General features: G+C 41.1%; 4 protein-coding genes across 4 annotated transcripts in view; all 4 read left to right on the top strand.

Annotated features, from left to right (window-relative positions):
- Nucleotides 1-4,447, top strand: part of LOC134405547 (vomeronasal type-2 receptor 26-like) — an 11,000-nt gene extending 6,553 nt beyond the window's left edge. Inside the window, exons 4-5 of the mRNA XM_063136791.1 lie at nt 695-821; nt 3,546-4,447. Of these exons, the coding sequence (XP_062992861.1) occupies nt 695-821; nt 3,546-4,447 (1,029 nt within the window). The remainder of the gene's footprint in view (nt 1-694; nt 822-3,545) is intronic.
- Nucleotides 4,448-12,503: 8,056 nt separating this feature from the next.
- Nucleotides 12,504-22,159, top strand: LOC134405546 (vomeronasal type-2 receptor 26-like). The gene is made up of 5 exons (XM_063136790.1): nt 12,504-12,791; nt 13,978-14,838; nt 17,078-17,305; nt 19,595-19,721; nt 21,258-22,159. The coding sequence occupies exons 1-5, from the start codon at nt 12,504-12,506 to the stop codon at nt 22,157-22,159; spliced, it is 2,406 nt and encodes an 801-aa protein (XP_062992860.1).
- Nucleotides 22,160-32,118: 9,959 nt separating this feature from the next.
- On the top strand, nt 32,119-38,908 carry LOC134405545 (vomeronasal type-2 receptor 26-like). The gene is made up of 4 exons (XM_063136788.1): nt 32,119-32,955; nt 33,977-34,204; nt 37,118-37,244; nt 38,007-38,908. Exons 1-4 carry the CDS (start codon nt 32,119-32,121, stop codon nt 38,906-38,908), a joined length of 2,094 nt encoding a protein of 697 aa, XP_062992858.1.
- A 10,766-nt stretch (nt 38,909-49,674) lies between these two features.
- Nucleotides 49,675-59,351, top strand: LOC134405544 (vomeronasal type-2 receptor 26-like). The gene is made up of 5 exons (XM_063136787.1): nt 49,675-49,821; nt 51,061-51,921; nt 52,794-53,021; nt 55,976-56,102; nt 58,441-59,351. Exons 1-5 carry the CDS (start codon nt 49,675-49,677, stop codon nt 59,349-59,351), a joined length of 2,274 nt encoding a protein of 757 aa, XP_062992857.1.
- Nucleotides 59,352-72,089: the final 12,738 nt, after the last annotated feature.

The raw sequence follows: 72,089 nt of genomic DNA, 5'->3' as shown, positions 1-72,089 counted from the left end.
TACAGTACTGCTTTATAGTGGTACTGAAGTGACAACTGTTGGGGCCCATGACACATCTACACCAAGCAGGATATAACACTATGAAAGTGGTATTTATTTATTTATTACATTTCTATACCGCCCAATAGCCAGAGCTCTCTGGGTGGTTCACAAAAATTAAAACCATTCAAAGTATAAAACAACAGTATAAAACCTTAATATAAAATACAACATAAAAGCTCAACCAGATAAAAACAGCAGCAATGCAAAATTACAAATTTAAAACACCAAGTTAAAATTTATTTACAGACTGTTAAAATGCTGGGAGAATAAAAAGGTCTTCATCTGGCATCTAAAGGCATATAATGTAGGTGCCAAGCGAACATCCTTAGGAAGCTCATTCCACAGCTGGAGTGCCACAGCAGAGAAGGCCCTCCTTGGTTTGAAAGTGGTATATGGTATGTGTCATGGGCCCCAACAGTTGTCATTGCACTTGCATAGTGGAATATCTTGCTTGTTGTAGATGAACCCAAAGTATTGTCTGTTCGGGCATTACTTTAAACTCATATCATCAATTCCTGCAGAAACAGATTCCACAGATAAACAAGCAGATCCCACAGGAAGTTTTAGTCATATTTTGAAAAGCCCAGAACCTAATGAATTTCAAAGCAATTGTTCACAGAATTAACATTGTCCTCTTCCATTTATGGATTAGACGCAGCCATTTTCTGTTTGTAGTGAGAGTTGCCAGCCTGGTTCTAGTAAGAAAGTGAAGGAGGGGAAACCGTTTTGCTGCTATGATTGCACTCCATGTCCAGAAGGGAAGATTTCAAATCAGACAGGTAAGACATATAGTATGCATTAGGGGTGTGCATGGACCCCCCCCCCTCCACTTCTCTTCCAGATCCACAATTTGCGGAGCTCCGGATCCGGATCGGAGCTCCGTTTTCCCCCCCATAGGCTTGCATTGAAAGCTAAAAAAGTATACAACTTTTTTTCTGTTAAAGTTTGAAACCTCAAGTTTGGCACCATGACACCTCATGGAGGTATACACACGCACACCAAGCTTCAAGTCAATCCCATCTTCCCCTGATTTTGGGGGAATTTTTGGAAATCGGGCACCCCATTCACACCCCTTTCCATAGCTCCGTCAATTTGCACATTAGAAACCTCAAGCTCGGCACCATGATAGCTTATCCAGGGATACACATGCACGCCAAGATTCAAGGCAATCCCATCATCCTCTGATTTTTGGCGGGGCTCTAACCTCTAACGCACCACCCATAACCCCAATTCACACCCCTTTCGATAGCTCCATCAATTTTAATGTTAGAAACCTCAAAATCACTACCATGATAGCTTATCCATGTGTCCACATGGATGCCAAGTTTCAAGCCAATCCCATCATCCCCTGATTTTTGGGGAATTTATGAAAGTTGAACACCCCAGTATCTCAGGGATTTAAAGCTGCAGACAGCTCAATGGGCCCATTTCAAAGGAAATCCCAACATGCCATGAATTGGGGAGTAGAGATAAACCTAAATATGAATCTTTTTCCACACTTGAAAAATTGATTTGGAACTTGAGCACAGGAAGGACTTCTCCCCTGAGTCAAAGCAAGACATACAAAAACCATCCCTGTGAGGTAGGCAGAGGAGGAGGAAGGGAAGGCAGGCAGGCAGTCATTTCTGGGGGCACAAGGAAGTGAGCCAAGGATAGTTTCAAAGCCAGTAATGCATATAAATTGGAATAAATAAATGAACAAAGGAGGGATGGAATTAAAAGCAGCAGTGTTGCTGAATAAACAACAAGAAGATTTTTTTAAAAAAGGCTATATCTTTCTTTTACCAGTAAGAGGGGAGTGGACGTGCCCAAGGGGAGGGGGATCATCTGCCAATTTGACTGGTCCTGTCTAGGTACCAGTCTTTAAGAAGCAAACAGTCACTTCAACTCATTACCCTGCCTCATTCACAGAGGTTTAGGGGTGGTCCCCCCCCCCCCAGTAATTGCTGTTTTCTACTTGTGACCCTCACATATTTTCTTTCCAGTTCTGTTCAGGAGAAAAAGATGTCAGGGTTCCTCCTCTGACCTAGACCCCTGAGCAACTCCTTAAAGGTCTCTCTCTCTTTAAGAATTCCATCTTCCTTCTTTTACCAGTAGATGTGAGATGAGTGAGACTCCAGACACTTCAGTTTAAACACAATACTTACTAGTAAAGTAAAACAAGCAACATACAAGTAAAGTTAATTAGTCAATAGAGCTGAGTGATACAAAAGATATTTGAAGAAAATAAAAACTGTTACTACACAAACTTTCACTTTGAACTGCACCTGCAAGCAGCATTTTTCTGCCTCGTCCTTATGCCCTGGCCATCCCTGGCTCTGGTCTGCCTTGTTCTGTCACTTTTTTATACCCTCTTCCTCCAAAACAGAAAGTACCATTCCCACTTTGAAGAAATGAAACTTAACTGTAGAAATGAAACTTAACCATGGAAATGAATTTTAACAGGAGAAATGAAATTACTAAACTTAGGAATATCCACTCTAAAAAGAAAAACTCCAAGCCTCTAGGCCTGAGTTTATTACCTTGCCTCTGTAGGCTTCAAACCTTCACAGAGAGGCTATACAAGAACTTATTAATTGAGCCTTTTCATGCATTGTCTTTGCATCAAGGCAGTGTCATTGGCAAAGGTGCAGCTGGAAAGAAAGGAGAAACAAGCAGTATCAGAGAAAGTGAGAGGTCAGTTGTATAGCCTATAGGAATTGGTTTGAAAATCCAAGTGTTTAACATAGCTGTGTTTAGGTGACAGTGTGAGTCAACCTCTCAACCATGGAAGAAGCAAAGTGATGAGTCCCTCCTCTTTCTAACTTGGGTCTTACTTACATTTGGCATCATCTTTTCAGTGGCTCTTACTTGTTTACTAGCAAAAAACATCACAGTGCTGCTGACTTTCTCAGGCATGAAACCATGAATTGGGAAGTATCTGCCAAACATATTTTTAATTTTCCAAACAAGCATATATAAAATAAATGATAAAAACAGCAACTATTAGAAAAGCATCTAAAGTGTCACACTCATAAAACTGAAGAGTTGAAAGAAATCCTTCATTCACACATTAGACCCTTCACACCTGAGGCTTTTGAAATGTATAGGTTTAAATTAATTCCTCTCAGAACATACCAGTTAACATTAGTATGTAAGCTCTTTTTGCATAAATTTCTGATTTATGCAAAAATGTGTACAGTAATTTTCCCTAGACTGCACTGTCAGGCAGGTGGAATTAAAACTGTCGGGTTCTGGATGTTTTTATTCAGTTCTAAAATGGGTCACAATTGATAGGTTCAATGCAGATGGGAAAGGCACAAAGTCCATTATTGAACAATGGTGGGAACCTGGATGCACTGGAGAGTAATGGGAGATATCAGAACCACCCCCTCAGAACTGGCCACCTTGGTGGGATCTGGATAGACCAGTCACACTTGGGTCCTGATGCCCTTGTTGACCATACAGCTTGTAAGAGGTATAGTATATACGCAATGAAGGTGACCATGTATTTTCTTTTTCAGACATGAATGATTGTTATAAATGCACAGATGAAAGCTATTCAAACAAAAAACAGGATTTCTGTATGCCCAGGTATACAAGCTTCTTGTCTTATGAAGAACCGTTGGGGCTCAGTTTAGCCTGTTTCGCTCTTTTCTTTACTTTGATTACAGGTTTGGTGCTAGGGACATTTCTCAAGCACCATCATACTCCTATTGTCAAAGGCAACAACCGGAATCTCTCCTACACTCTTCTCTGTTCACTCCTGCTCTGTTTCCTTTGTGTATTGCTGTTCATCGGTCAACCTGGAAAGGTGTTGTGTCTCCTCCGTCAAAATGCCTTTGGCATCATTTTCTCAGTGGCTGTTTCTTGTGTATTGGCTAAAACCATCACTGTGGTTCTGGTTTTCATGGCTACAAAACCAGGATCCAGGACACGGAAGTGGGTTGGAAAGAAAACTGCAAACTTCATTATCCTTTCATGCTCCCTTATTCAGGCAGGCATTTGCACTGTGTGGCTGGCAAACTTCCCCCCTTTTCCAGATGTTGACCTGCATTCAGTGACAGAAGAAATTATACTGGAATGTAACGAGGGTTCCGCATTGATGTTTTACTGTGTCCTGGGCTACATGGGCTTTCTGGCAATGGTGAGCTTCACAGTGGCTTTCCTAGCCAGGAAGTTACCTGACAGTTTCAATGAAGCCAAGTTCATCACTTTCAGCATGCTGGTGTTTTGTAGTGTTTGGCTATCCTTTGTTCCATCCTATATGTGCACCAAGGGCAAATACATGGTGGCTGTGGAGATCTTCTCTATCTTAGCTTCCAGCGCTGGGCTACTGTGTTGTATCTTTTTCCCCAAATGCTACATTATTGTATGGAGACCTGAGTTGAATAAGAAAGAAAAGCTAATAAGAAGAAAACTGTGAAGCTTTTAACTACCTGTATCCTTTGCTATAGCAATCAGTGCAGACCAATGGGTATACATTTTATGAGAATTTTGTTCGAATTCCAGGTGTCATTCACAATGCCAAAAGTGAGTGTGAGCAGAAACACAATTCTCTGCAATTTCCCACCATTTCTCAAACTTGTTTTCATATCCCAATGTGTGCACTTACACAAGCTTTATTTTTTCCCCAAACTTGCATTTTTAAAATACATTTTTTGAATTGGGGAAATGCCACTTTTAAAAAAAAATGTATTCTTCTGAAAAGTACATTCCTCCCATAGAAAATCCACACTTTTTCTTACTAAAGAAAAAGGAAAGAAGCAGGCCTTGAACAAGAATTGGTTATGCAAATGTCCCATCCTTATACAGCTATGCCAGTGTGCAAGCACCCATATTTCTCTGAGCATCTTCCTCTGAGAATAACACTATATTGATATTCCCTAAAGTATTCACAGCACTCCCCCCCTTTTTAGAAAAAGAATAATGTTTAAGTTTGAATTAATATTTTATATTTCAGAGGAACCATTGCCTATGTACACTAAGTAGTTCACCCCACCACTGGTTCCTTGTAAACATACCATCTTTAATAAATACTGTGTTGCCCCAGCTGTGGGCTTTCAGGTTTTTTTTAATGATAACCAAGTAGTTGACATGGAAGACTCATCAATTGAGATATATCTCTGGGAATGAGTATTCCATGATAGGTAATAAAATCAGGGCACCATCAAAATTGACCATTATCCAACAGACTAGGAAATATGTTGCCTCCAGTTGGCATCAACTCAGACTTTGACCAATTGATTGAATAACGGGACAGATCATCAAATGTATTTATTTATTTATTACATTTTTATACTGCCCAATAGCCGACGCTCTCTGGTTGGTTCACAAAAATTAAAACCATAATAAAACAAGCAACAGGTTAAAAACGCAAATACAAAATACAATATAAAAAGCACATCCAGGATAAAACCATGCAGCAAAATTGATATAAGATTAAAATACAGAGTTAAAACAGTAAGATTTAAATTTAAGTTAAAATTAAGTGTTAAAATACTGAGAGAATAAAAAGGTCTTCAGCTGGCGACGAAAGGAGTACAGTGTAGGTGCCAGGCGGACCTCTCTGGGGAGCTCATACCACAACCGGGGTGCTGCAGCGGAGAAAGCCCTCCTCCTTGTAGCCACCTGCCTCACTTACTTTGGCAGGGGCTCACGGAGAAGGGCCTCTGTAGATGATCTTAAGGTCCGGGCAGGTACATATGGGAGGAGGCATTCCTTCAAATAACCTGGCCCCAAACTGTTTAGGGCTTTAAATGTCAATAGAAGCACTTTGAATCGGGCCCGGACCTGGACTGCCAGCCAATGAAATTGTAAAAGGACTGGCGTAATATGATCTCGCCGGCCAGTCCCTGTTAGTAAACGGGCTGCCATGTTTTGTACCAGCTGAAGCTTCCAGACCGTTTTCAAAGGCAGCCCCACATATAACACATTGCTGTAATCCAAACGAGAGGTTATCAGAGCATGGATAACTGTAGCTAGGCTATCTCTGTCCATATAAGGGCGTAGTTGGTATATCAACCTAAGCTGGTAAAAGTTGCTCTTTGCCACTGAGTTCACCTGTGCCTCAAGTGACAGTTCTGGATCCAAGAGCACCCCCAAACTACGGACCTGATCCTTTAGGGAGAGTGCAAACCCATCCAGGACAGGGCAAACATCACCTCGCCGGGCAGATGAACCACCCGCTAACAGTACCTCTGTCTTGTCTGGATTGAGTCTCAGTTTGTTAGCCCTCATCCAGTCCATTACCGTGCCCAGGCACTGATTCAGAACAGTCACTGCTTCACCTGGGTTTGATGAAAAGGAAAGGTAGAGCTGGGTATCATCCGCATATTGATGACACCTCAGTCCACATCTCCGGATAACCTCCCCCAGCAGCTTCATGTATATGTTCAACAGCATAGGGGATAAGATAGAGCCCTGTGGAACCCCATAGCTTAGGAGCCACGGCACAGAGCAATAATCCCCCAGCACCACCTTCTGGAATCGGCCATCCTAGTAGGAGCAGAACCACTGCAATGCAGTACCTTGAACTCCCAACTCAGACAACCTATCCAGAAGGATACCATGGTGGATGGTATCGAAGGCCGCTGAGAGGTCCAGGAGAACCAACAGGGTCACACTCCCCCTGTCTCTCTCCCGACAGAGGTCATCCCACAGGGCGACCAAGGCAGTTTCCATTCCAAAACCAGGCCTGAAACCCGATTGAAATGGATCTAGATAATCCGTTTCATTCAAGAGTGCCTGGAGTTGTCCTGCAACCACCCGCTCAAGCACCTTGCCCAGGAAAGGGATATTAGCCACCGGCCTGTAGTTGTTAACCTCCTCCGGGTCCAGATTAGGCTTCTTCAGGAGTGTTCTAATTACCGCCTCTTTAAAAGAGGCCGGCACCATTCCCTCTCTCAAGGAGGCATTTACAACCTCCTGGACCCAGCTGGCGATCCCCTCCTTATTTGATGTAATGAGCCACGAGGGGCAAGGGGCAAGCACACAGGTGGTCGACCAGACTTGGCCAAGCACCTTGTCCACATCCTCGGGCCTCAATAACTGAAACTCATCCAATAAAACTGAACCGGACGGCGCTCTGAACGCCTCTACTAGTGGAGCTGCCTTAAGTGTGGTGTCCAATTCATGACGAATCTGAGCGACTTTATTTTCAAAGTGCCATGCAAACTCGTCACAGCGTGCTACCGAGGGTTCAACTATCTCACGCCCTGGCCCAGAGTGTAACAGGCCACGAACCACTCGGAAAAGCTCCGCCGGACAACATTGAGAAGCTGCAATGCTGGTGGAAAAGAACTGTCTCTTTGCCACCCTCACCGCCCAGAGTAGGCTCGATAGTGAGCTCTAACCCATGTTCGATCAGACCCAGCACGAGTTTTCCTCCACCTGCATTCTAGCCGTCTCCCCTCTTGCTTCATTGCCCTCAGCTCAGGTGTATACCAATTAATCAATTTCATCAAAGCAGGAATAGATGCCTGGAGTTCAGAAATCAAAAATAAAAGATCATCAGCATAAAGAATTATTTTAAATTCTAAGTCAGTATGCACTAGGGGTCTATACTCCGCCCTGTAATTATGCGGCAACTGCAGAAATCCATGAAGCATTTCATCTTCAAGAGCAGAGATCGGCTGCTCCCAAACCCATTGAATACTCTTTGAGCGGAGACGTGCCCAACCGGAGCTTCTAAAGTCTCCAGAATTAATCTGCTCTGTCTCTCTCTGTGTGTATCTCCATATTTGGAAGACGCTGAGTGGTGTGAGGTGTAGCTTTCATATTGACTTCTGTGGCTAACCAGTAGGGATAGCCACAGTGGTGTTGTCCAATCACAGTGTTCAGGGCAGTGGGAAACACTAACTGGTGGCTGCTGAGAGTCAGCATGTTTCTTCACGGACTCATAGAAGTCATTCCTGCACATTTCCACAGTGTGAAAGTCTTCTGGCTTGGCTGGTGAATGGCTGGGAAGGCTCTTTGATTTAGTGGCTGGGTGCAGTTTGGGAAAGCAAAGATGGTGGCAGTAAACATGGCTGCATGCCCATTTCCCAGTTGATTGAGCGCTTGCCAGCCCACCCAACAGCTGATGGATAGACTGGGAGGAGCCCAGTTTGGCTGCTACTCATAAGGAAGATTCTCCTCATGTGCTCTGTGTAGCAAGGGCATCAACATATCCAGAAGGGAACATTTATATTGTGTAGCTACCAACCTCTCCTGCATTTTCACGCATACTCAAGGCTCTGAACCCGAACTGAGCACACACACGAGGAAAAGGAAAGTTCCAGCCCTGATGCTTTTGTTGTCACATGTGTTCTAATTGTGGTGGGCCACTGTCTGAAGAGGAAATCTTCCTCTATCCATGGAGGCTCTTCCCACCAGGTAAAAGGTGGATTTTCCAAAGTTCTGTCTCATGTGGGGAGTATCCACAAATACATTTTGCTTTCATTCCCAGTCACTGGACCTCTGGAGGGTAACCTGTTGATTTCATGGGTGACAGGGCTGGAGCACTCGATGTCCTCACATGTTTGCTTTGTTTAGGTTCACCCTGTTTAATCAAGGCTTCTGTTAATGCCCTTCCCCCTTGTCCTGCTCGCATGGTCACAAGGAGGCAATTGCAGAGAGGAGGGAGGAAACAAGAGACATGCCCTATCACCACTGGTTCACAATCCTGTGGCACCACTGGCTTAGGGAGGGGCGGCTGATCTTGTGTTAGGCAGCCACAAGCAGCCCTTGCTGCTCCCTCCCTCCCTTATGCAGTGTGGGTCCCACCTGGCTGCCCTACCAGGGGCTGAGTAGGATTTTTTAGCCCATATCTGATTGGCCGGGGCTATGTGCCTTTTCGCCTATGTCACACAGTATGTGAGTTGAGAGTGTCTTTGGAATTGATTAAGTTTTGGTAATAGATTTATTTAGTCACATTTGGTTCAGGCTAGTAGGGTCAGGGATGCTTTGAGGAAAAAGGAATGGTGATCATTCAGTGACACTGTTGTTAGTGAGATCTTCTCCTGACGATTTTGTGACCCCAGTGGGGGGATAAGTGTTACCTGTGTGGCCAACTCACTTCACTCTGCCTGGTGTTTTGTGGCCTGGGGAAAGTGACATGGGAAGGCCTCCACTTCCTAAAAGGGGTAAGCCTGGGAGTGGTAATCCCAGACACCACTCTTCAGGAATAGAATGTTTCACCCAATATTATGCCTAGCTAATTGCTGGCCTCCCCTTCCCAAAAGGCATGGGAATAGCATGGGAGTGACACCACACATCTGGAATAGAATGTTTTGCCCTAGCTAGTCACTGGCATAGATTAGAGCCCACCCAGCTTCCCTTTGCAGATCTTTTATAGATGTTCTATGCCCCCATCAAAGTCAGCGAAAATGTATAGCGGTTGTTTGGGGGACTGTTGGAAATGTGAAGAACAAGAAGGAACCTTTTATCATATGTGTGGTCTTGTAAAAGAGGAAAAGCATACTGGGTTAAAATACATGTATAAATGCAATTTTTAAAAAAGATAAACATAGAAATGAAACCAGAATGGTTTTTGCTTGGACTCGGGGATGACCAATTTAAAGAAAAAGGATTGTTATTTCAACATATGGTGACGGCGGCAAGACTACTATATGCGCAATATTGGGGGGGGGGGAACACAAGTACCAACAAACGAAGAATGGCTCCTCAAGGTGATGGAATTGGCGGAGATGGCAAAATTAATGGTGCTAATACATGAAAGAACAATAGCCTCATATGTGTTGGACTGGGAACCTTTTATTGAGAATAAAAGAATACAAGAATAGCAAAAGGATGATTTATTTGTTTGTGGGTTTTATATATAACCTGTACGTTTGCAATGCTCCTGAGGGGTAGTTCCTTGAGACCCCTGGTGAACCTAAGGTGCAGTTTTTGCAACCTTAGCTAAGGGATGCTGCTAAGTCCTCTGAGTAGAACAAGCTAGTGGAGGGGACACTCTGTGCATGAGTCCCACCCAATGAAGGCTCCTACAACTACTACTATTCCTTGTCAGAATGGTAGAAGGCAGAGCCTGCCATCTTTCACAGCCTGCTCGCTGTATGAGGAGAAGTCTGTTCATCTTCCCCACTTGAGGAGGATCTGTTCAATTTATTGGCAGAACTCATGGTAAATAAAGAGGTAAAGCTGGAAAAGAGCACAGCATTTAGATAAACGCAAGACGCCTTGGACAGATTTCCTCCCCAAGATTAGATCACTCATGACATTCTCAAGCAGGCCATCCCAATGATCACGGATATTGATTCATTTCTTCTCTGTTTCCAGAAACAGAGAAACAAACTTCTCTGTTTGTTTCTGGTGTCCTTTTGTGCTTTACGTCATTCCATAGACAAGTATTCCTAACTGTTTAACATCTCTTCAGAGCTGACAAACACCCTTTCCACAGGGAAACCCAACTTTGATTTGGCAATTACTCTTTGTAGTAATTACCAAAGGACTGTAATTAATTCTGCTACTTGTGGTGAACCCCTGTGGAGTTTCACTAGCCATTAGCAAAACATAATACTTACTCTTAGAGATATAAATACAGAAGGATTGGAAATATAGAAGTTTCTAGCGGTTTGATCTCTGCTACTTTGTATCCTACACTTCAGGTTTCAGGCTTATCAGCAGATGGAACAACCATAAAAGTCAGGCCAGATGTATCTAACACAGTCTTAAAATTTATGTATCCATAGTGAAGGCTTTTAGCTGTACTCAGGATGATCATATTTGTAGTGCTGCTACTGTTAATTTTTCCTTACAGTTTAGGAAATGGTCACACATTTAAATGTAGAGTCCACAATCCACATTCTCCACCTCACATATATCATCAATCAGGAGATTTCCTCATTGGCGCAATTGCTTCTCAAGCCTTCATTTTCGCCAGCCCAATACCCTTCAACGAAGACCCACCAGCAATGTTACTTGAAGAACTTGCGTAAGAATAAACAAGCATTCTTGTTCTCATTTTAAAAAAGGGGCAACGTGGCTTATGAAATTAAATTATATAAAAGTTCATGGGATTTCTCAGTTTTTAAAGATGCATTCTCTGCAGTGAAAAGAATGCACCCTTTGGGATTCATCAAATTTTACAAATATTTATTTTGCTTTTACAGTTCAAAATCTTTCCTCTGATAATTGATGTGTCACACTAAGGAGTAGGCTTGATACCATCTTTGCCCTGGGATGGCTCTGAATCCATGGTGCATCAGTTATATTATGCAGATGCAGATTCAAAGCCACCCCAGAGCAAAGAGGCAATTGTGCACAGCTGAAAAGTTGGGGACTAACCCTGTCTTTTCCAGCCATAACAAAGTCAGCGCTTCTGCCTGTCTGTCCTTGCTCAGAGCCACTCTGGAGGCATTCTCATGTGGAAGGCATCCTTCCAGAAGCCACAGGAGAGGAGAAAGACCACACTGCCTCCCCTCATAAAGACAATTTGTCATCACCACACACCAGTGATAGTGCATGGTTTGGTGGCGGAGTGGTGCCAAAATGGCACCATGTAGACAGCTCCAGGTGTCCCCATGGTTATGAATGCTTTATCAATCTCCCTCTCTCCTTTATGAGCCTTTTAAATATGAACCAGTTTTAATAGTGGCATAAATGATATAATTTTTTATTGTTAGTCTGTCCTCCCCCAGAGCCACTCCGGAGGCATTCCCAGGCGGATGGTGACCTCCTATTGGTCACCGGAATCCACAGGAGAGTGGAGTGTGATAGGAAGCCAACACTGCCTCCCCCCATAAAGACAATTTGTAATCACCATGCACAGTGATAGCACAATGTTTGGTAGCATAATGGTGCCAAAATGGCACCATGAAGACAGCTCCAGGTGCCCCCATGGTTATGATAGCTTTATCTCTCTCTTCCTCCCTCCTTTATGAGTCTTTTAAATATGGACCGATTTTAATAGTGGCATGAAATAAATGTTATAAGTTTTTATTTTTAGTATTAAATTTAGGAAGACATTTAGTCAGGTTGAGGTTTCAGTGGTTTTTAGATTCTTTTGTATGCAGCCTCTCTGTCTCTGTCTGTCTGTCACTCTCTCTCTCCCCTTTCTATAGCTTTCATTGTTTTCTTCTTTATATTTTTAGATTTTTTAAATTGAAATCTTTTAAATTTGCTGTGAACAATGGAATGGAAACTTTAGTTGTGTGGTGGTGTCATATATATACATGTCTGATTGTATGTTTTTGGTCTAAGTCTATACGTGCATATGAGTTGTTAAATAGCAGATTCAAAAGACTGGTGTGTTTTTTTAGGTTAACATTCTTTAAAAGGATATATTAGCAATTAAACACAGTGTTCTGAAGGTGAACACTGACATTATTTGTCTTTGATATCTTTGTGTAGACCACTCATAGGCTAAAGTGCCTCAAGAAAGGTAGCAAATAAATATTGTGGTAAAAACGACAACATTAACACAGGACTCAGTAGCAATAATTAATCCTTCTGATGCAGAATGCAACTTTTGTTCCAGCATGGTACCTAAGAATTACCAGCACATCCTGGCCTTGGCATTTGCCATAAAGGAGATCAATGAGAATCCTCACATCTTACCTAATATCACATTGGGCTTCCACATTTTTGACAATTTCTACACTGCAATGTGGACTTATCATGCTACAGTACAACTTATATCCACATTGAAGAGACTTGTTCCCAACTACAAATGTGACCAGAATTACACAATTGCAATCCTCGGGGGTCTGGACTCCCAAGTCTCATATTATGTGGCAACTGTTTTAGATATCTACAAGATTCCACAGGTGTGAGTGTGAGTGTGTGTGTTTAAAACTCATTTCATATTTATTTTGCTCTTTTGATCTTACCTTTAATGCAGATGAAGCCAGGTTAAAAATGCATTACATAATCGATAACACCAATAAAAAGTTGCAGAAGATCCTCACTTCCTAAAATGAACGCTTCTTTTTAGGCTTTTAAACGGCAAGGTCTTCCTTCAGGACACTCTATTCTGCCCTCATAGTCAGTTTGACACTGGAAGATTTGTGAGGACACAGGTGTGAACTGACACAGTGTCCTATAAGCTATTCATTGTACACATTTATAGTATTTTACTGGGGCCTTGCTAGAAGTAGATTTCTTCTTGCAAACAGCATAAATGATATTCTGGAATGAAATTTCACAGCAGCATGATCTCATTCTCTGAGATAAGGATATTGTTCACTCTTCTGTGAGAAATTAGAGCAGAGCCCTCACCTCCTTCTCCAGATGGGAAAGAAATGTTTCTCATGACTGGCTGTGGAACTGAGAAGAGACACCTATGAAATCCAGCCAGCTAGTATGTTATTTTTTCTTGTCTGGGAGGAGAAAGGTACCTGTCTGCTCAGAGATTGTAGGCCCCTGGAACAGCACCTGTTACACCAAGAGAACCAGAACAACACCCTTCAAGGAGACTGTGGTTTCCAATGGAGGGGCATACAGGAGCTTTCTACCACATTTATTGTTTATATCTGTGTATTTAATAAACTGTGTATCATTTTTAATACAAGAGGCTTTGTTCCATCTTCATAACTCCAGCATCTGTTTCGACTGGAGCCATAGCAGATCAGGCATCTAGACTGATACATTTTCATGCAGACGAAAGAAAATATATTAAAATAAAATCTCATGACTGGCTATGGAACTGTTTTCCAACATCAATAAATTGCACATAAATGTTAACTAAATCGTATCTCAAGATTGTACCACTATTAGTATTTGGTAAGCAAAATTACATAGCTATACGCATGTGCACGAACTGTGCTTTTAAAAGAATTATTTCTGTCACCTTGTGTAATTTAATCAAGCCCCAATAGCTTAGCTTCCTATTTGCCTTATAGACATGTTATGAGGGTAGCTGATATATACTGCATGGTGTGTGCTTTGACAAGTTGAATGTGATGCTTAATTGCTAGTATGTTCTTTCTGTCTCTCATCCACAAATATTTTTAGCTCATATATGGCTCTGCTCCAGTGATGAATGACAAAACCCCAGGGCTTCCCTTCTACCAGATGGTCCCTCAGGAAGCTCTTCAATATGAGGGGATTCTCTCTTTGCTTCTCTATTTCAAATGGATGTGGATTGGGGTCATAATTATGGATAATGAGAATGGAGAAAGATTTCTGCGAACTGTGTTTCCAATGTTTTCCAGACATGGAGTCTGTTTTGCCTATATAGAAAGAATCCCTAGGCTAACTTTTATCACTGAATTTTACAGTTTGTTCGGAAAACTAGCGGAAGTCTATGATAAAGTCAGGGATAGCGAAGCTAATGTATTAGTGGTCTATGGGGAATCTGACACCATTATGTGTTTGAGATGGTTTCAATATGTATCTGAAAAAGAACATGTAACACATAAACCAAATGGTAAAGTACTGATAATGACAGCTCAGATGGAGTTCACTTCAGTTATCCTTCAAAGGACTTGGAATGCACAACTTTTTCATGGTGCTATATCCTTCACTATTCACTCCAAAGATCTACCAAGGTTTCAACAGTTTGTGAAGCATAGAAGTCCTCTCTATAGAAAAGCAGATGGTTTCATTTTGAACTTCTGGCAACAGGCCTTTGGATGCGTATTCCCAGATGAAGTTGAGGGTGAGGTGGTTGGGGATGTTTGTACAGGAGAGGAAGATTTGGAGAGCCTTCCTGGATCATTTTTTGAGATGAGCATGACTGGCCATAGCTACAGCATCTACAACTCTGTCTATGCACTGGCTCATGCACTACATGCCATGTTATCATTCAGACTCCGGGACAGAGCTCAGTGGGATGGAAGAGGACTAAAATTCCATAATAAGCAGCAATGGAAGGTAATACACAATCGTTGTAACTTGTTTTTGTTTTTTAAAATATACTGTTTTCCAGTACTCATATTCCTTCATCTTCCAAACAGACAGAAAAGGCATGATATTTCTCACTTCCAATCAGCACTTTTGATTTCATTTTTTTTAAAAAAAAATAATTCCTTTTTTAGGGTTGTATTCAGTTGGTTGTATCCAATGTTATCTGGGTCATTTCTATGGGCCGATTCTATATACGACCAACATTGGACTAAACCCTTAGTTTTCCTCAGTATACATTTGCAAATATTGTTCTGCGAACCATACTTCTTTAAGAATTTCCCAGGTTCAGTTTTCATTGGAAGAAGGCCACTTGAAGATTTGGGTGTTTTTTCAATTTATTTCAATTTACCTACTAATGTACCAGGAGCTGTCCATAGGTCTTCGTTATACCGGCAGCAGCTCTTTAGGGTTTAAGGCAGGATTCTTTCCTTGCCCTATCTGGAGAAGGGGGGGATTGAACCTGGAACCTTCTGCATGCCAAATATGTGCTCTATGACACCAAGCTGTGGCTCTTTCTAACCCTGGCCCCACCCTTATTTATTTATTTATTTATTTATTACATTTTTATACTGCCCAATAGCCGAAGCTCTCTGGGCAGTTCACAAAAATTAAAACCATCATAAAACAACCAACAAGTTAAAAACACAAATACGAAATACAATATAAAAAGCACAACCAGGATAAAACCACACAGCAAAATTGATATAAGGTTAAAATACAGAGTTAAAACAGTACAATTTAAATTTAAGTTAAAATTAAGTGTTAAAATACTGAGTGAATAACCCTTTCCCCTCATTGCCATTTGCTTTGTGATTCTCTGGCTTTTACACAGTTACTTTCTACAGGTTTTCAAAGTGGGTCTTCTCTGCATCAAAATTTGATCTGGAGCTCTGTAGAGGTGATTCTCTGCCTTTATTTCTTTCTCTGCCTTATCAAATTATCTGCTGAAAAACTATTCACTATTTGGGTAACCAGTATTAATAGAAATGCTTAAAAAAGATAAAGAGATAAAACTTGAAATCCTAAGGGCACAAGGAGTGCTTTAGCTGTGCCGAGTTTGAATCAGATCCATTCATGCCTTGATTTTAAAGGATTTTTTCTTTTAAAAAAATCCCCACTCCAGCCTCCTCCAGTCTGGTGCCCTCCAGTTCTATTGGATGGAGACCCATCCACCCCTGCACTGGAAATTTAGCCAACCAACAGAAGTAATAGTTTAACTGAAATAAAGAACCTGCCTGTGCCTGACTCAGTTGTAGGAGCTGTCTCACTTATGATGCATTGCTGCCCAGCAGCACTTCAACACTGTGGAAATGTGGATGGTTGACTTCTATGAGTCCAAGCAGAAATGCGCTCCCTCTCCCCCCTCCCACCCCCTGGCCAAAATCAGCAGCCAGTTAGTGTTTACCACTCCCCCAAACACTGAATAGAGAACATGGTCAGGGACAGCACTATGGCTATTCCTACATGGTTAGCCAAAGATGTCAATATCAAAGCTACCCCTCACCCCACTCAGCATCCAAATTTGGAGGTATTCAATTTACACACACACACACAGAGAGAGAGAGAGAGAGAGAGAGAGAGGATAATTCTGGAGACTTTAGAAGCTCTGATTGGGCATGTCTCTGCTCTGATATTAATCGATGTGTTTGGAATCTGGAAATCTCTGCTCTGAAAGATCAAATGCTCCACTGATGTTCACAGTTACCAGATAGTTTTCCCCTTCTAAATGTTGACTTGCCCCTCTTAAGGTTTAAGACCAAACTACATGTTCTTCAAAGAATGGATAGCAGGGTCAGGACTGGCTAAGTTACCTCAGTGTAAGTGCATGTGGTCCCAATTCAAATTGGCCCTGTGTAAAAATAGAAGAGGGCATTTAAGATTACTTCCATTTTCGTTCTGAAATTCACACCTTCACATGAGTGGAAAATAGATGTGGGGGGAGGTGCATCCACTGGAACCAATATGAAAAAGAGAGGACTATTTCTAGATGCCCACAGCTGACATTCTTTCAGTAATTTCATCCCCCAACTCTGTAAGATTCAAGTGAGATATCCAGTGGAACTGAATGTGAACTGGAAATCAGGACTGGGTCCACAACACAATAGTATCACAGTGTGTGTGTGTGTTTCTCAACATGGAAGTTTCAACCCATTCTTAGCAAATGACAACCTTTTTGTAAGTTCTTCTCTTTTACTTTTCAACTAAGCTTCATCAGTTTCTGAGCAATGTCTCATTTCACAATGGTGCCGGGGACAAGTTTTCCTTTGACAAGAATGGGGAGTTAATAGCTGGATTTGATGTTGTCAACTGGATCATTTTCTCCAACCAATCATTTCATCATGTGAAGGTTGGGAGGGTGGATCCCCAGGCATCTCCAGATCAAGTGTTCACCATCAATGAAGATGCTATAACTTGGCATAGCTGGTTTAATCAGGTAGGAGCCAATTCTGGAACACCTTCTTAATAGTGAAACACTATGCATGGTTACATTCATTCATTGGGGCTTACTCACAGATAAATGAGTATACAATGATAGCTTAAGGGCAGCATGCTATCCTACTGTTTCCCTAATGATGAAATCTTATGAGTTGCACCCTTAGTTCCCAGAAGCACCCAAACTCAGAGACTTGCAATCATCCAATGTAGGATAGGAGGAGGAGCAGAGGCTATCTTTTGATGAAAAAATCAAGAGCGAATCATTGTGACAAGTCTATAAAAGTTTTGCCATTGATAAATTTAGGGGAGCACCTGTATGAATGATCCCAGTATTTTATAAAGCTGAGATTAGAAGCTAGAGGGAGGCACCTTTGCATAGTGAGGATTCCCCCTCTGAAATCAAAGACAGCACTCTGACTTCAGGAGAGGAAGTCAACGATCTTAACTCATTTCCCTACCCTCTTGCTGCCAGCACAAGGAAGGTTGGCTTCTAGGTTTGGAAAAGCAACTGCAGAGAGGGAGAGAGCAGGAGTTTTCATGGGCATGGAGGGGAGGAGACCAGAGAGGCCAGATATGAGCTATCCTGAGGCCCTTTCCAGCCTATTTGAAATCATCCAGTGCAGGGTGGGAGGAGCAGTGGAGGCTATCTTTGGATGCAGAAAGGGAGAGTGAATCCTTCTGGCAAGCGTTGAAGAGATTTCCCCTTGATAAAAGACTTCTTTGAAGTGTAATTGCTAGATGGGCAAAAAAAGCCCATATAGTGAAAAATGCTGGGCGGGAGGATGGGGAAGAAAAGACAGTAAGCCTTTATCAAAGGTAAAACTTATAAAAACTTATAAAATACTGGGATCATTTATATAGGTGCTTCCCTAAAATCTGTCTAAACTTGTCTATTTGATTTTTATTTAGGAAATAGAAAAGAAAGAGAATAGAAGCACACCATTTATTTATTTCTTGAAAAAATATGTTCTGTCAATTTTCCAAGCTGTATTATCTCATTTCTTCCTGACATCCTCATCCAAAAGCAGCAGAATGGACATATTTTATTAGGAAAATAATATTCAATAAAACAGACTTTAAGTAGTTTAAAACTTACATTAAAATCATATATTTAGATGGCAGTTCTGGGCATGTTTAGATTGAAAAAAGGGCTATAACTCCCAGTTTTCCCATGTAGAATAGGGAATGCTAGGAGTTGTGGGCCATTTTTTGTCTAAACATGTATAGGATTGCATCCTTCTTCATATATATATATATATATATATATATATATATATATATATATGGAAACATTGGACTTCATGACAATTCTATAAAGTACATTTCTATTAGGGAATAAACCAAAGGCACTGAAAAGCATTAACATACTAATTTTAGCATGTCAAAAGAGCTCCTAGGGGTAATCACCTGTTGGGAAGAATGATGAGAATAGCAACTTTGATTTTAGATCTGACCAGTTTGGTATCCATTCCAATCATACCATTTAAATACCATTTAAATGGCATTATAGCCATTCATAATGTAAGGGGTTAATTTTTTTTTTAATGCAGTCTTTTTAACATGGACATTTCTTATTGTAAACAGACAGCAAAGGAAAAATATACACAGAAAAGATTACAACCCAACATAATGGACAGGAGTGGGGGAGCAATCCTATGGACCCTAACAGCATCTTGGGAAAGAATAGAATATTTTGGCATCTGAGTACAATTTGGACCAGGACCATAGTGTAGGGTGTAGAAGGTGTTTAAACATCTGTATCAGGGCTCCTGCACCTACTGTACACTAAAAAGAAAGAAAAAAAAAAGAAAGAGGTAGCTACTACACATTAAGGGCTCACAAAACCAAGCAGGATATTTCACTATGAAAGCAGTATGAAAGTGGAATATAAAAGGCAGGAACCACACTAATGCTTTATATCAGTATTGAAGTGCACTGCAGGATCTACACTACTGCTTTATAGTGGTAGTGAAGTGCACTGTTAACTGTTGGGGCCCATGACACATCTACACCAAGCAGGATATAACACTATGAAAGTGGTATGAAAGAGGTATGTGTCATGGGCCCCAACAGTTGTCAGTGCACTTTCATAGTGGAATATCTTGCTTGGTGTAGATGAACCCAAAGTATTGTCTGATTGGGCATTACTTTAAACTCATAACATCAATTCCTGCAGAAACAGATTCCACAGATAAACAAGCAGATCCCATAGCAAAGCCCAGAACCTAATGAATTTTGAAGCAATTGTTCACAGAATTAACATTGTCCTCTTCTATTTATGGATTAGACCCGGCCATTTTCTGTTTGTAGTGAGAGTTGCAAGCCAGGTTCTAGTAGGAAAGTGAAGGAGGGGAAACCGTTTTGCTGCTATGATTGCACTCCATGTCCAGAAGGGAAGATTTCAAATCAGACAGGTAAGACATATAGTATGCATATGTATCAAATTGTGCATCCTCCAAAGGAAATTGGTTCGGAAGTCTAGAGCACAGTCCTGCAAGTACAATTGAAATCGTGCTTTTAGGAACCTTGCAGATCCTGCTTTTACAGCCTTATTACCCTGCCTTGTTCACAGAGGTTAATGGAGGAGGATGGGGGTCCAGATATTGCTGTTTTCTACTTGTGACCCACACATATTTTCTTTCCAGTTCTGTTCAGGAGAAAAAGATGTCACAGTTCCTTCTGTGGCCTGGACCCCTGAGCAACTCATTAAGGGTCTCTGTCTCCTTAAGAGTTCCAGCTTCCTTCTTTTACCTTCCTTTTACCAGTAACATGGGGTTTAGGTAATAGATGTGAGAAGAGTGACACTCCAGACACTTTAGGTTAAACACAACATTTTACTAGTTAAGTAAAACAAGCAGCATACAAGTAAAGTTAATTAGTCAGTAGAGCTGAGTGATACAAAAGATATTTGAAGAAAATAAAAACTGCAATAACGCAATCTTTCACCTTAAACTGCACCTGCAAGCAGCAGGTGGAATTAAAACTGCCTAGTTCTGGATGTTTTTATTATTTCTTATATGGGTCACAATTAGGCTTACCATATTTTGGAAACCTAAAAGGAGGATATTATCAATATCAGCAGCAGCAGCCATTGTCATCATCACCACCATCATTAGCAGCAGCAGCAGCCGCTGTCATCCCGGTACCTCTGTTGCCACCACCGCTGTCCTCTTTCACAGCCTGGCCTGGTCTGCGACCTGTGTCTGCTTCCTGGGTGGTCTGGGCCAACGCCGGTGGGGCGGGGAGCGAACTGACCCCTTCCACTTGGGTCTCGTCACATGCGATGAGACCCAAGGGGTAGAGCAAGGGCAGTGAGCGAACTGTTACACTGACACGATTGCGTCAGTGCAGCAGAATGGCTAGATTGACCATATGGGGAGGAGGGGGCTGGGAGACACTGTCCTGGGACACATCCTCCAGCTCCTCCCCACAGGGCCGATTTCAGCCTTCTGCTGCGCTGCTACGATCGCATCAGTGCAGCAGAAGGGCTGGATCAGCCCTGGTGGAGGCGAGGGCTCCAGTCCCCACCCCCAACGCTGATCTAGCCTTCTGCTGCACTAGATCAGCACTTGGGGAGGGCTGGAGCATCCGTTCCTGGAAGTCCAGGAATGCGTATTCCAGCCATTTCCACCAGTGAATTGGGGGCCAGTCCCAGTTGGCCCAGAGACCTCCATTTTTCTAGAGATCTCCAGGGTTTCCCACTGCATCTGGTCACCCTAGAATTGATAGGTTTGATGCAGATGGGAAAGGCACAATGTCCATTATTGAACAATGGTGGGAAACTGGATGCACTGGAGTGTAATGGGAGATATCACACCCTCAGAACTGGCCACCTTGGTGGGATCTGGGTAGACCAGTCACACTTGGGTCCTAATGTCCTTGTTGACCCCACAGTTGGTAAGTGGAACAGTATATATGCAAAGAAGGTGACCATGTCTTTTCCTTTTCAGACATGAATGACTGTTATAAATGCACAGATGAAAGCTATTCAAACAAAAAACAGGATTTCTGTATGCCCAGGTATACAAGCTTCTTGTCTTATGAAGAACCGTTGGGGCTCAGTTTAGCCTGTTTTGCTCTTTTCTTTACTTTGATTACAGGTTTGGTGCTAGGGACATTTCTCAAGCACCACCATACTCCTATAGTCAAAGGCAACAACCGGAATCTCTCCTACACTCTTCTCTGTTCACTCCTGCTCTGTTTCCTTTGTGTATTGCTGTTCATCGGTCAACCTGGAAAGGTGTTGTGTCTCCTCCGTCAAAATGCCTTTGGCATCATCTTCTCAGTGGCTGTTTCTTGTGTACTGGCTAAAACCATCACTGTGGTTCTGGCTTTCATGGCCACAAAACCAGGATCCAGGACACGGAAGTGGGTTGGAAAGAAAACTGCCAACTTTATTATTCTTTCATGCTCCCTTATTCAGGCATGCATTTGCGCTGTGTGGCTGGCAAACTTCCCCCCTTTTCCAGATGTTGACCTGCATTCAGTGACAGAAGAAATTATACTGGAATGTAACGAGGGTTCCACATTGATGTTTTACTGTGTCCTGGGCTACATGGGCTTTCTGGCAATTGTGAGCTTCACAGTGGCTTTCCTAGCCAGGAAGTTACCTGACAGTTTCAATGAAGCCAAGTTCATCACTTTCAGCATGCTGGTGTTTTGTAGTGTTTGGCTATCCTTTGTTCCATCCTATGTGAGCACCAAGGGCAAATACATGGTGGCTGTGGAGATCTTCTCTATCTTAGCTTCCAGTGCTGGGCTACTGTGTTGTATCTTTTTCCCCAAATGCTACATTATTGTATTGCGACCTGAGTTGAATATTAAGGAACAGCTAATAAGAAGAAAAGAGTGATGCTTTTAACTACCTGTATCCTTTGCTATAGCAATCAGTGCAGACCAATGGGTATACATTTTATGAGAATTTTTTTCCAGTTCCAAGTGTCATTCACAATGCCAAAAGTGAGTGTGAGCAGAAACACAATTCTCTGCAATTTCCCACCATTTCTCAAACTTGTTTTCATATCCCAAAGTGTGCACTTACACAAGTGCAACCTTTAATCTTTCCCAAACTTGCATTTTTAAAATACATTTTGTTAGTTGGAAAAATGCCAGTTTAAAAAGAAGTATTCTTCTAAAATGTATATTTTACCCATAGAAAATCCACACTTTCTCTCACTAAAGAAAAAAGTAAGAAGACCCAATGAAGTCTCCTACTATTACTACTCCTTGTCAGAATGGTAGAAGGTAGAGCCTGCAATCTTTCACTGCCTGCTCATTGTATGAGGAGGAGTCTGTTCATCTTCCCCACTTGAGGCAGATCCGTTCAATTTATTGGCAGAACTCATGGTAGCTGAAGAGGTAAAGCTGGAAAAGAGCACAGCATGTAGCTAAATGCAAGATGCCTTGGGCAGATTTCCTCCCCAAGATTAGATCAGTCATGACATTCTCAAAAAGGCCATCCCAATGATCACGGATATTGATTAATTTCTTCACTGTTTCCACATCATGGTCTTTTGTTTCTGGTGTCCTTTTATGCTATAGAGCCTCGTGTGCCGCAGAGCTGTAAAGCAGCAGTTTCTTCAGCTGAAACTCTCCCCACAGCCTGAGTTTGATCCCAGTGGAAGCTGGTTTCAGGCAGCCAGCTTGGGTCGACTCAGCCTTCCATCCTCCCAAGGTTGGTAAAATGAGTACCCAGTTAGCTAGGTGAAAGGTAATAATGGCCGGGGAAGGCAATGGCAAACCAACCCGCTATAAAGGCTGGCAGGAAAAGGTCATCGAAAGCTGGCGTCCCTCCAAGAGTCAGTAAAGGCTCAGTGCTTGCACGAGAGGTTCCTTTCCTTTGCGCTATAGGTCATTCCATAGACAAGTATTCCTAACTGTCTAACTGCTTGACAGACAAAACATCTCTTCAGAGCTGACAAACACCTATTCCACCAGAAACACCCAACTTTGATTTGGCAATTACTCTCTGTAGCAATTACCAAAAGGACCGTAATTCATTCTGCTATTTGTGGCGAACCCCTGTGGAGTTTCACTAGTCATTAGCAAAACATAATACTAAATGCTCTGAGAGATATGGAGGAAAATATAGAAGCTTCTAGCCATCTGATCTCTGCTACTTTGTATCCTACACTTCAGGTTTCAGGCTTTTCAGTAGATGGAACTGGCATAGAAGTCAGGCCAGTTTTATCCAACACAGTTTTAAAATTTATGTAGATGAAAATGGTCATATGTTTTCATAGTTAAGGCTTTTAGCTGTACTCAGGATGATCATATTTGTAGTGCTGCTACTGTTAATTTTTCCTTACAGTTTAGGAAATAGTCACACAGCTAAATGTAGATCCCACAATCCACATTCTCCACCTCACATATATCATCAATCAGGAGATTTCCTCATTGGCAGCATAGTTTCTCAAGCCTTCATTTTCGCCAGCCCAATACCCTTCAACGAAGATCCACCAGCAATATTACTTGAAGAACTTGCGTAAGAATGAACATATTATTATTATTATTATTATTATTATTATTATTATTATTATTATTATTGGCAACATAGCATATGAGATTAAATGATATAAAAGTTTATGGGATTTCTCAGTTTTTAAAGATGCTTTCTCTCCAGTGAAAAGAATGCACCCTTTAGGATGCATCAAACTTTACAAATATTTATTTTGCTTTTACAGTTCAAAATCTTTCCTCTGATAATTTTTGTGTCACACTAAGGATTTGGCTTGATGCCATCTTTGACCTGGGGTGGCTCTGAATCCATGGTGCATCAGTTATATTATGCAGATGCAGATTCAAAGCCATCCCAGAGCAAAGAGGCGATTGTGCTCAGCTGAAAAGTTGGGGACTAACCCTGTCTTTTCCAGCCATAACAAAGTCAGCTCTTCTGCCAGTCTGTCCTTGCTCAGAGCCACTCTGGAGGCATTCTCACGTGGAAGGCAACCTCCTATTGGTCACCAGAAGCCACGGGAGAGGTGATTCTGCAAGAAAGCCCACGCTGCCTCCCCTAATAAAGACAATTTGTCATTACCACACACCACTGATAGTGCATGGTTTGGTGGCGGAGTGGTTCCAAAATGGTACAATGAAGAGAGCGGCAGGTGCCCCCATGCTTATGAATGTGTTTATCAATCTCCCTCTTTTCTTTATGAGTCTTTTAAATATGGACCAGTTTTAATAGTGGCATAAAGTAAATGATATAAGTTTTTATTGTTAGTATTAAATTTAGGAAGACATTTATTTAGTCAGGTTGAGGTTTCAGTGATTTTTAGATTCTTTTGTATGCAGCCTCTCTCTCTTTCTCTTTCTCTTTCTCTTTCTCTCTCTCTCTCTCTCTCTCTCTCTCCTTTCTGTGGCTTTCATTGTTTTTTTCTTTATATTTTTTTTTATTTTTTTAATTTAAAACCTTTTAAATTCGCTCTGTACGATGGGATGGAGACTTTAGTTGTGTGTGTGTTTGTCATATATACATGTCTGTATGTATGTTGTTGGTCTAAATCTATATGTCCAATGAGTTGTTAAATAGCAGATTCAAAAGACTGTTTGGGGTTTTTTTTTAGGTTAACATTCTTTAAAAGGATATATTAGCAATAAAACATAGGCCATAGATAGACCTAAGGTTTATCCCAGGATCATCCCGGGTTCGTCCCTGCCTGAGCACTGGATGCCCTGTGTGGCACTTAGATGAACAGGTTTGACCCCAGGACAATCCTGGGATAAACCCTAGGTTTAGCTATGGCCATAGTGTTCTGAAGGTGAATATTGACAGTATTTGTCTTTGGTATCTTTGTGTAGACCACTTGTAGGCTAAAGTGCCTCAAGAAAGGTAGAAAATAAATATTGTGGTAAAAACGACAACATTAACACAGAACTCAGTAGCAATAATTAATCCTTCTGATGCAGAATGCAACTTTTGTTCCAGCATGGTACCTAAGAATTACCAGCACATCCTGGCCTTGGCATTTGCCATAAAGGAGATCAATGAGAATCCTCACATCTTACCTAATATCACATTGGGCTTCCACATTTTTGACAATTTCTACACTGCAATGTGGACTTATCATGCTACAGTACAACTTATATCCACATTGAATAGACTTGTCCCCAACTATAAATGTGACCAGAATAACACAATTGCAATCCTCGGGGGTCTGGACTCCCAAGTCTCATATTATGTGGCAACTGTTTTGGATATCTACAAGATTCCACAGGTGTGTGTGTGAGAGAGAGTGTTTAAAACTCATTTCATATTAATTTTGCTCTTTTGATCTTACCTTTAGTGCAGATGAAGCCAGGTTAAAAATGCAATACATAAATGATAACTATAAGCTATTCACTGTACACATTTATAGTATTTTACTGGGGCCTTGCTAGAAGTAGATTTCTTCTTGCACACAGCATAAATGATATTCGGGAGTGAAATTTCACAGCTGCATGATCTCATTCTCTGAGATAAGGATATTGTGCATTATCCTGTGAGAAATTAGAGCTGAGCCCTCACCTCCTTCTCCAGAAGGAGAAAGAATGGGAAAGAAATGTTTCTCATGACTGGCTGTGGAACTGAGAAGAGACACCTATGAAATCCAACCAGCTACTATGTTCTTTGTTCTTGTCTGGGAGGAGGAAGTGTACCTGTCTGCTCAGAGATTGTAGGCCCCTGGAACAGCACCTTGTTACACCCAGAGAACAAGTGCAACACCCATCAAGGAGACTGTGATTTCCAATGGAGGGGCATATGTGAGCTTTCTACTACATTTATTGTTTATATCTGCATCCATATTTCAACTGTGTATTCAATAAACTGTTTATCATTCTTTTATACAAAAGGTTTTGTTTCATCTTGGTAACCCCAGCATCGGTTTAGACTGGAGTCATACTAGATCAGGCATCCAGACTGATACAGTTCTTTCAACAGATATGCTCAGTCATAGATAGGTTACTACCCCTTTTGCTTGTGTGTGATTTTAAAAGATTGTACTCATGCAAACTTTCCCAGGCATGCTGATAGTTCACTGTTCTTTCTCAGGCCCCCACTTTGGCTCCAGACTAATCACCATCCTGCCATCAGAAGTATAATTCCTTTGAACTTCTCAGCCATATACAACAACAGGTTATTGCTTATTAGCCAGTCAGGCCATGCACATGCAGAAACATAATAAAATACTCCTCGCGCCAGAAGTAATACCAAAATACAAAGTGTTAATAAAATGGCTAACAAGAGCAGGTTAAAACATTATGTAATCCTGGACAATATTTGCTGACATAATGTATTATATTAATAAGTTTTGTCCTTTATGACTGCCAGTGACTTTTGTTTCTCCAGAGCCCGTTTGACAAACTTGACAGTCCTATATGACCTGTAATATTCTGTACTAGGCAATAATGATAGAGTTATGCTTGCAGAGGACATATAATTGAAACCAAGAAGTAAAGACTCAAGATATTGTTTCCTCAGCTCTGCGTACAATGGGCACTCTTCTAGGAAGTGTACCATGTCCTCTGCCTTAAGTCAGCTGGCTGTGCAATCTGCTTTTACTCTGTGGTGGGACCTTTAGCATGCCTTCACCTCCATCAGCTGGAGTGAATTCGGTCTGCACCGAGTCATAAGCCATCTCAGCTCATATGAGGTGACAGAAGTTAAGTATGGCGGTGGGGGTGGGGAACCTTCCCTGGGAAGGTAATAATACTTTTATAGATCATGTTAGACTGACTCCCAGCCATGGTGGCCATTGCTTTCTGTATGTCAACATCATGAATCCTTCTAAAGATCTCTTCCCTGGCCCTATTGTACCCCCTTGCTAGTAGGTATGTTTGCAAAAAGCCCAGCTCAGAGATAGATTTTCTTAGCTCGTCTGCCCATGAGTCATTCCCCATATTTTCATATGCTGATAAAACCAAGGGTGAGACCAGTTGGAACAGTATCTTTAGCCAAAAGAAGATGGCTGCTTTTGGACAAGTGTTCCCAGTGAATGACAAGCTGTTTCTAATCAGACAATGGCCTTGGAGGTGGATCTAGGTACACTGAGTGGACCTAGCTCCACTCATGGATCGGAATTTATGTTGCGTTGGTTCTGATGAGGTAATGTCTTCATGGGCCCAGGCTGGTGCCCCATATAAAATCTGGCGGAGTAATTTACTTTTGAATAGCTCTATTAAGGGGGCTACCATCTTTCCACCTGGTCCTGCTGCAAAGCGAAGAGTAGCATTGCCAGTTACCCTGGCTGTCAAAACTGTTGCTTTCAAATGCTCGGACCAGGATCCTGAACTTTGAAATGTCACTCCTAGATATTTGTACTTATTGACCTGATCAAGTAGGTAGCTATCTAGCTGCCATTGGTAATTCTTTCTCCTTTTGCCAGAAACTAAGATTTTAGTTATATCATAATTGACCTGAAGGGCTTCTCTCGTACAATATGAGCTTAAAGCTCTTAGAAGCCTACGCATTTCCAACTGAGTGCATGACAGGAGAATGGCATCATCTGCATATTATAACACTGTGATGCTCCTGTTCTTTAGACGAGGTGGGGAGAAATCAGCTCTAGATAAGAAGGAAACTATGTCATTAAGAGAGTGATTAAAAAAGAGAGCTGCTAGCAGACATCCCTGGTGCACTCCTTTGTTGATAATAATAGGATCTGAAAGATCCCCACCCAAAAAGATTCTCACACGTAGACTAGAGTTTTCATACAGCCTCTGTATTCTCCTGAGCAACTTATGATCAACATTTAAAGGTGTAAGCTTGTGCCAAAGGCAGGGTCTGGATTTAGAATCGAAAGCTGCTTGCAAATGCAGCAAAAACTGAGTGATGAGAGGGGATGTATATTTCCCTATCAAGTGTTTTAATAGAAAGCAATCATCAACTGTAGATCTACCACACCGAAAGTCTGCTTGTTCTTCAGCCAGGAGGTTCTCCCCAAATACCCAATTTTATAACTTGTCTAGAAAATGTCTTGCATATAATTTACTAAGAACATCTATAGGGTGATAATTTTTTTTGGGGGGGGTGACTGGTTGCCTTTTTAAATAAATGGACACTACACTAGCCACTGCCCAATCTTGGGGAAATTTCCCAGTTCTATCGATAGATGTAAATAGGTCTGATAACGTTAGGATCCACCAATGGGGATAACCAATAAAAAAATCTGGTGGGATGCCATTCCTTCAGGGGCCTTTCCCTGCTTCAACTTTCATATCAGCATAGCTATTTCCTTACAAGTGATTGGGCCCAAGCCATGCAACTCTGGGTCTTCCTCCTGCAATGGAGGTAGGCAGGCCATCTCATCATAAAAAAGGGAGTGAAAATGAAGTTCCCATTCATGTGTGGTGATAAAAGTATTGATAGATGGAGTCCCAGAGTGCCTCGAAGCTTAGATAAGATGCCAAAATCTGGATCTATCATTACTTTCAAGTGCTGATGACAGTTCAGCCCATTGCAGCTTAGTATACTCTTGCTTCTTTTCTCTAATTGCTTTTATAGAATTTACACAGTGCCAAATTGGAATGTGGTAGAGGAACTATATCCCTGTCCCTTAGAAATTTATGTTGTCTTTTGATTTCCTGCTTAAGTTTCCTGCAACCTTTGTCGAACTGTCTTTTGGCTTCTGGCTCTTTAAACAGCCTTTCCAAAATAAGAGAGGTTCAACTGCTGCTGTAATCTGGGCATAGCAATCTAAGGGCCTTACTAGACGAGGCCTTAATGCGGCTTCTCACCCGGTTTCCCTGCTGTGCGTCCAGATGATGCACAGGGGAATCTGGAGGCAGGCCACGCTGAGGCCTCCTCCAACGCGCCATAAGCGAATGCGCTTATGGCGTGCTTTTTCCCCAGCTCCGGCCTCAGGCCGGAGCTGGGGAACATCTAGCGACTTCCGCGGCTTTTCACGGCTCCTTGCTTACTCGCGAGGAGCTGCGAAAAGCCGCAGACCGGCCTGGCACAATGCTCGTATGAGCGCTGTGCCCATCGGCCCGGGGGCGGGGGGGAAAGAGAGGGGAGGGCATGCCTGGGCATTGCCCGGGAAAGCGCCACTCGCCTGCTTGCGAGCGGCGGCGGCGGCAAGCGGCGCTCCCTCTGTCACCCGCCCCCGCTTCCCACCCACCCTCCCCCTGTTTTTACAAAAACACCCCTTACCTTCACGAAGTCTTCGGGCCACCCGCGGCCCCTTTAAAAAAAAAAAAAAATGGCGGACGCCGCAGGGCTTGCGTCCTCCCTGCGGCTCCGGCGTCTGGAAGCATGGGGGAGGCGTGCTAATGGTAGCGCGCCTCGGCCCCGCCTCCCTGCTGGCGTAAACCGGCAGGTCTAGCAAAGCCCCAATACTACATCCATCTCTTTTGAGGTAAGCAGGGTATTTCTCAAATCATTTCTCAAATCACTCTAAAGAGCAAGATCAGCCCAAAAATGGCTGGAGGGACTGCAATATAGTCAACTACACTGGCACCAAGATGGTTGATGAACGCGAATTCTCCTGTCAAATCCTCAGACAGGGAGCCATTCAAAATGAGAAGTCCAATTTGGAGGATCATTTAAATAAACAGCTTCCCTTAAATGTTTATTGTATGGTCCTTAGATTGTCTATCCTCTATGAGTGGGAAATCATCCAAGGAAAAATAAGTGGATTATTCTATTGCATTCCAGTTTGGGCCAATCTAGGAATTGAAGTCACCAATTAATATCAAATGAGCTTCAGAGAACTGAGTCTGCAGGGCAAGTAAATAATCCGTAAGATTTTACCAAACATTCTCAGTATAATGAGTTAATTTCCAGGGAGGGATATATACATTTACCATAATATATGATGTTATATTAACTTTAAAAATATATAGCCAAAGCCTAAGATTGCAAATTACTGATAAGATAGCTTTCCCCTTTCAGTGAAGTTGATATACAGCAAGCTAATCCCCCCCAAGGGTGCCCCATACCTCTGGCGGAATTTGCAAGGACTACATAAGTTTTATAATCACTTACAAGAACATCACCAGTGCACCATGTTTCCTGTAGGAATATAATATCAAAGGATTTAAGGTACCTTTTGAATAAGCCATTTGTCTTTTTGTTGGACCGTCCAGAGATATTCCAGGAGTGAGCTCCCTGCAGCCTTGTTTTGTCAGGAAGAGCAATCTAATGTGATTTGGTCTATTGAGGGGTCAAACTGCACTGCACCATTTGAACGTAAGGTGGTTTTCTGGATTGAATTATACCTTTGAGAGTGATTTGATACTGGGGCCACTGTGGTGTTAATTTCAGCCACCACTGTTTTCTGATTGTTTTGTGATATCAACTGGAAGTTATCAATATTAGAATTAATCATAGTATTGATTAAGGAAATTTCAGGCCCCAGGGAATCATCACATTTGGATGGACAGCTATGGAAAACTGGTGGCCTGGGGTTTGTTCTCTGTGAAGCCTGATCAACAGACCCTGTATCAAGGGTTCTAATATGCTTCTCCTGAGTCATCAGATCAATAAGCATTTCAGTGTTAGCCTGTTCTAGAACATTTTGTAACCTATTCTGTGCTGGAGAATACTGGTCTATGGGTTTCCTTCTGGGCATCTGCTTAAATAATGGTGTTAATAAGGAAGTTCTAAAGACCCTTCTAGCCTTTACTCAATATTTACCCAGTTGGGCCCCCGAAGCAAAGATTTCTTTGATCAACACTGGTGAATTGAAGATATAAAGAATCTGGAAGTGTATGTAGCATTCTAATGTATCTTGTTTGGATTCTTAAATTCAGCAATGCAATGAGATTATATACAGCTCTATTTCCCGCCACCACCACCAACTTGACAACACTCCATTTGATAGTGGGGATATTTCAAAGGCCATCTGGTTTGGGACTAGTATTAAATTCCCCTTATAGTTCAGATCTTTCAGTTCTATGGTTTCCCCACAACCTGCAGAGCTCAAGAGATTCAAATGTTGGGGTGCAGTCAGAGGGGCCAGAGCAGCAATAGACTGCCAAGCTGGGGGTATCATACCTTTTTGGGTCTATTTTTTGGTTCACTTATTCTTTCTTTTTTTAATGGAAAGTGGTCTCCCCATTTGAGTAATTATGGATGTGGGACTGGAGAGTTTCTATGCAATGTCTCAGTGCATATTCACATCAAAGGATAGGAGAGAAATTTGTTCAGTGTGCATGCAAGCTTATGTTACTAACCAGAACACATTTTGCTATTGAAATCTATACATCATTGAAATGTGTACAGAAGCATTTCTAACACAAAAAAGAAAGTGTGCCCGAAAAAAGTGCAGGCAAATATGTGTATCTCAAAAACGCACACAAAAGAAATCACTGGAAACAATGTATACATTAGAAACAGTGTGCACATGCACACACACACACACACACACACACAGAGAGACATGAAAACAAATGCATACAAAAATATGGGCATACAAAAGTATTAAAAATAGATCTACAAGCAAATAAGGGCACATTTTCATGCAGACGAAAGAAAATATGTTAAAATAAAATTTATTTCAGGAAGTTTTCCAAAAGCAAAAAATTGCACATAAATGTTAACTAAATTGTGATCTTAAGACTGAATCACTATTAGTATTTGATAAGAAAAATTACATAGCTTCACACATGTGCATGAACTTTGCTTTGAAAAGAATTCTGTCAACTTGTGTAATTTAAGCAAGCACCAATCTCTTAGCCTCCTATTTCCCTTATAGACATGTTATGAGGGTTGCTGATTTATACTGCATGGTGTGTGCTTTGACAAGTGGAATGTGATGCTTAATTGCTAGTATATGCTTTCTCTCTCTCATCCAAAAATATCTTTAGCTCATATATGGCTCTGCTCCAGTGATGAATGATAAAACCCCAGGACTTTCCTTCTTCCAGATGGTCCCTCAGGAAGCACTTCAATATGAGGGGATTCTGTCTTTGCTTCTCTATTTCAGGTGGATGTGGATTGGGGTCATAATTCTGGATAATGACAATGGAGAAAGATTTCTGCAAACTGTGTTTCCAATGTTTTCCAGACATGGAGTCTGTTTTGCCTACGTAGAAAGAATCCCAAGGCAAACTTTTATCACTGAATTTTACAGTTTGTTAGGAAAACTAGCGGAAGTCTACGATAAAGTCAGGGATAGCGAAGCTAATGTATTAGTGGTGTATGGGGAATCTGACACCATTGTGTGTTTGAGATGGTTTCAATATGTATCAGAAAGAGAACATGTAACACATAAACCAAATGGTAAAGTACTGATAATGACAGCCCAGATGGAGTTCACTTCAGTTATCCTTCAAAGGACTTGGAATGCACAAGTTTTTCATGGTGCTATATCCTTCACTATTCACTCCAAAGATCTGCCAGTGTTTCAACAGTTTGTGGAGCATACAACCCCTCTCTACAGAAAAGCAGATGGGTTTATTTTGGACTTCTGGCAGCAGGCCTTTGGATGCATATTCCCAGATGAAGTTGAGGGTGAGGTGGTTGGGGATGTTTGTACAGGAGAGGAAGATTTGGAGAGCCTTCCCGGATCGTTTTTTGAGATGAGCATGACTGGCCATAGCTACAGCATCTACAACTCTGTCTATGCACTGGCTCATGCATTACATGCCATGTTATCATCCAGACTCTGGGACAGAGCTCAGTGGGATGGAAGAGGACTAAAATCCCAGGGTAATCAGCAATGGAAGGTAATACACAATGAGTATAATTGCTTTTTTTTTTTAATATAATGTTTTCCAGTATTAACATTCCTTCATCTTCTAAATAGGCAGAAAAGGCATGATAATTCTCACCTCCAAACAGCACTTTCGATTTCATTTTTTTAAAAAAGTATTTAGCTTTCTTAGGGTTGTATCCTATTGGTTGTATCCAATGTTATCCAGGTCATTGCCATGGGCTGATTCTAATTATGACCAACATTGGATAAAACCCTTAGTTTTCCTCAATATATATTTGCTGATATTTTTCTGCTAACCATTCTTCATTTACTAATGCTCAGGGGGCTGTTTATTTATCTTCTTTATACTGGTATCAGCTTTTTAGTGTTTCAGGTAGGATGCTTTCCTTGGCCTATATGGATAAGGGGAGGGTTGAACCTGAGACCTTCTGCATGCTAAGTATGTGTTCTATCACATTGAGCTATGGCCCTTTCTAACCCTGCCCCACCCTTTCCCTTCATTGTCAGTTGGTTTGGATTCCCTGGCTTTAACACAGTTATTTCCCCCTTCTAAATGTTGAAATGCCTCTCCCAAGGCTTAGGGCCTAATTACATGTTCTTCAAATAATGCATAGCAGTGACAGGGCTGGCTAATTTACCTCAGTGGAAGTGTATGTGGTCCCAATTCAAATGGGCACTGTGTAAATATAGAAGAGGGCATTTAAGCTTTTCTACATTTTCATTCTGAAATTCCACCCCTTCACATGGATGGGGAGTGGGGAAAAGATGCATCCACTGGAACCAATATGAAAAAGAGAGGACTATTTCTAGCTGCCTGCAGGTGACATTCTTTGAGATATTTCATCCCCCAAATCTGTAAGATCCAAGTCAGATATCCAGTTTAACTGAATGTGAACTGGAAATCAGGGTTGTGTCCAGAATACAATAGTATCACATTTTGTTTGTTTGTGTGTCTCAACCTGGAAGTTTCAACCCACTCTTAGCAAATGACAACCTTTTTCTAAGTTCTTCTCTTTTACTTTTCAACTAAGCTTCATCACTTTCTGAGCAATGTCACATTTCACAATGGTGCCAGGGACAAGTTTTCCTTTGACAAGAATGGGGAGTTAATAGCTGGATTTGATGTTGTCAACTGGATCATTTTCTCAAACCAATCATTTCATCGTGTGAAGGTAGGGAGGGTGGATCCTCAGATATCTCCAGATCAAGTGTTCACCATCAATGAGGATGCTATAACTTGGCATAGCTGGTTTAATCAGGTAGGATCCAAGTCTGGAACACTTTGTTAACAGTGCAACCCTATGCATGTCTACTAAGCAGCTGGTTCCATTGTATTCAGTGGGGCTTACTCTCAGGTGAATGGGTATACAATGATAGATTAAGGCCAACATCCTATCCATGAGCGTACCAAAAAAAGTCCAACATTTTCCAGTATCTCCCAGATGTTAATGCCTTTTTTGTCCAAACTGGGATGGGATTGCATGCTAAGGATGAAATCCTATGTGTTGCACCCTCCAATCGCCAGAAACACTCAAACACAGAGACTTGCAATCATCCAATGCAGGGTGGCAGGAGAAGTGGAGGCTATCTTTGAATGGAAAAAGGGAGAGCGAATCCTCATGACAAGCCTTCAAGAGTTTTTCCCTTGATAGAGACTCATGATCTTTGATTCTCAAGCAGAAGTATAAAAATATTATTTTTAAAAAGTGGAAGAAAAAGAAAAAGAATTTCCTGTCAATTCCCCATGCTGTATTATTATCTCTATTAAATACATTTCCGCTACACCATTTTATTGTTAAGGGAATAAACCAAAGGCACTAAAAACTATTAGCAAACTAATTTTATCATGTTCAAAAAACTTTGTAAATAAATATATGAGCTTCCTAGTGATAGTCACCTGTAAGGGAAAATGAAGTGAATAGCAACTTAGATTTTTGATTTAATAATAATAATAATAATAATAATAATAATAATAATAATAATAATAACATTGTATAATATTGCCAGGATTCGACCATTTTTGTCTGTCTCTTCTGCCAAGACTCTTGTTCATGCATTGGTTATTTCTTGGTTGGACTACTGCAACCTTCTTCTCACTGGCCTTCCTTCTTCTCACATCAGTCCCTTGGTTTCTGTTCACCACTCTGCTGCTAAGATCATCTTCTTGGCTCGCTGCTCTGACCATGTTACTCCACTTCTGAAATCTCTTCATTGGCTTCCAATTCACTTCAGAATCCAATATAAACTTCTCCTGTTGACCTACAAAGCTCTTCACTATCTAGCTCCTTCCTATCTCTCCTCTCTCATCTCACGCTATTGCCCCACTCGTGCTCTTCGCTCCTCTGATGCCATGTTTCTCACCTGCCCAAGGGTCTCTACTTCCCTTGCTCAGCTTCGTCCATTTTCTTCCGCTGCCCCTTACGCCTGGAACGCTCTTCCAGAACATTTGAGAACTACAAGTTGAATCGCAGCTTTTAAAGCTCAGCTAAAAACCTATCTTTTACCTAAAGCTTTTAAAACTTGATTTTGCTCTGACTTTATACTGTTTGTTTTACCCTACCCTGTGCCTGTTTGATGCATTTTCTTCCCCTCCTTATTATTTTATTATGATTTTATTAGAATGTAAGCCTATGCGGCAGGGTCTTGCTATTTACTGTTTTACTCTGTACAGCACCATGTACATTGATGGTGCTATATAAATAAATAAATAATAATAATAATAATAATAATAATAATAATAATAATAATAATAATTTATTTTTTCACACCTCTCCCATTGGATTGATGCAAGCACAAAATATAAAATACTGATTAAATCATAGCATACACTGTTAAAAACATCCTAAAGACTACCTAAAATTTGACCAAGCCCCCATCTTTACAGAGGAGCTTTGGTGCCATAAGGTGCCTTGCACCTGCACTTGCCTTCCTTCCTGGCATCTGCATGGGAAAGAAGGCAAGTGTTTTTTTTTTCCAGCCTTGCGCCCCATTCCTCCCCCCCCCCTTATATTTTTTATATAATCTTTATCTGTGGAGCTCTGCAGATGAATATAAGAAAAATAAAAATGGGGGAAGGAACAAGGCAGCAGAGGAGGACTGAAGAGGGACTGTAGAACCATGTCTCCTCCCTCTGGCTGCCTGTACCTCCCTCCCTTTTAATATTATAATCTCTATCTGCAGAGCTCCAAAGATACGTATAATTAAATATCAAAGTGGGGGAAAGAACGAGGCAGCAGAGGAGGAAGCGAGAGGGACTGGAGACCTGCTCAAGCAGCGAACCACCCAGGTCTCCTCCCTCTGGCTCCCCATTCCTCCCCACACAACCCGTTTATTTTTATTATATGTATCTGCGGAGCTCCACAAATGGAGATTATAAAATTAAAATGGGGGGAGGATTGGTCTCTTTCTTCTCCTCCCTCCCCCACTTTTTTTTTTAACATTTCTAGAGGAGTGGGTCACCCTGGGCAATCAATCAGGGAGATGCCATCCACTCTGCTGTCAAAAAAATCAGGATAGGTGCCCGACTTTTTTGGAAAGGAGTTTTCAGGAATTGCCTTGGATGGCTTCTCAGTGGCGTCTGCGTCATGTAGATGATGTGCCACTAGTGCCAAACAACCCCAGGGCAAACACTTTATATAGATGTTCCCAAGTATGATATCCATTCCATTCATACTGTTTGAATGGCGTTATATCCATTCACAATGTAAACAGTTAATTTCATTTTTAAAACCATGCATTTTTATACATGGTCATTTCTAATTGTAAAAAGGTAACTATAGAAAAATACATACAGAAAGAATTACTACCTCACATAACTGATTGGGGTGGGGGGGAGGTCAGCAATCCTATGGCCCCTAATAGCATTTGGTAGTAGAATAGGATATTTTGGATTCTGAGCCCAATCCCATCAGGATCATAGTGTAGGGATTAGAGGATGTTTAAAGATCTGGATCAGTGCTTCTGCACCTATTCTATAGTAAAAAAAAGGAAAAAAGGAAATATGTAGCTGCTAGACATAATGTAATGTCTGTTTTGGCATTACTTGAAACTCACGACATCAACTCCTGCAAAGACAGATCCCCACAGAAAAGCAAACAGAAGTTTTAGTCATATCTTGAAAAGTGCCAGAAACTAAGGGATATTAACATTGTCTTCTTTCATTTATGGATTAGACCCGACCATTTTCTGTTTGTAGTGAGAGTTGCCAGCCTGGTTCTAGTAAGAAAGTGAAGGAGGGGGAACCATTTTGCTGCTATGATTGCACCCCATGTCCAGAAGGGAAGATTTCAAATCAGAGAGGTAAGTCATATAGTAGGCATATGTTTCAAATTGTGTATCCTCCAAAACAAAATGGTTTGAAAGTCTAGAGCACATTCCTGCAAGTACCATTGAAATAGTTCCTTTAGGACCCTTGCAGATCTTGCTTTTATGACATCATCACTCTTGTCATATTCCCCAGCCCTCCTTCTGCCTTGCAAGACAATAATGAGTTCTGCCATGCAATCCACAAAGTGTTATTCAATGAATAAACATCTCTTCACACCTGATGAGAGATTAAACATTGGGAACTTTCCTATAGGTTAAATTTGACTCACTAAGAGAGACAATTGTCCCTTCAACAACAGGGAAAACGTTTTGAAGCATCTGGGTTTATATTAATTCCTCTCAGAACATTCTAGATAACATTAGTGAGTAAACTGTTTTTCCAGTTCTGATTTATGCAAAAATTTGAAGGCTATCTGAGTTGTAGACTTGTAGTTCATTTTCCCTACATTGCACTGTCAACCAGGTGGAATTAAAACTGCCTAGTTCTGGATCTTGTTATTAGTTGTGAAATAGGTCACAATGGGAAAGGCACAATGTCCATTATTGAACAATGGTGGGAAACTGGATGCACTGGAGTGTAAAGGGAGATATCAGAACCATCCCCTCACAACTGGCCACCTTGGTGGGATCTGAGTAAATCAGTAACACTTGGTTCCAGATGTATTTGTTGACCCCACAGCTGGTAGGAGGGATAGTATATATGCAAAGAAGGTGACCATGTCTTTTTTTTTCCAGACATGAACGATTGTTATAAATGCACAGATGAAAGCTATTCAAACAAAAAACAGGATTTCTGTATTCCCAAGTATACAAGCTTCTTATCTCATGAAGAACCATTGGGACTTAGTTTAGCTTGTTTTGCTCTTTTCTTTACTTTGATTACAGGTTTGGTGCTAGGGACATTTCTCAAGCACCACCATACTCCTATAGTCAAAGGCAACAACCGGAATCTCTCCTACACTCTTCTCTGTTCACTCCTGATCTGTTTCCTTTGTGTATTGCTGTTCATCGGTCAACCTGGAAAGGTGATGTGTCTCCTCCGACAAAATGCCTTTGGCATCATCTTCTCAGTGGCTGTTTCTTGTGTACTGGCTAAAACCATCACTGTGGTTTTGGCTTTCATGGCCACAAAACCAGGATCCAGGACACAGAAGTGGGTTGGAAAGAAAACTGCCAACTTTATTATTCTTTCATGCTCCCTTATTCAGGCAGGCATTTGCACTGTGTGGCTGGCAAACTTCCCCCCTTTTCCAGATGTTGACCTGCATTCAGTGACAGAAGAAATTATACTGGAATGTAACGAGGGTTCCGCATTGATGTTTTACTGTGTCCTGGGCTACATGGGCTTTCTGGCAATGGTGAGCTTCACAGTGGCTTTCCTAGCCAGGAAGTTACCTGACAGTTTCAATGAAGCCAAGTTCATCACTTTCAGCATGCTGGTGTTTTGTAGTGTTTGGCTATCCTTTGTTCCATCCTATATGAGCACCAAGGGCAAATACATGGTGGCTGTGGAGATCTTCTCTATCTTAGCTTCCAGCGCTGGGCTACTGTGTTGTATCTTTTTCCCCAAATGCTACATTATTGTATTGAGACCTGAGTTGAATATTAAGGAACAGCTAATAAGAAGAAAAGAGTGAAACATTTAACTACATGCATCTTTTGCTGTAGCAATCAGTGCAGAGCAATACGTATGAGAATTTTATTCCAGTTCCAAATGTCATTCACATTGCCAAAAGTGAGTGTGAGCAGAAACATAATTCTCTGCAATTTCCCACCATTTCTCAAACTTGTTTTCATATCCCAATGTGTGCACTTACACATGTGCAAACATTATTTTTCCCCCAAACCTGCATTATTAAAATACAATTTTAGTTGGATTCTTCTAAAATGTATATTTTCCACATAGAAAATCCACACCTTCTCTGATCAAAGAAAAAAAGAAAGATAGAAACCTTTAACAAGAATTGGTTATGCAACTGTCCCATCCATAAACAGCTGTGTCAATGTGTAAGCACTCATATTTCTCTGAGCATCTTCCTCTGAGAAGTAACACTGTATTGCTATTCCCTTACGTTTTCACAGCACTCCCCCCACTTTTTAGAAAAAGAATAATTTTAAAGTTTGAATTAATGGTTTATATTTAAGAGGAACCATTGCTTATGTACACTTATGTTCACCCCACCACTGGTTCCTTGTAAACATACCATCTTAAAAAAATACTGTGTTGCCCCAGCTGTGGGCTTTGATTTTTTTTTCAGGATAACGAAGGAGTTGACACGGCAGACTCAGGGTTTGCTTACAAGGAGAGTTCTTTATTGAGTAACTTACAGCACATGTCAGGGGTACCCAATAACGAGTGGACCAGACTGCGAGGGTCTACACAACCGTTCAACCAGTCTGGACACCACCCCTGGGTACAGGGCAACTTATATAGCATACTGGACTTGGCACAGCTGCCAAGTTTAGCAAGTGATTGATAATTAGGATTACAACTTCTCAACATATGATTCTGTAGCATTAACTGGCACTGTTGATAAGTAAGACACTGCATGGCATAAATAAGTGCTTCTTCCGCACAGGTAAGCTTTTCCCATTGGCATAACTGATTGATAGGGTGTTATGGCATAACTTCCTGATCGAACACCTTTGGAATGTAAGCTTGTTAGTCCACTTAGTGATAAGGTCGAGGTGCCTCATGAGCAAACTGGCAGTTTTGCCCAAGGCATGCTGGGAGTTCTAGGCATAAGCCATGTTTTTTATTAAATTCTTTAAAAATACTTTAAACCCGAAATTCTACATTTTTAGAATCTATCAGAATGCCAAATTTCAAATTTTTAACTCATCTGGAAGTGAGTAAACATTTCCGGACATACATCACACACACATACTTTCCGCTTTGTAGGTAGAGATTTCCCAAACAAAAATAAAAAGTGATCATCAGGATCTGTAAACACCTGTTGCAGAGAAAAGGAAAGTTGTTTATGGATTAAAATTCCCATCCCTTTGGAATGTGTTTAAGTATCTGTTACATTAATTTCACCAACCCTGTCTTTGATTAGCAAGGGGGCATCTTCAGCTGTAAGGTGACTTTCTTGTAAAAATGGCACATCAATGTTAAGCTCTTTTAGCTTAGAAAGCACACTTTTCTGATTATTAGTATTTCAGAGCCCTTTGATATTATGGGCTCCATCACATCAGTGATTTATTGCACACTTGCCATGCCTGTAATGTGGTTTTGTAGCCCGGTACTCACATGACGTTATCCACGTCTTGCACTCAATTTGCCTCTTCCCCTCCGTGTTTCATTTCTTTTTGGAGCAGGGAAAGTCTGGATTATTTTCCTACCATGTGAAATAAATGCGCTCCTTCCTCCCATGTATTGGTGTCATTGCATTCTATCAGACCATCCTGGTCTTTCTTGGGGGCATGTGTGACCAAGTGTGGTCTCACTAACAAAAGAGGAGGGTGGTGTAGTCATCCACTCAACCATGAAAGAGGAGGGAGAGAGGTCCCATTTAACGTTATGTTCCTGAGTAGGCATGACCAGGGGTACATTTTCACCTTAAAAGAAATGTGAAAAATGCACCCTCCTTGCCTGCAGCTCACTCATTTTTAAAGATAAAGAGATCAAATGGCACTGTGATAGCTGTTAAGGAGAGCTTTAGCCATGCCAAATTTGAATCAGATCAGTTCATTCCTTGATTTTTTAGGATTTTTTTTAAAAAAATCCCCTTAATCCCTTTCCCTGATAGTCCATGAGTGTGAAGGATCATTTTTCCTGTCCTTCAATCATGCAAAGCTGTGCATCTCCAATGGGGTTTATTCAAAGATAAGCATGCATGGGATATTAGTATTACTTGGACATATATGCAGTTGAATTCAGTGGGATTTACTCTTAAGTAAGGGAAACAGCAGATCTCTATTTTATGAACTTGAAGATGCACAGCATTGCAAGATTGAAGAAAAGGAAAAAAATATCCTTCACACTGGTGGATTAACAGAGGGGTTAAGGGGGATTTTTTTTTAAAAAAAAAAAATCTTTAAAAAAATAAGGGATGAAATAATCTGATTCAAGCTTGGCATGGCTAAAGCCCTCCTTAATAGCTATCATTGCGCCAAGTTTGATCTCTTTATCATTAAAACATGCAGATGTAAGCCTGTTGTTTACTTTGGAGTGAAGTAGGGGACCTGAGCACTTTTACAAAAGAAATTTGTTATAATGATTGTTCATTTTAACAGAATTTACAAACTTATCTCCGCTTTCCAGTAATTTTTGAATTAATTATGAAGGCCAAATTAAGAAATTTCATATTCCTGCATCAGCTGAATCATTCTTAATTGGGCTCAAAACTAGGGATGTTCTCCACTCCAATTCAAATCACGAATCCGGAGCGGAGTGACTCAATCCACCTCTGCCAAAGGCGAATCCAAATTGGGTCAGGGGAGCTTCAGATCAAGGCGAAGCGGTTCACCTCCATCTGGAGCTCCAAATGCAGGTAAGTGGGGGGGGCTCACCTGGAGCCGGTGCCACTGCCGCAGTCCATGCAGTGATGGTGGCAGAGCCAGGTAAGGGGGCAGGGGGGAGGGGGGCTTACCTGTATCAGTTGTGGTCTGGTGCAGGCTTCGACTGAGGCCCAGGCCTCAAAACAGAAGAAGGGGCAGGGGCAGGGGGGCTTATTCAGCCCCCATTTTGTCCCCCCTTCCCCACTTACCTGCCGACACCATCCTCCACAGAGGCAAGTAAGTAGGGAAGGGGGGAAATCTCGATCCGCCACTCCGGATCTCGCTCTGCGGAGCAGGGGAGGGTCGGATCAACCCGAAGTGGTTTGGGCCCGATCCAAAAGTTCTGATCAGGCCACGAAGTGGTTTGAGGGGGTCCATGCACAGCCCTACTCAAAACCAAAAAAAATTGCACCATGAGAGTGAGGTTCATCCCACATACTTTTGTTCTGGTTTACCCTCGATTTATCCCATTTTTGTTATATTGTGCTTATATAGTGCTTATATAGCATATGAAAACTTGTAAATGTACACCTCTGCTGTAGCACATTGCAGAGATCCATTGAGGTTCACTCACACATGGTGTTATCCACATACCCCAGATCTTCTTTGTACTTCCTCCTACCATTTATTGGTTGTTTGAAGTGGGGACAACTCCCCCTCTGACAACAGGAATTGGTATTTGCTTCTCTTGTTACTGAACACCAAAGTAGAAGTTACGTAAGACTGCAGTCAAATCTTTTTCATGCTTACTCAGTAAATAAATCCCATTGAGATCAACGGAATGCATTTCCAAATTAGAGCCCCTCATTGGAGATAACTTCATGAAATGGGTTAAATCGATTTATTCTTCACAAAAGGCACAAATAATCATTAATGGGGAACTATCAAAACCATGTGAGGTACAGAGAGGAACAAGGCAAGGTTGCCCATTGTCACCCCTGTTATTTATCTTAGTTTTGGAAATATTGAACAGGGATATAAGAAGATGAAAAAATTGGAGGGATAAAGATTAAAAAAGAATCACATAAATTGAGAGTGTTCGCAGATGATCTGGTACTTACCCTAGAAGACCCATTAAAGGGAATAGAAGTTCTGATGTATAAACTAAAAGAATTTGGTGTAGTAGCAGGCTTTAAGGTTAATAAACAGAAGACAAAGATATTAACAAAAAAATTGAACTCCCAAGACCAATCTAAACTAATAGAAAAAACAGGGTTTAAGATTGAAAAGAAGGTAAATTACTTAGGAATAACTTTAACAAATAAAAATTGTATGTTGTTCTATAATAACTATGTTAAAGTGTGGAATGAAATAAAAAAGATTTAATTAAATGGGATAAAATACAACTATCAATGCTGGGAAGAATTGCCACTATCAAGATGAATGTGTTACCAAGAATGTTGTTCTTGTTTCAGACAATACCTATAGTGAATTCGGAGTTACCATTTAAACAATGGGAGAAGGACATATCCAAATTTATGTGGAAAGCAAAACAAAAAACAAAACCAAGAATTAAATCTAAATTATTACAGGATGCAAAAGAAAGGGGGGGTCTAGGTTTACCAAATCTAAAATTATACTTTGCTGCATGTGGCTTGGTATGGATGAAAGACTGGATACTGTTGAAAAACAAAAGACTATTGGATTTAGAGGGACATGACTTGAGATTTGGGTGGCATGGTTATATATGGTATGAGAAAGTTAAAGTTAATGTAGAGTTCAACAACCATTATATACGGTGTGCTGTCCTGAAAATATGGAATAAATATAAGCCTAGATTAAGTCAAAAAACACCATTATGGATATCAGTGCAGGAAGCGTACCAAAGAAGGGAGAGGACAGGCAATTACAATTGGTGGACATACTGTGATATTTTAGAACCATGGCAAGGGGATTATCAATTAAAGTCAAGAGAAGAGTTTACAAAAGAAGGGTACCCATGTCAATGGTTTGAATATATGCAAATGTCAGAAAGGTTTAAAATTGATTTTAAAAGTCTGTGGTTTTGAAACAACAAAGTCAGAATTTGAAAGGGCATTATGTACGAACGACGAACATGTTATTGCTCAAATTTATAAACTCTTATTGAGGTTTGAGATGGAGGAAGAACAAGTGAAAGAATGTTTGATAAAATGGGGCCAGAATATGGGACATAGTATACCAATGGCACAATGGGAAAATATGTGGACAAGAGGGCTAAAATTTACGTTAAGTACCAATCTTAAAGAAAATTTTTACAAAATGATGTATAGGTGGCATATGCCACCAACAAAATTGGCCAAAATGTATAAAGGGGCATCAGGATTGTGCTGGAAATGCAAAGAGCAGGAAGGGACATTCTACCATGCATGGTGGACCTGCAAAAAAGCAAAGACTTTCTGGATACAAATTCATTCTGTAATCCAAAAAATCCTAAAAATTAATATCCAATTGAAACCGGAATACTTTCTTTTGGGATTTATGGATGAGCAGATGAAAAAGAATCATGGGACTATATTCGTATATATGTCGACAGCTGCAAGACTGATATATGCACAAAGATGGAAGGGCAAAATAGTGCCCACAACAGAGGAATGCCTACTGAAGATGTTTGAGCTAGCGGAGATGGCGAAACTCACGGCAATAATGAGGGGAAAATCGACTGTAAGATTTATAACTGAATGGGAACCTTTTGTAAACTTTATGAAGGGACGAGAAAAAAATGACTTGTATATCTGTGGATTCAACCAATAGTGTAAAAATGTGGAGAGAGGAATTAGAGATTTGGATTTGACAGTGATAAAGAAAAACAATAATAATGACAACATTATTATATATTTTTGCTGAGGAGGATATTGGAAGAACATTTTATTTGGTGTTTTGTTTATTTGATTGATTTTGTTTTGTCTTATTTTTGTGGATGTGTTTGTTTTGTTAGTGTTTTTTATTTACTGATGTTTGGAAATAATCAAAAGATTAAACCGTATTAGAGCCCCTCAGATTGCAGTCTTAATTTTTGCAATTTTAAAAGGGAAAAAAATGGGGGGGGGATGGCAGAGCGAAGCGAGGTAGGAAGTGGCCATCTCAACTCCCAGGGTACGGAGGAGGAGACTTCAAATGCTGCACCAGGACCTTCAACGACAGAGAAATTGAGAGGGAATTCACAGTTAGTGAGAGGATTAAGCCATCCTTTCCCATGTGAGGGCTCCCAATTAAAACTGGACACCCCCCATTGCTAAAAAGAAAAGAAACAGGTGGGAAGATGCAGGATTCTCCCCATGAAGAAAATTTCCCTCTCTGCTTCCCCCTGTTTGTATCTCCTGCCATCCCCCACTCAGCTTCACATCTCAAAGGAATGAAAGTACGATCTGTGTCCTTCCCCCACCAACTCCTGTTGAAATAAGAACAAGAGCAACACACGTTTTTAGGGAGACAAATCAATAAGGGAAGAGACACACAGACAGTGTCTGTGATGTTGGGAGGAGCCCCACCCCTATGGAGAGCAAGGAGGGGGTAGGGGAATGGGGCAAAGTAGGATGGAAAAGGACACACACAAACTGATTCAGAAGCAGCCAAAGGACTTTGATTGAAACTCACAAGACATTTGGTTGAAACTGACCAGCCTTTTCTTGCTTTGAATAGAGCTCTTACTGATCTAGGGAACAATGTGTTCCTTTGCAATGGAAATGGTTAAACACACACAGAGATCTAAAGAGTCTCTCCCCTACCACACCTTCCTTTCCTCCTTCGCTGTCCTGTCTGCTTCATTTGTATATCCGTGGGTGAGGGTTGCTGCAGCTGCTTTTTGCTTGTTCAACTGGGGGATTTAGCTGCTCCCGTTTCCCTGCCAGGATGGAGCGGGGGAGTTCAGAAGCAAGAGGAGGAAAGGATTTGAATTTGCACATCCCTCTCCTTCATCAGCAATACTGCCCCTTGAAAACATGCCAACAATACAGCACATTGAAAATGATGGATGAAAACACGTTGAATTTTGAGCGATATGTTTTCGCGTGCCTGGTAGAACCAGACTTTCCCCGCAACAAAATATTTCACTATAAGGGGTGGAAGAACCGCAATCACAGCAGGACAAAGTTGACATGATCCGAGTCCTTCACGGTTAAAGCAGACTTTAATGACGGCATTGTTTGAGTCTTTTGCATAGATTTCGCTGCAACAGCACAATATAAGGCTGGTGGGATGAAGCTTAGTATCTCTGAGACTGTTTTGTGTTATCTGTTAGCCTGCACCTTTTGTTTAGAATAGATATAACTCAAGACTAAAAAGAAAAAAAAGAAAGAAAAGAAATGTGGGAGAAACCAAAGCTGAACAACTCATCTAGACCCAGGGCTTAGAGTGTTCTATTCCTAAGAGTTTGAGTTTGAATCCCTAAGTTTTTAGCAATCTTTAATTAGGATCACCATCATCATCACCATCATCATCATCATCTCTTCTTCTTCTTCTTCTTCTTCTTCTTCTTCTTCTTCTTCTTCTTCTTCTTCTTCTTCTTCTTCTTCTTCTTCTTCTTCTGGCTGGGGCAGGGGTGATGGCAAAAGGCTAATAGGGGCAGGCAGGGATGATTAGAGGAAACAGGAACAGTGATCATTCTGTGACACTATTGTGTGGTGACAGGTGATGACTGAGATCTTCTGCTGATGATTTTGTAAGCCCAGTCGGGGGGATAAGGGTTACCTGTGTGGCCAACTCACTTCATTCTGCCTGGTGTTTTGTGGCCTGGGGGAAGTGACATGGGAAGGCCTCTGCTTCCCAAAAGGGGTAAGCCTGTGAGTGCTAATCCCAGACACCACTCATCAGGAATAGAATGTTTCACCCAATATAATGCCTAGCTAGTTGCTGGCATAGATTACAGCCCACCTAGTTTCACTTTGCAGATTTTTATAAATATGGCCCAACTCTGATACCATACACAATAGTCTTGTCCCTTTATCCCCTCTCCTTTCACCTGGAATACTGGAATCGAATGAGGGGGGCTGTAATTATCCGTAAAGTGTCCCTCTTCTTGATGGGTTTAATTATATCAACTCAGACTGGTCTCCTGGAAATGAGGCAGTCCACCATAGCGATGCCCATTGCTCCTTAGGCACAGGGTTTCTGAGGAAATGTACTCCTGGGTAATGAGGCAGCTGCACTGCTCCTGAGCGGTCCTTCCATGAGACCCCTGGTGAACCTAAGGTGCAGTTTTTGAAGCCTTAGCTAAGGGATGCTGCTAAGTCCTCTGAGTAGAACAAGCTAGTGGAGGGGACACTCTATGCATGAGTCCCACCCAATGAAGGCTCCTACTACTACTACTCCTTGTCAGAATGGTAGAAGGCAGAGCCTGCCATCTTTCACAGCCTGCTTGCTGTATGAGGAGGAGTCTGCTTGTCTTCCCCACTTGAGGAGGATCTGTTCAATTTATTGGCAGAACTCAAGGTAGCTGAAGAGGTAAAGCTGGAAAAGAGCACAGCATGTAGCTAAATGCAAGGTGCCTTGGACAAATTTCCTCCCCAAGATTAGATCAGTCATGACATTCTCAAGCAGGCCATCCCAATGATCACGGATATTGATTCATTACTTCTCTGTTTCCACATCATGGCCTTTTGTTTCTGGTGTCATTTTCTATAGGTCAATCCATAGACAAGTATTCCTAACTGTCTAACGGCTTGACAGACAAAACATCTCTTCAGAACTGACAAACACTCATTCCATCGGAAATACCCAACTTTGATTTGGCAATTACTCTCTGTAGTAATTACCAAAAGGACAGTAATTAATTCTGCTATTTGTGGCGAACCCCTGTAGAGTTTCACTAGCCATTAGCAAAACATAATACTAAATGCTCTGAGAGATATTATAAATATGGAGGAAAATATAGAAGCTTCTAGCCGTCTGATCTCTGCTACTCTGTTTCCTACACTTCAGGTTTCAGGCTTGCCAGCAGATGGAACTGGCATAGAAGTCAGGCCAGTTTTATAGAACACAGTCTTAAAATGTATGTAGATGAAAACGGGCATATGTTTCCATAGTGAAGGCTTTTAGCTGTACTCAGGATGATCATATTTGTAGTGCTGCTACTGCTAATTTTTCCTTACAGTTTAGGAAATGGTCACACAGCTAAATGTAGAGTCCACAATCCACATTCTCCGCCTCACATATATCATCAATCAGGAGATTTCCTCATTGGCAGCATAGTTTCTCAAGCCTTCATTTTCACCAGCCCAATACCCTTCAACGAAGACCCACCAGCAATGTTACTTGAAGAACTTGCGTAAGAATGAACATGTGCTCTTGTTGTTGTTGTTGTTGTTATTATTATTATTATTATTATTATTATTATTATTATTATTATTAAAAGGGGGTAACATGGCATATGAGATTAAATGATATAAAAGTTTATGGGATTTCTCAGTTTTTAAAGATGCTTTCTCTGCAATGAGAAGAACGCACCCTTTGGGATGCATCAAACTTTACAAATATTTGTTTTGCCTCCTACCGTAAAAAAACCCAAAAAAACATTTATTGATGTTTCAAAATCTTTCCTCTGAGATATTTGTGTCACACTAAGGAGTTGACTTGATACCATCTTTGCCCTGGGATGGCACTGAACCTGTGGTGCATCAGTTATATTCCATGGCATACCAGTTGAAGACAGGTTGTGTGTTTGTGGAGAGCTAGTTCCAGAGGTCATTGTGCATTACGTATTTGACTGTCATACACAAGCATAAGAAAAAGTCGTTTGGAGCCTGTTTTAAAGAAAGTGAAACCAATCCATATGCACTATTTGCAGCAAAAGCTAATACATTTCGAGCAAAGTTTTTGGATATCGTTGGTGTGAGGTGCTGTAAAGATTCAGAGATATAAATGAATTTTGATTGAAAAGTAATTAAAGGTTTCTGTATGTCTGCTATTCACCCATTTTAACATCATTTTAGTAATGGATGGTATGTACTTCATAGCTCTGTAGTTTTAACCATACGTATTACTGTAAAATAGTATAGTCAAATTTCAAGTTTGTACGTGTTGCAATGATCTGTGGATTGAGCAATAACAGTTTTGTACTTGGAGTTACATTATGCAGATGCAGATTCAAAGCCACCTTGCAGCAAATATGCAAAGAAGCACAGCTGAAAAGTTGGGGACTTATCCTGACATTTCCAGCCATAACCAGATCTGTCTGGCTGTTTTGACAGTCTGTCCTTGCTCAGAGGCACTCCGGAGGCATTCCCAGGTGGAAAGTGACCTCCTATTGGTCACCAGAAGCCACAGGAGAGTGGAAGCTGTCGGAAAGCCTCCCCTCATAAAGACAATTTGTCATCACCATGCACCAGTGATAGCACATGGCTTGGTGGCAGAGTGGCACCAAAATGGCACCATGTAGACAGCCCCTAGTTCCTCCATGGTTATTACAGCTTCATTGCTCTCCCTCTTTTCATTATGAGTCTTTTAAATATGGAGCAGCATCTCTCCCCCTCTTTCTCCCTCTCTCCCCTTTCTATGGCTTTCAGTGTTTTCTTCTTCTTTATATCTTTAGGTTGGTTTGTTTTAAATTTAAAACCTTTTAAATTTGCTCTGTACAATGGAATGGAGACTTTAGTTGTGTGTGTGTCATGTACATACATGCCTGTGACTGTATGTTGTTGGTCTAAATCTATATGTGCATATGAGTTGTTAAATAGCAGATTCAAAAGACTGTTTTTTAAGGTTAGCTTTCTTTAAAAGGATAGACTAGCAATAAAGCATAGTGTTCTGAAGGTGAACACTGACATTATTTGTCTTTGATATCTTTGTGTAGACCACTCAAAGGCTAAAATGCCTCCAGAAAGATAGCAAATAAAAACTGTGGTAAAAACGACAACAACATTTAACACAGAACTCAGTAGCAATAATTAATCCTTCTGATGCAGAATGCAACTTTTGTTCCAGCATGGTACCTAAGAATTACCAGCACATCTTGGCCTTGGCATTTGCCATAAAGGAGATCAATGAGAACCCTCATATTTTACCTAATATCACATTGGGCTTCCACATCTTTGACAGTTTTTACAGTGCAAGATGGACTTATCGTGCTACAGTACAACTTATATCCACATTGAAGAGATTTGTTCCCAACTACAAATGTGACCAGAATAACACAATAGCAATTATCGGGGGTCTGGACTCAAAAATCTCAAATCATGTGGCAACCAATTTGGATATCTACAAGATTCCACAGGTGTGTGTGTGTGTGTGCCTGTCTGTCTCTGAGCTTTATCACACAAGTGTTATACTGTGCAATCACTGCAAATTGTGTGCAAAGGACTCCAAAGTTTTGCAGCTTATAATCTGCTTTTATTGTGAAGTACTCCCATGCATCCTGCTTTAATTGTGCTTCTTAACCAAAAGAAGTGCAATATTTTGCTACTAGTTTTCAGCGTATCATTTGTTATTTTCCGAATGGCCACTGGGGTGCAGGAGCACGATTTGAAGAAAAATTAAACAAATGCTTATACCTGTGTAAGCTTTAAAGATAAAGACATCAAAATTGGCACAGTAATAGATATTAAGGAGAGCTTTAAGCATACCAAAAATGATTTGGATTGGGTCATCCATTGATTTTTTATGATTTTTTTTACATTTCCCCCCTTAAACCCATTTCCTGGTATGCAAAGGATCTAGCCTCCTGGTAGCAACAACAACAATGGCGACAGCTTGGCACTGTAGGGGATAATTCGAGGGAGACAGGTACGTGGGATGAAGCTTTCTGTGCGTATCTAAAGCTCAAGTCGTATTTACTTTTAGTGCAGATGAAGCCAGGTTAAAAATGTGTTACATAAGTGAAACTTCCAATTAAAATGTTGCAGGGAATCCTCACTTCCTAACTTAAATGCTTCTTTTTAGGCTTCTAAGCAGCAAAGTCATTGGAACATAGCTGAACCTTAAAATGTCTCACTGCACTTTTAATAAAAAGTTACCAAAGTCCTTAAAATAAAATGTATTTGAGGAAGTTTTCCAACAGCAAAAAATTGCACAAAAGTATTAACTATAGTGTGATATCAAGACTGAACAACTTTGGGTATTTAGTAAGCAAAGTTAAAGAGCTACGCACATGTGAATGAGGGTTCATGCACAGAGAAACACAATTTCCTTTAAAAGAATACCTTTCTCTCAACTTGTGTAATTTAAGCAAGCACCAATCTCTTAGCCTTCTATTTCCCTGATAGACGTGTTACGAGGGTAGCTTCTATACTGCATGGTATGTGCTTTGATAAGTTGAATGTGACATTTAATAGTTAGTATGTGCTTTCTTTCTCTCATCCACAAATATCTTTAGCTCATATATGGCTCTGCTCCAGTGATGAATGACAAAACCCCAGGGCTTCCCTTCTACCAGATGGTCCCTCAGGAAGCTCTTCAATATGAGGGGATTCTCTCTTTGCTTCTCTATTTCAAATGGATGTGGATTGGGGTCATAATTATGGATAATGACAATGGAGAAAGATTTCTGCGAACTGTGTTTCCTGTGTTTTCCAGACATGGAGTCTGTTTTGCCTATATAGAAAGAATCCCTAGGCTAACTTTTATCACTGAATTTTACAGTTTGTTAGAACAACTGGCAAAAGCCCATGATAAAATCAGGGATAGCAAAGCTAGTGTATTAGTGGTCTATGGGGAATCTAGTACCATTGTGTGTTTGAGATGGTTTCAATATGTATCAGAAAGAGAACATGTAACACATAAACCAAATGGTAAAGTACTGATAATGACAGCCCAGATAGAGTTCACTTCAGTTATCCTTCAAAGGACTTGGAATGCACAACTTTTTCATGGTGCTATATCCTTCACTATTCACTCCAAAGATCTACCAAGATTTCAACAGTTTGTGGAGCATAGAAGTCCTCTCTATAGAAAAGCAGATGGCTTCATTTTGAACTTCTGGCAACAGGCCTTTGGATGCATATTCCCAGATGAAGTTGAAAGTGAGGTGGTTGGGGATGTTTGTACAGGAGAGGAAGATTTGGAGAGCCTTCCTGGATCATTTTTTGAGATGAGCATGACTGGCCATAGCTACAGCATCTACAACTCTGTCTATGCACTGGCTCATGCACTACATGCCATGTTATCATCCAGACTCCGGGACAGAGCTCAGTGGGATGGAAGAGGAATAAAATTCCAGGATAATCAGCAGTGGAAGGTAATATACAATTGGTGTATTATTTTTTTAAAAAAACACGTTGAATTTTTATTTTATTTTTTGCTTTCTTAGAGTTGCATCCAATTGGTTGTATCCAATGCTATCCAGGACATAACAATGGGCTGAATCTAAGTATGACCAACATTGGTTAAAACCCTTAGTGTTCCTAAGGATTTGGGTTTGTTTGTTTTTTTAAAAAAATTCAGTTTATCTACTAAAGTATCGGGGGATGTCCATAGGTCTTGTTTGTACTGGCAGCAGCTCTTCAGGGTTTCAGGCAGGATTCTTTCCTTGCCCTATCTGGAGAAGGGGGGATTGAACTTGGGACCTTCTGCATGCCAAGCATATGCTCTATCACACCAAGCTGTGGTCCTTTCTAACCCTGGCCCCACCCTTTCCCCTCATTACCAATTGCTTTGTGATTCCCTGACTTTTACAAAGTTATTTTCTCATTCTAAATGTTGAATTGACTCTCCTTAGGCTCACATCATGCAAAGCAGTGTAAGTGTATGTGGTCCCGATGAGGGCATTTAAGCTTCTCTCCATTTTCATTCTGAAATTCCACCCCTTCACATGGATGGGGAGTGGAAAAAAGATGGGGGGAAAGTGCATCCACTGGAACCAATGTGAAAAAAGAGAGGACTATTCTACCTGCCTGCAGGTGACATTCTTTGAGTTATTTCATCCCCCAAATCTGTAAGATCCAAGTCAGATATCCAGTTTAACTGAATGTGAACTGGAAATCAGGGTTGTGTCCAGAATACAATACTAACACATTTTGTTTGTTTGTGTGTCTCAACCTGGAAGTTTCAACCCACTCTTAGCAAATGACAACCTTTTTCTAAGTTCTTCTCTTTTACTTTTCAACTAAGCTTCATCACTTTCTGAGCAATGTCACATTTCACAATGGTGCCGGGGACAAGTTTTCCTTTGACAAGAATGGGGAGTTAATAGCTGGATTTGATGTTGTCAACTGGATCATTTTCTCAAACCAATCATTTCATCGTGTGAAGGTAGGAAGGGTGGATCCCCAGGCATCTCCAGATCAAGTGTTCACCATCAATGAGGATGCTATAACTTGGCATAGCTGGTTTAATCAGGTAGGATCCAAGTCTGGAACACTTTGTTAACAGTGCAACCCTATGCATGTCTACTAAGCAGCTGGTTCCATTTTATTCAGTGGGGCTTACTCTCAGGTGAATGGGTATACAATGATAGATTAAGGCCAACATCCTATCCATGTGCGTACCAAAAAAAGTCCAACATTTTCCAGTATCTCCCAGATGTTAATGCCTTTTTTGTCCAAACTGGGATGGGATTGCATGCTAAGGATGAAATCCTATGTGTTGCACCCTCCAATCGCCAGAAACACTCAAACTCAGAGACTTGCAATCATCCAATGCAGGGTGGCAGGAGCAGTAGAGGCTATCATTGAATGGAAAAAGGGAGAGCGAATCCTCATGACAAGCCTTCAAGAGTTTTCCCCTTGATAGAGACTCATGATCTTTGCCTCTTCATCCTCCCATGCTGCATTTTTCAATAGATGGCCTTTTTCACCCATCTTGCAATGACAGTTTGAAGAAATCTTTATCAAGGGAAAAGACTTTATCCTGATGGATGATTTCAAGGAGGTTGGAAGAGGCCTCAGGGTAGCTCATATCCTGGCATCTCTGGTCTCCTCCCCTCCCTGCCTACCCAAACATCCTCTTTCCCCTTCTCTGTGGTTGCTTTTCCAAATGCAGATGCCAACCATCCATGCCGGCTGCAAGAGGGTGGGGAAATGAATTCAGCTTTCTGACTCCCTCTCCTGAAGTCAGTCTCTGATTTCAGAGGGGGTATTCCCACTATGCCATGGGGCCACAGACAAAGTATAGTGACCATGGGATTGCTCCCTCCATCTTCTAATCTCAGCTCTTATAAAATACTGGGATCATTTATATAGGTCTGGAAAACGTTCTACTACCCTAATTGATTAAAATCTCTCCTGAAGTAAGAGCTGTGTCTTTGTTTTCAGAGGGGGTATTCCCACTATGCCATGGGGCCACAGACAACTGCTCCATCCGACAAGCATTTTACTGCATGCTCATTACTGGGCACTCACGAATTACTCACATGATGGCATCTGCCTATCGGGCATCTTCCGCCCTTTCTGGCCATTATTGCACTGCATAAAACCCTCATTAACTCTGGTTGCTGCTCTCTCCTACCGGACTGAATGTGGCTAATTACTTCCTGTTTTCAGGAATTGACTTGGGAGCGGTGACAGAAGAAGCAATGGGAGCCATACATTTGACTAGGTGTGATGGAGCTTAAAGTCTAGGGACCATGGGATTGCTCCCTCCATTTTCTAATCTCAGCTCTTATAAAATACTGGGATCATTTATACAAGTGTTCTGGAAAATGTACTACTACCCTAAATTGATTAAAATCTGGTTAAATTTGTCTATTTAATTTATATTTAATAAAAAGGAAGGCAGGAAGAAAGCAAAAGAATAAAAAATATAATTTTTAAAAAGAGAAAGAAAAAGAATTTCCTGTCAATTTTCCATGCTGTATTATTATCTCTATAAAATACATTTCCATTACACCATTTTAATGTTAAGGAAATAAACCAAAGGCATTAAAAACTATTAGCAAACTAATTTTAGCATGTTGAATTAACTCTGTACATAAATATAGGATCTTCCTAGTGATAGTCAACTGTTGGGGAAAATGAAGTGAGTAGGAAGTATGATTTTAGATTTGACCAAGCCCCCGTCTTTACAGAGGAGCTTTGTTGCCCCATGGGGCCTTGAACCTGCACTTGCCTTCCTTCCTGGCATCTGCATGGGAAGGAAGGCAAGTGCAATTTTTTTGCCCACAGGCCTCTTGAAAAAAAAATGGAGATGGGGGAGTAAAGGAAAGGGGCCATTCCTCTTCCTCCCCTTTAATTTTTTTTTTTATAATCTCTAACTGTGGAGCTCTGCAGATGCATCTAAGAAAAATAAAAATGAGGGAAAGGAATGAGGCAGCAGAGGAGGACTCTAGAAGGACTGTAGAACCACGTCTCCTCCCTCTTTCCTCCCTCCCTTTTTATTTTATAATCTCTATCTGCAGAGCTCCACAGATACATATAATTAAATATAAAAAGGAAGGGGGAAGGAATGAGGCAGCCAGAGGAGGGCACAAGAAGGACTGGAAACCTGCATGAGCAGTGAACCACCCAGGTCTCCTCCCTCTGGCTGCCCATTCCTCCCCACACCCTCCCCAACTTATTTTTGTTTTATGTATCTGCAGAGTTCCGCAGATAGAGATTATAAAATAAAAAAGGGGGAGGAATGGCCTTGTTCCTCTCCTCCCATTTTTTTAAAACCTTTTTAGAGGAGTGGATTGCCCTAGGCAATCAATCATGGAGATGCCATGGATTCTGCTGCCAAAGAAATTGGGGTAGGTGCCCAACTTTTTGGGAATGGAGTTTGCAGGAATTTCCTCGGATGCCTTCTCAGTGGCACCTGCGCCGTGTAGATGATGTGCCACTAGTGCGAAGCAACCCCAGGGCAAACCCTTCATATAGATGTTACCAAGTGTGATATCCATTCCAATCATACTGTTTGAATGGCGTTATATCCATTCACAATGTAAACAGTTAATTGTATTTCAGAAACAATGCATTTTTATACATGGTCATTTCTAAGTGTAAAATGATAAAGGAAAAATATATACAGAGAAGATTACCACCCCACATAACTGATAGGGGTTGGTGGGGAGCAATCCTATGGCCCCTAACAGCATCAGGGGGCAGAATGGGATATTTTTAATTCTGACCTCTGCACCTACTCTATAGTAAAACACACACACACAAAACAGAGAAAGAAGTAGCTGCTAGGCATAATGTAATGTCTTTTTTGGCATTACTTGAAACTCATGACATCAACTCCTGCAAAGACAGATCCCACAGAAAAGCAAGCAGATCCCACAGGAAGTTTTAGTCATATCTTGTAAAGCCCCAGAAACTAAGAGATATTGAACTAATTGTTCACAGAATTAACATTGTCTTCTTTCATTTATGGATTAGACCCAGCCATTGTCTGTTTGTAGTGAGAGTTGCCAGCCTGGTTCAAGTAAGAAAGTGAAGGAGGGAAAACCATTTTGCTGCTATGATTGCACCCCATGTCCAGAGGGGAAGATTTCAAATCAGATAGGTAAGACATATAGTACGCTTATGTATCATATTGTGTATAATCCAAAGGAATGTGGCTTGGCTAGAGCACAGTCCTGCAAGTACAACAGAAATTGGTCCTTTAGAACCCTTGCAGATCTTGCTTTTATGGCATCATCACCCTTGTCATATTCCCCGGCACTCCTGCAGCCTTGCAAGACAATAAAGAGTTCTGCCAAGTAATCCACAAAGTGTTATTCAATGAATAAACATCTCTTCACACCTGATGAGAGATTAAACATTGGGAACTTTCCTCTAGGTTAAACTTGGCTAACTTAGGCCATGGCTCGGCCAGGCCTGTATCCTGGGATTGTCCCGGGCTCATCCCTGTGCATCCAAATGACACACAGGGGATCCTGAGAGCAGGCAAGGACGACCCCCTCCATTTGCCTGGGATAATCCTTAGGTCTAGCTAAGGCCTAAAAGAGGCAATTGTCCTTTCAACAACAGGGAACGTCTTTTCTATGCATTAAGTGTATGGAACAGCCCTCATCCCTCTTACCCAACATTTACATATTTTATTTCTTGATTGGTTTGTTCTCTCTGGGCTCATCTACACCAAGCAGAATATTCCACTACGAAAGCAGTACGAAAGTGGTAGATAAGAGGCAGGAGCCACACTACTGCTTTATAGTAGTACTGAAGTGACAATTGCTGGGGCCCATGACACACCTACACCAAGCAGGATATAACACTATGAAAGTTGTATGAAAGTAGTTTATGGTATGTGCCAATGTACCCCAACAGTTGTCAGTGCACTTCAATACCATTATAAAGTAGTAGTGTGGCTCCTGCCCTTCACAAACCTCTTTCATACCACTTTCATAGTAGAATATCCTGGTTGGTGTAGATCAGCCCTGTGTGTCCTTTGTGTTGAGGAGTGTGGTGTGCAGCCAATCAAACTGCTGTGGCAGGGCTATCTGATACTTGTGGCAGTGGTGGCAACAGCTAGCATAACAGGAGGATTAGCAATCCATCGAAGAACATAGCTGATGGCATGGCAGCAAAGGAGTGGACAAAATGGCCACCTGGCACCTGAACACAATCAGAATAAAAGAGGAACCCATGTGTTGGACTGGGAATCTGGCAGCTGGCTTTAAGAGATGTTTCATGGGTTGGGGGTGGGACAAAGTAGTACAGGTGACAGAGTGAGCTATTGTCCCATCTTGTAATGCTCCTCTTTCTTTAGTTTACTACAAGAAACAGTTTCATAGAGAGAGGTCATTATCCTGGAGGATCTCAGGGTGGGAAAAATACTTATGTAAGAGGCTTTACAGAAACTTATTGAGACTTTTCCTGTACTGTCTTTGCATCAAGGCACTGGCCACATCTATGTCCTGTGTCAGATCTTTATAAATGAGGAATAAAAAGCAGGAAATGACACTCTGAAATTGGGATATGGAATTTGGATTGTGGAGAGTAATTAGTGCATTTCAGTACTGCTATAAAGATCTAGCCAGTGTCATTGGTAGTGTTGCAGCTGGAAATGAATGGGGATGAAGCAGAATGGGAGACAGTGAGAGCTCAGTCATATGGCCCACAGGGATTGATTTGGAAAAAAAAACCCAAAATGTTAAACAAAGCTGTGTTTAGGTATCAGTATGAAACAACTCCTGAACCAGTAGAAAAATGTCCCTATTCTTTCGCATCATCTTTTTAGTGGCTCTTACTTGTGTACTAGCAAAAACCATCATAGTGCTGCTGACTTTCCGGGGTATGAAACCATGAATTCTGAAGTATCTGACAACTTTATTATTATTTCCCGTTCTCTTTTCCAATGAGGCATATAGAAAATAAACAATAAAAACAGCAACTATTAGAAAAGCGTCTAAAGTGTCACAAACATTAAACTGATGAATAAAAAGAAACCCTTGATTCACACATAAGACTCTCCACACCTGAGGATTTTGAAGTGTATGGGTTTCTATTAATTCCTTTCAGAACATTCTAGATAACATTAGTGAGTAAGCTGTTTTTCCAGTTCTTATTTATGCAAAAAAAAATTGTAGACTTGATGAGTCATTTTCCCTACATTGCACTGTCAACCAGATGGAATTAGACCTGCCTAGTTCTGGATCTTGTTATTAGTTTTTAAATGGGTCGCAATTGGAAAGGCACAAAGTCCATTATTGAACATTGGTGGGAACCTGGATGCACTGGAGTGTGATTGGAGATATCAGAACCACCACCTCACAACTGGCCACCTTGGTGGGATCTGGGTAGACAAGTCACAATTGGGTCGTGATGTACTTATTGACCCCACAGCTGGTAAGAGGTACAGCATATATATAAAGAACGTGACCATGTATTTTCTTTTTCAGACATGAATGAATGTTATAAATGCACAGATGAAAGCTATTCAAACAAAAAACAGGATTTCTGTATTCCCAAGTATACAAGCTTCTTATCTTATGAAGAACCGTTGGGTCTCAGTTTAGCCTGTTTGGCTCTTTTCTTTACTTTGATTACAGGTTTGGTGTTAGGGACATTTCTCAAGCACCACCATACTCCTATTGTTAAAGGCAACAACCGGAATCTCTCCTACACTCTTCTCTGTTCGCTCCTGCTCTGTTTCCTTTGTGTATTTCTGTTCATCGGTCAACCTGGAAAGGTGTTGTGTCTCCTTCGTCAAAATGCCTTTGGCATCATCTTCTCAGTGGCTGTTTCTTGTGTATTGGCTAAAACCATCACTGTGGTTCTGGCTTTCATGGCCACAAAACCAGGATCCAGGACACGGAAGTGGGTTGGAAAGAAAACTGCAAACTTTATTATCCTTTCATGCTCCCTTATTCAGGCAGGCATTTGCGCTGTGTGGCTGGCAAACTTCCCCCCTTTTCCAGATGTTGACCTGCATTCAGTGACAGAAGAAATTATACTGGAATGTAACGAGGGTTCCGCATTGATGTTTTACTGTGTCCTGGGCTATATGGGCTTTCTGGCAATGGTGAGCTTCACAGTGGCTTTCCTAGCCAGGAAGTTACCTGACAGTTTCAATGAAGCCAAGTTCATCACTTTCAGCATGCTGGTGTTTTGTAGTGTTTGGCTATCCTTTGTTCCATCCTATGTGAGCACCAAGGGCAAATACATGGTGGCTGTGGAGATCTTCTCTATCTTAGCTTCCAGCGCTGGGCTACTGTGTTGTATCTTTTTCCCCAAATGCTACATTATTGTATTGAGACCTGAGTTGAATAAGAAGAAGCAACTAATAAGAAGAAAAGAGTGCAACATTTAACTACCTGTATCCTTTGCTATTGCAGTCACTGCAGAGCAATATGTATGTTCTGTATGAGAATTTTGTTCCAGTTCACGAATTCTGTGGATAAGTCTCATTCATAATGCCAAAAGTGAAGATGGATGACTCATATCCTACTCTACATAGCATTCTATGTTGATGGTATTGATTGCATGTTGTGTATTTGCACGATGGGATAGTAGCATGATTGCTTCTGTTGCATGAACTACATGTGACAATTCCAATGAAAAGCCATCTGAGGCCTTAGCTATACCTAAGGTTTATCCCAGGATTGTACTGGGATCATCCCTGCCTGCTTCTGGGATATCCTATGTGTCATTTACATGAACAGGGATGATCCTGGGATGATCCCAGGATAAACCTTATGTCTAGCTAAGGCCTGAGTCTTTGGTCCACCACTTTGCCTGTAAAAGTGCATCAACAGAGAGGGGGAAATTGTGTTTCCTTACCATTGCTTCCCCTTCCTGTTTCTGTCCCATGATACTTTATCTTTCTTCACACAAGTTGAGAAAGAGGAAGTAAACAATGACCATCGGGCCCATTTGGTGGCTGTTTTTATCATACTGCTTTTTCTGCACACAGATGGAAATGGTGGCATATTCCATTTCAAAAATATATATCAGATTTAAAGAGGTCTATTTAGTGATGGCAGTGACAGACTTGACCTTGGGGGAGCTAGGGGTGGTGACAGCTGATGGAAAGCTCTGGCATGGGTTGGTCCATGAAGTCACGAAGAGTTGGAAGCGACTGAATGAATAAACAACAACATTTAGTGATGGAAAGAAGGCAAGAATGAGCAGGAGATGAATGGGATGCAGACATCATTGTCAAAAGGACTCAAAAGTGGGGAGTAATAGGCAAGCAATGAAATGCTCATCTGATGATGCTCAAACACTTTCATTTTCAGAGTAGCGGTGAAACTGGTGCAAACCACAGCAAGGATTCAGCAAGGATTCTATATGATTTCCTAAAAAAAAAAATCTGTCTAGTATGTGACACCTTCAGTTTTCCAGCATTTTGGAATTTGAGTGTAGATGGAAATCCTTTAACAGAACAGATTAACAGAAAGGTTGTTTTTATTAATTATTATCTTCATTATACAGTGGCAAGAAAAAGTTTATGAACCACTTAGGATTTTTACATAATTTCAACATGAAATGTAAGTAGACCTTAATCTAACCATATCAGCCTGTGAACACTTCAAGATCAAAAAGAGAGGCCTTTCTCACCTGCCCACAAGTGAGAAAAATTAGGTGGCAGAGGGCCTTCTCAGCAGTGGCCCCACACCTGTGAAACAAACTCCCACCAGCAGTCAACCGTGCACCATCCTAATAGGTTTTTAAGAAGGCCTTTGAATGTTTTATTTTACTATGGCCTTCTCATAAATGAATGCTGTTTTGCAGCTACTGCCCTTGTTGTTTTTATTGTTATTTTTACCATTAGCTTTTATTGTTTTTCACTGATACTTTACTATATATGGTTTTATTGCTTTTAATGTTTATGCTGGGAGGACTCCTGACCTGAAAGGTGGCTAAGAAATGTTATAAATAAATCCATGACCCATGTATATAACTATTTAATAGCAGCAAGTAAATATGACACCCATAGTTTAAGACTAGATTGGAATAGAGAATTGGAGTGCCCTATCTTGCCTAACCAATGGATGGTTGCTCTAGCATCTGTATCTGAAGCTTCTATGTGATCACAGGTTACATCTCATTCAGCAAATGGTTTTGTTTCAGTTCTATTGGACTCCACAACACCTTTTCAATAAGGGTTTGTCTAACTTGCATAGTTGCATAAGTTGTCTAACTTGTAATGCATCTAATGCTTCTTTAACACTTATGTTTTGGAAATGCCCCATAGTTGTCCCTTTTTGGGAGGAGGTTATAATAAGGATGAACTTTGTACTGAAACAATCTATAATATGGAATAATGTACATCTCCTCCTAAATTACCTACCAGCTTCTTGGAAGTTAACACATGGTTAGCGCAGATGGATCTTCAGAGCCCTTATGACAGCCAAAAGACTTATACTATCACATTGGAAGGACAAAGTCACACCTCTCATAATGCAATGGATCGAGGACCTAATGACATTATCAACTTTTGAATGAGTGTTATATAGACGCAACTTGCAAGTGGATAAACATATGGATATCTGGTGTGCTTTTCTTGAAAACTTTGTATAACTCTTTCCCTTTTTTTCTTTTTTGAATGGTACATACAATGGAAAATGGTGATAATTTTATATACACAATGCATGGTATTTTTTTCTGTTTTAACAATGTATTTTATGTTCTGTTTCTTGATAGTCACAATAAATAATAATAAAAAAACATCACCCAGATAATCCTAGACAAAGAACAATAGATAACTTGATTAAACAAATGACACACAAACATGATTCCTTTTCAAGCATTTAAAACTGATTAAACATTCAATATCTCTGTGTGCAAAAGTATGTGAACCTTTAGATTCAGTACCTGGTGGCAATCCCTTGAGCAGCAATGACTTCAGGTAAGCATTTCCTATAACTAGGTCTGGAGAGACCACTCCATGCCTGCCCCACACACTGCCTGCTGAACCCCAGCAATGTTTCCAACCCTAGTATGAACCACTTGGCAGACCTCAAGTGCTTGGCAGTGGGTGTCATGTCTAACCCTACTGCCCTTGTTTTGGGAGAAGATGTTTCAGGTAATCAATCAAAATCAGATTCAGAACTAGAAAATGCAGCGCCAGACACCAGCCAGCCTGTACCAGTGGGGAAGGAAGCTCTCACGGGCGATTCCCCACCTGGGAGTCAGCCCTCTCCAGAGCTTATCTCCTCAAGACCAAATCCTACACACTTGGTGGGAAGTGAGCCTTCTTCAGGAGGTGAGCGTCCTGACAAGCTAGCTGATGCTAGGGTCCACTGGAAGCTCAAACACACGGGGCGGAAGGAAGGCATGAGAAAGTCGGTTCGATATTGCCAGAACCTGCCTCCACACCAGGCACTCTGAAGTTACAGGCGTTTGTGAAGTAGCTTCCTATTCTTTTTGAGCGGACAATTGTCTTGCTTAGTTTGCATAGTTTTGCCAAGAGGTTAGACTCTATTCAGGTAGAAGAGACGTTTGTTGCTTAATAAAAGCTTTGTAGATTACTTAGCAAGCCTCATCATTTGCCTCACATTGAAATCAAGAGCTTTCTGAGAAACACGACAGCGGGGTGGGGGGATGTCCACAGATATGGCAGCTCATTCTTGTCCGTAAATATCCCATTTGTGCAAATGGCAGCCTTCAAGGGGTAACATACATAAGATTAGCAGCATTCATTCCTTTAATTATACTGATGCAAACAGGGTTCCCTTAATTTTACACATATCCTGGCCATTGAGTACTCATTGTTTACCTAGTTTATACATTGTTTTATTTCACAAGGCACAAAATTGGTCAATATAAACCAGGGTTGTGCATGGATTAGGAGCTTTAGATTTGACCGTGATCTGCTTCAGACCTATTTGGACCCAATCCCACCCATTTCGGACTCTGGATTTGAAACAAGATTTGGAAATCCAAATTATTTGAATGTTACATTTTCCCATTGACTTGCATTGGAAAACAGAAATGGCCATACTTTTTTATTATTAGTGTTTTTGCTAAATAAAAGCAATTTGGAAACCTGGTAACCCCTATGGAGGTGACTAAACCTGTCACATTTCAGACAGATTGGTTCAGTAATTTTTGTGACAGCCTCAGGTAAAAATAAGGGGGGGGAATCAAAATGAAGAGCTATAATTTTGTGTGTGTTCCATGTAAGTGCATGAGATTTAGGGATGTGATAGTCTCTATGGAGTTGATTGAACCTGCTAAATTGCAGACAAATAGGCCCAGTGGATTTTGAGGTAGTCATGCATAAAGTTTCCTTTCCTCAAAAAACAAAACAAAAGTTTTTTTTAAAAAAAATGCCAAGCCACAAAAGAGATTAGGGATCCTAATCTGAAGGTGTTTAAAGTGACAATTAGGAGGTCACTATTCCTAATCTCTGGTGAAGTGGGTGTTGTTGTTGTTTAGTGCAATGTAACCCCTCTCTCCTAGTACTTTCCTTTCTTCTGTCCTGAATCTGCCACTATTCAGCTTCACTGGGTGACCTGAGGTTCCCAGGCAGGATGGAGGGGGGCACCAAAGGACAATAAGTAAATAAAGAAAGGAAACAAATTGAAGCCTAAGAACTGGAAGAAAAAAGAAAGATGTAAGAATCTAGAAGAAAGATTTAAGGGAGGGTAAAATCTAAGAAATGGAATTGAGAAGGGATGGGTAGGTACATTGGGAAGAACGAATAAGTAAAGCACAATCTAATAAGAAAGAGCTCTCCTCCTTCTACCAACTCTCGCTCACAGTGGAAAATGAAAACAGAATCTCCTCTTATATACAACCCCTCCTCCACCACTGTGATTGGAGACTGCTGGGATAAAAATTTAGCCCCATTGGCACCTAGGGATAACTCTTGCCAGGGCTCAGTTCCTTCCTCCCACTTCTTCCACTCCCCCTCCCTAATCTGAAGCAAATCGTTACATTTCCCAGTCAGGCTATCTGGTCGGGCTGTGCATGGACCCCCCGATCTGCTACTGATCCTGATCCTCAACAAAGGTCTGCTTCGCTTTGGGACAATCCACCTCCAGTCTGCTCTGCTCCGTGGCGGGGCTCCAGATCTGAATCGGAGCTCCGCTTTCCCCCCATAGACTTGCATCGAAAATGTCAAATGCCTATAACTTTTTTAGTTTTCAAGTTAGAAACATCAAAATGGGCACCATGAGAGCTTTCATATTGATAATTATTCATGCCCATTTTGAAGGAAATCTGATAATGCCCTGAAATTTGGGGAAGATTTAAAAGATTCCCCCCATTTACAGAAATGTGTGCATCTCTGTCATTTTTCCAGATACACACATCTAAGTGGCCACCATGAGAGCTTCTACATAGATCCTTATTCATGCCCATTTTGAAGTAAATCAGATCATGCTCTGATTTTGGGGGGATTTTTAAAGTTAAATCTAAATCAGAATCTTACTCTCAGGTTAAACACTTCCAAAATGAACACAGGGAACTTCAAGATAGAAAATTATTATTAAAGTGGGTGAGCGTACAGCACATAGATGTTCAAGGGATAAACAACAACTCAGACCTTCCATTGCCACGCTTGGGTTGCAATACTTCCAAAAACTTATTTTCTGTCATACCATCCATTCATTTCAAAGTGCTATAACATGTTGGTTTTTCAATATGCACACACACACACACAACTCTCCATCACAGTTCATACACTCCAGGGTATGCCCAGCCAATAATTGTAATAACTACTACTATTATTATTATTATTATTATTATTATTATTATTATTATTATTAATATAGCACCATCAGTGTAATAACAATAACAATACTAATAATCACAACAATAAGAAGAATTAGAACAAAAAAGCTGTCTAACTTTATTATCAGTAAGGCGAAAGTGGAGGTGCCCAATGGCACAGTGGACTGTGCTGCCAGTCATTCGGCCGGTCCTGTCTAGGTACCTGCCTTTGAGAAGCCACATCACACATCAACTCATGCAAATCATTGGCTTCCTTCCACTGTTTCCCCTTTGGAGGGTTCTGATGACCCTCAAGGGCACTGGGCACTGGGCATGTGCACATGCCAAACAGCACTTCATCCACTTGTACCACATCTATTCAGTGGTTCACCAAGGTTATGGTGGGTACCTTGCAGTGCTGTGTTGCCTATCTGTTATTTTACTTTGTATATTATTTAAGGTTGTGTGAGTGAGTTTGCCAGGGCTACTGCTTCACCAATGCACTCAAAAAGTGACAAAAGTCCTACAAAGACAAAGAAAGAAATGTTACTAAGTATCCTGTTTTGCTTATTTCCCATCTCCAACATTGGGATTGGAGGGTGCTTCACATAGACTGATCAGTTATCATGATTGGGAGATGAACCTATCAATAAATGCTGAAAAAAAGCAGGTTCCCCCCTCCTGCTTCACCCATTCAATAAAAAAATAATTTTAAGCAAACCACGTGATGGAAAATTCTGAAAATTGACACAAATGACTCCCAGTCATCGATGTCTAAGCACAGTAAGTTTCAGGGATCTAGCTATGCAATCCTATGGGGGGGGGGGAATGGCGGGCAGAGCCCTGAAAACACATGAAGTGCTCCACAAATGAGAGAACTGCTTCACAACGCTCCGCTGGCCACCTGACCTGATTAAAATTTGCCCTGGGCAGAAGTGAAGCAGGCCACTCCGCTACTGCTTCTGCAACCCGAAATGGAACTGAGCACTGCCCTACTATATGGCCTTCAGAATCATCCAGTTGGGTCGAAAGCAATCCGAATCACCCCATTTCACTTCAGATTTGGGATCTTGGAATGAAGCGGTGTGCAGCCCGAATTTAAATCCTATTGGATGTTTAGAAAAGGACTAGGGGTGTGCACGGACCCCCCGATCCGCTTCTCTTTAAGATCTGCAACTTCCAGATTGGGTCCGCTCTGCTCCGATCCACCTATAGTCCGCTTCGCTGCGAAGCTCTGGAACCGGATCAGAGCTCCCCCCCCCCCATAAGCTTGCATTGAAATCCAAAAAAACCTACAACTTTTTTTTCTGTTAAAGTTAGAAACCTCATGTTTGGCACCATGTCACCTCATGGATGTATACACATGCTTGCCAAGCCTCAAGCAAATCCAAGCATCCTCTGATTTTGGGGGAATTTTTGAAAATCGGACACCCCATTTTCAGACATGGGATTTACTCTGACATTTTGACAGATAAAAACTTGGAAGCAGGCACCCTCAGAGATGCTATCTAGATCCACATTGATGGCAAGTTTCAAGCAAATCCCATCATCCCCTGATTTTTGGCGGGGCTTTAACCTCTAATGCATCACCCGTAACCCCAATTCACACCCCTTTTGATATCTTTGTGAATTTTCACGTTAGAAACCTCAAACTTGGCACCATGATAGCTTATCCATGTATACAGAACTCAAGCCAATCCAAGCCTCCCCTAATTTTGGGGGGATTTTCAAAAATTGGACACCCCATTTCCAAATATAGGATTTGCTCTGACATTTTGACAGATTTTTTTTTTGAAGTTGGCACCCTAACAGATGCCATCTAGATCCACATTCATGGCAAGTTTCAAGCAAATCCCATCATCCCCTGATTTTTGGTGGGCTTTAACCTTTTAACTCACCCCAAATCAAGTCCCATGCTAGAACTACGTCAATTTTCATGTTAAAAACCTCAAACTCGGCACCATGACACCTGATGCATGTATACACATGCATGCCAAGATTCAATCCAATCCAAGCCTCCCCTGATTTTGGGGGAATTTTTGAAAATCAGACACCCTATTTTCAGACATGGACTGTTCTCCAACATTCTGACAGATAAAAACTTGGAAGCACGCACATCTGCAGTCATGGTAAGTTTCAAGCAGATTCCATCATCCCCTGATTTGGGGGGGGCTTTAACCTCCAACGCAGCACCCCTAACCCAAATCCAACACCCCTTTCTATATCTCCATCAATTTTCACATTAGAAACCTCAATTCCGGACCATGACACCTCATGGACTTATACACACGCATGCCAAGACTCAAGCCAATCCAAGCCTCCCCTGATTTTGGGGGAATTTGTGAAAACCAGACACCCCAGTATCTCAGGGATTTAAAGCTGCAGACAGCTCAATGGGGCCATTTCAAAGGAAATCCCAACATGCCATGAATTGGGGAGTAGATAAACCTATCTGAATCTTCTTCCACACTTGAAAAATTGATTTGGAACTTCAAAAAGTCTAAGTGAGTGCAGGTAGGACTTTTCTCCTGAGTCAAAGCAAGACACACACAAACCATCCCTGCGAGGCAGGCAGGGGAGGAGGGAGGGAAGGCAGGCAGGCAGCAGACATTTCTGGGGGCACAAGGAAGTGTGGCAAGGATGGCTTGTTTCTTTCTAAGCCAGCAGTAACGCATTGCAAACCAATCCTGCAAGGCGGGCGCAGGGAGTGAGCAAAGGATGGCTTGTTTTTTCTAAGCCAGCAGTAACACATTGCAAACTAACCCTGCAAGGCGGGCGCAAGGAGTGAGCAAAGGATGGCTTGTTTCTTTCTAAGCCAGCAGTAACAAATTGCAAACCAACCCTGCGAGGCAGGTGCAAGGAGTGAGCAAAGATGGCTTGTTTCTTTCTAAGCCAGCAGTAACGTATTGCAAACCATCCCTGCGAGGCAGTCACAGAGAAGGAGGACAGGCAGGCAGAGAGCCAGGCAGAGATATGCCATAGATCTAGTATGGGGGAGTCAGTCCTGGCAGATGCCCCACCACAGCAGCACCCCGGGGGGAAGGCAGACAGGCAGGCAGCAGACATTTTTGGGGGCACAAGGAAGTGAGGCAAAGCCAGCAGTAAGTCATGCATTGCAAACCATCCCTGCGAGGTGGTCACAGAGGAGGAGGACAGGCGGGCAGAAAGCTGGGATTGGAGGATGCTTCATGAGGTCATCAATTCTCATCAGGATTGGGAGCTGAATATGCCTGTCATCGCTAAAAGAAAAACCGCCGCTTTTACCCTCTCCCGCTTTTTTTACATATTTTTTTTAAATTATAGCAAGCGAACCGCACCATGCAGAGAGCTGAGAGTAGGCTCAAAATGACCCCCAGCCATGACTCTCTAAGTACAAGAACTTTCAGAAAGATAGCTTAAAAAACAACACAGTTATCCCCTATTCTTTTCCGCAATGCAATCCTATGGGTGAAATTATCCAAAATGGCGGGCGGAGCGCTCCGCGAAAAGAGAAGCGCTTCTCCTATGGCCGCTTCTCTTCGCTATGCTTCTAAGGGTCCGCGGACCACTTCTACTCCGCCTCTGGGCAAGGTGGAGCAGGCCAATTCGCTTCTGATTCTCTGATTCTAATCGGAGCGGAGCACATCCCTAAAAAGGACTGTTTTTGATTCATGAAGGCTATCATGGTAAAATTATAGAATTTCTGAAATTATCATTAGGGTTCACAAACACACACACTCTCTCACACACATACAGGAGGGTTTAAGACCAATAAGCAGGACAATAAATGAAAGCTGGAAGTTTTATTTTATGTTCATTTAGTGTTTTGTGTTAGCTTGTCTTGTTCCTCTTCCCTTGCATCAAGACTTGGGGATGATGATGATATTTCCCTCTCAATGTGTGCTCAATGGAAAAATAAAAGCAATAAAGATAATAAAATATATAAACCAAAACATGTACAAAGGAATTGTTCAATGAATTCAGGTATTAATAATAAAATCATTAAGTATCAAAAGATTGGCAGTACAGCAGTGACCTGGTTCACATGTCACATTAAACCAAGTCATGGGTCGTTTCAGGGTCACTGCAAAAAATATATGATATACCAAGCCACAGATTGGCAAAAAAGGGGTCACTGTATCAATTTTGTTTTCAGCACTTTTCCACTTGCTCTGTGTTTGGCAATTTGTATCAACTTAGTTTGTACTTTTGCATAATTGTAGACTACATGAGTACGGCAGGGCTGTATACTCTCACCTTACCTATTCAACTTGTATGCAGAACCTGCCTGACCCCGGGATCCCCTGTGCGTCATCTGGATGCACAGGGGCGAGCCCGGGGTTCACCCCAGACTAAACCCTGTTCTAGCAATGGCTTCAGATGTCTTGATTGTTATTTTGATATTGTATTGGTTTTTACATGGTCTTTTAATTAATTTTATGTGATTTATATTGTATTGTTGTATTAATGCTGTTCCCTGCCTCGATCCAAAGGGAGATGCAGGTAATAAATAAATAAATGCATTCATTATTATTGTTGTTGTTGTTATTCAGTCAATACTACAAAAATGTATAACAATAAAGATTATAACAATAGTCATGGCACATATGATAAAACACTTAAAACAACTTCCAACAACTATAAATCACATAATGGAAGTCCTTCTCTAAAAAAAAGGAGTCATAATGTGGTGAATGGCAGAATCCCCTGAAGATGAACTTATATAGCCTGACACAGGGCTCATCTACACCAAGCAGGATATTCCTCTATGAAAGTGGTATGTAAAAGGCAGGAGCCACACTATTGCTTTATAGCTGTATTGAAGTGCACTGAGAACTATTGGGGCCCATTGAGACATACCATATACCACTTTCATAACATTTTCATAGTGTTATATCCTGCTTGGTGTAGATGTGTCATGGGCCCCAACAGTTGTCAGTGCACTTCAGTACCACTATAAAGCAGTAGTGTGGCTCCTGCCTTTTATATACCGGTTTCATACCACTTTCAAAGTGGAATATCCTTCTTGGTGTAGATGAGCCCAGAGTCCCTGAGAATGCCATCTCCCTGTTCCTTACATCATATATTTCAGTGGTTGTTTTTAGATACACAGGAGATATTCTGTTGAAGGTCTTAAGCAGGCAGGTTCAAATGGGTGATAGCGATGAACCAATCATATGGCCAATCTTATTAATTATGCAATCCTACATGCAATTCCATGGAAGCATGTCCCATCCTATAAATCCCTATACTAAGTTCCACCATAGACCTGATTAGGATTGCACTGTTACAATATAATTGTATGCATGTTCATTCAGACTCAAGCCTCATTGAGGTCAATTGGACACATACCCATATGTCTGTAGTATTTACATGGTTGGTTATTGTTGGGTGGCCATTCAGACATGGTTGGCCATTCAGACATTTTATTAGATTTTCATCAAGTCTGGTCAGATCACAGATTTTCTTTATTCTTTAATATACACAAATTGCAGTTGAATTTTGTGGATATTTGTGTAATTTTTGCAAATTGTGCCAAGTTTGTCCACAGGTTGTGCAAATTTCTATTTATACAAAAAAAAAAAAAAAAGGCCCTGGAGTTTTGGAAAACTCTGTTTCTTGGCCCACAACTGCCAAACAAGTCTGTCATGCTGGGGAACTCTGTAGAGCCAAAAAAGAAATGGATTTCCCAGCAACAGACATCTGTGGAAATTCTGGAAAAGAAAATGGATTGACCCAGGCAGGACCATCCTGTTAACAAACAAACTTCTTTCTTCTCTTACCCCAGAAGATCTTTAATTGCTTTTCTTCTATGGTTCATTTCTATCTAACTAATGGATGGAGAGATAATAATGATTTTGAGAAATGACAAACACTTGTTCTTCAGCAATACCAGAGAGGATAAATAACTTTTGAGTTCAGTCCCCTGCAATTATGAAAAGGAATGCAATTAATTCTGCTGCTTGTGAAATCTCCAATGGCCAGTAACAAAAGAAATAAGAGATTGTGAAAGATTATATAAAGATTCCCGAGGAACATTCAGCTAGGGATTAAAGATGGACATGTCTCCGTCAAACTGATTATTGATACTATGATTTCAATCATCTGGGCTTGAAGCCTAGAAGGCTAGTGAAGAGACATTCAAACCAGGTCATATTAATCATGGCAACTGTAACCATAACTGAGTTTCTGTGATCATAAGGAAGGTTTGCAATTAGAATGTTGATATTAGCAGTGTGGCAGCTGATGTTCCTCCCAAAGATTGCGTGCAAGTTTAATATTGTTAACTGTGGAGTGTGGGATCCCTTACCTATCGTTCACAAGTATTTCCAACCAGGAGAATTCATCTTCAGTGGCCTTCTTCATCAGACCAGGGTTTACTGTACTCCAAATGTCTTCAACAAAAGACCTCCTAGGACAATATTTGAAAATGTTGTGTAAGTTATGATTATGTATACCTCTATATACCAGCAGCCATTTCAGCAGAGTGCATTGAAGGAGATGAGAGGGGAAAGCAGAGTGATTCCACCAGCCCCTGAAGAAAGAATTATCCCCCCACCCTCTCCTGTCCCCATTCTTTTTCCCTTGTATGCCATGTTTTTTAGGTTTTAAACTTGTGGGCAGGGAGAGTCTTGTATTATTATTATTATTATTATTATTATTATTATTATTATTATTATTATTATTATTATTTATATAGCACCATCAATGTTGTGCTGTACAGAGTAAAACAGTAAATAGCAAGGCCCTGCCGCATAGGCTTACAATCTAATAATTGTATATTGAACATGTGTAAGCCACTGTAGGTGGCTTACGCATGTTTTTAGCTGAGGAGGAATATGACAATGTTTCAAATAAATAATACATAAATTGATGATATTCTCCCCAAATCTTACATCTATTCCCTGTAAGGACATCACTTCCACCTCCACCAACACCTCACCAGATGTCCATGCATTGATGTATATTGTGAATATGATGTGTTTGCTGAAAGACCAAAATGTGATGGCCAGAACCACATCATTGATACTCAAGATCAGAGGTGTTAATCTGCAGAACCTTGGGCTAAATCTAGCCTCCTTGAAGTCCCAATAGGACCCTTTGGTGTTTGCCACAAGGCCCTCTTCACCTGAGTCTGCCCCCTCCCTCCCCCCAATTGCTGATTATTTGTTGGTTTACTAGGACAGGATTTATACTGCTGTTTTATAACAACACCAGTACTGAAGTGCACTGACTACTGTTGGGGCCCAGGACACATTACATATATGATTTTCAAAGCACTTTCAAAGTATTATATTCTGCTTGGTGTAGGCCTGGCCCTCGATTAGTACATCTCTCCCCATTTTTAAATGGCAGAAATATTTCTCATAAGACTTAGGCCGTAGCTAGACCTAAGGTTTATCCCAAG

This window comes from Elgaria multicarinata, chromosome 11 (assembly GCF_023053635.1).
Source record: "Elgaria multicarinata webbii isolate HBS135686 ecotype San Diego chromosome 11, rElgMul1.1.pri, whole genome shotgun sequence".
NCBI lineage: Eukaryota > Metazoa > Chordata > Lepidosauria > Squamata > Anguidae > Elgaria > Elgaria multicarinata.
This window is presented reverse-complemented; position numbering and strand designations above follow the sequence as displayed.

Excerpts from the sequence above, each read along its gene's own strand:
- LOC134405545 (XM_063136788.1), top strand. The coding sequence starts at position 32,119 with ATGAATGATAAAACCCCAGGACTTTCCTTCTTCCAGATGGTCCCTCAG. Across the intron at positions 34,205-37,117 it reads GGCATAGCTGGTTTAATCAG|ACCCGACCATTTTCTGTTTG; the intron begins GTAGGATCCAAG and ends TTTATGGATTAG. Across the intron at positions 37,245-38,006 it reads GAAGATTTCAAATCAGAGAG|ACATGAACGATTGTTATAAA; the intron begins GTAAGTCATATA and ends TTTTTTTTCCAG.
- LOC134405544 (XM_063136787.1), top strand. The coding sequence starts at position 49,675 with ATGGTACCTAAGAATTACCAGCACATCTTGGCCTTGGCATTTGCCATA. Across the intron at positions 53,022-55,975 it reads GGCATAGCTGGTTTAATCAG|ACCCAGCCATTGTCTGTTTG; the intron begins GTAGGATCCAAG and ends TTTATGGATTAG. Across the intron at positions 56,103-58,440 it reads GAAGATTTCAAATCAGATAG|ACATGAATGAATGTTATAAA; the intron begins GTAAGACATATA and ends TTTCTTTTTCAG.
- LOC134405546 (XM_063136790.1), top strand. The coding sequence starts at position 12,504 with ATGGTACCTAAGAATTACCAGCACATCCTGGCCTTGGCATTTGCCATA. Across the intron at positions 17,306-19,594 it reads GGCATAGCTGGTTTAATCAG|ACCCGGCCATTTTCTGTTTG; the intron begins GTAGGAGCCAAT and ends TTTATGGATTAG. Across the intron at positions 19,722-21,257 it reads GAAGATTTCAAATCAGACAG|ACATGAATGACTGTTATAAA; the intron begins GTAAGACATATA and ends TTTCCTTTTCAG.